Source organism: Temnothorax americanus, unplaced genomic scaffold (genome assembly GCF_048541705.1).
Source record: "Temnothorax americanus isolate GAGA-0224 unplaced genomic scaffold, ASM4854170v1 Scaffold3, whole genome shotgun sequence".
NCBI lineage: Eukaryota > Metazoa > Arthropoda > Insecta > Hymenoptera > Formicidae > Temnothorax > Temnothorax americanus.
Genome location: NW_027509442.1, coordinates 396,719 through 468,807, shown reverse-complemented (window position 1 = coordinate 468,807; position 72,089 = coordinate 396,719). Strand labels below are relative to the sequence as shown.

At 42.5% G+C, this 72,089-nt stretch overlaps 1 protein-coding gene across 1 annotated transcript; it reads right to left on the bottom strand.

Annotated features, from left to right (window-relative positions):
- Positions 1-38,363: 38,363 nt before the first annotated feature.
- Positions 38,364-41,588, bottom strand: LOC143900301 (uncharacterized). Its single transcript, XM_077411479.1, has 2 exons — positions 40,237-41,588; positions 38,364-39,208 (listed from the first exon to the last, which is right to left on the bottom strand). Exons 1-2 carry the CDS (start codon positions 41,250-41,252, stop codon positions 38,863-38,865), a joined length of 1,362 nt encoding a protein of 453 aa, XP_077267605.1. The 5' UTR covers positions 41,253-41,588; the 3' UTR covers positions 38,364-38,862.
- Positions 41,589-72,089: the final 30,501 nt, after the last annotated feature.

Sequence of the window (72,089 nt, the reverse complement as noted above, 5' to 3'; positions counted from 1 at the left end):
TATGCAATCTTGCAAATACCAAAATGTATTTTAAATCCTATATTGAAGTAGTTTTGAGTCCTCGCTTGTTAATCTTATTTCACTTCAGTAATAAAAAAACGCGTTATTTAATTCAGTGATTAAAAAATGTGAGAATATTTTACCTCTATATTATAGATACTTAAAAAGTTTGTTTATAATTAATTTTGAAGCAGTAACGCACATACATAAATTAATCTTCTTTTTTTCGCGTTATAGAATAGAAATTTATCTAGAGATATAGTATATAAAAGTTTGTTGCGCTTTTTTTCCAAATGCAGCTTAAATAAGAAGAATAACCGCAGAGGAGAAAAACCGCTTCGTGGGTAGCTGCGCGGCATCATTCGACGAAACCCTTCGTAGTCGTTGACAGAACCACAGACGGCCGCTATCAACAGGCCGGTTATATCGTCGCTACGTTGTTCGCAGGCGGTTGCGCCTGTGAAGATATATACGAGTCGCTGTCACAATCTTTCGCCAGATTCGGGAACACTCGCGAGGCTGCCGAGGGTCGAGGAATATCCGACCTCCCTGCGAACGTTTAAATCGATCTTTGCCCCCTCCCGGGCCACGACGAGGCCCGGAGGCCCCAGTGTGTCGAGGGGACCACTCGAATCTCGTTACCGGGCCCAGCAGGATTCCGATTACCATTTCTCGGACAAATCGTCGCCTCGGAACCCGTCGCCGCATCGCGGCGTACGCTTTAGGCGATGGTAGATGGTCACTGATGTTGGTAGGCGGATGAGCGAATAACGAATAACGAATCGCCTCGTGCGCGCGGAACCATTAAAGAATGTTCTTGCAAGTAGTACAACGATGCTATCGAAACGAAGCTATCACAACCAGGACGGACAGACGGCAGTAATATCAGAATGGGACCGCGACTTCTCCGATATCCCGAGTGATAACTACACTGGAAAAGAAAAATTGCTAAAACTACGTTCCGATATATAATATATATTCACTGTTAGTACTAAAAATCTAATGTGACGTAAACTTACAGATTTTCAGTACCGGCAGTGAATATTGGAACGTAGCCATTTTATCACTCAGGATACTGGAGAAGCCTCGGTCCGATACTGGATGGTATCACTATCACTGACTGTGCGTAACCTTGTGTAATAAAAAGTCGGCAGAGGAAAATATAAATTAGAAAAATATGTTTTAGGCTCTAGAGAGAAAATCGATCCATTTTTGAGCCTATCCATTAGATAAACAAGTGGACAGTATTTTTACTTTCTATTCACGCCGCTTTAGTCACCATCGATGTATCTCCCTCGTCATTATTATTATCATTCGTTATACCGTCATTCATACGGGTGTTCCCATTTTCGCGCGTCTGCCTCGGCGGATGCCTCGAAATTGAAATTAAAAAAAAAAATAACTCACCGGTCGATGCGCAACAGCGGAGTTGTAAGCTGCAACCCTGCATTGATCTGTAAAATATAAATATTTTTATATTAAAACAGCGTCCAAAACGGTACATAATAAATACTTGAAGTAAATAATTAATTATCGCGCCCGTTGAATTTTTAAAACGTCTCATTTTAATATAGAATATAGACATTTGATTTTAAGATTCTTCTCGCATATGCCGGAGATTGAACTCCGACGAAATTGCACCAAAGTTAAACTTCGAAAGTAGCGAAATTCGCCACAGATAAGCAAAATAATAAACAAATGATGACAATTACCTCACGGTTGCTCCGCCGTTGCCCGATGCCACCCAGGCCCCTTCCTCCTCTCCTCGGTCCTCCACCGACGTCGCATCTCATGCGTGAAAATATCGTCACTTAGGATCGCGCGACACTTTCGACACATTGCACCGCACTCCCGGTATTAATCTCGCGACGCGACGCGTACTCAATTACACGGCGACGGAAGAATTGCGGCGGAAAAGCTACGAACGAAGCTATATGCGATCCGCTCGACGTTTCGACGCACGTCGATGTCCCGCAGGTAGATGCTAACATGGCGGAGAGAATTCCGTAAATCGCGCATCGCGCGGCCAACTTCACTCGCCACTCTCGTACCGTCGCGAGGACGCTATACGCTTGCCGCTTGTCACTCTCTTGTCAGGCGATTTTTAAATACAAAGTTAAATACGTACGACGTTAATCGCGACTGCGACCTGTGATCGCTAATTAAACACGTCGCGGGCGTCGCATTCGGCGGCATTACTCCGATTCGTTCGCTCGTATTCTTTATCCGTGTTCCGAAAACGGCAATGCCGAAGCCGCGCGACACACGCGACACGCCGCGAGACGCGACGATTGAGAAAAGTGAGATCGGATTAGGGCCGGTCTACGTTCGGTCGTATGTCGAAGCAGAGAGAAAGATGAGAGTGGTCATTGGTCATGCCCGCTCGTTTTTTGGAACGCAACCGACGGTACGATGAAAGAATTTCTTTTTCGAAAACAAATTTTTCTCGTTGGACCGTCGGCTGCGTTCGGACAAGTCCAGTATTATCGATCGGCGTATTGTACCTCGTGTCCGAAGAATTTCCGCGAAGCACATGTATTATAGCTATAATCATTCGATGTATCACAGTTTTCCGTAATGTGTAATCTGAGATCCGTTACTCCGCGACGCGATCCGAAAGCAACGACGGGGTCGCGGGCGTCGCGGCAACACGAACAATGGGGATAGAGCGGGAGTAAAGTAACTAGATACACCGAACGCGCACCGTTCTAGTCACTCTACCCCCACTCCATCGTGTTTGCGGCAAAGTCGCGGCGCGGCGCCCGCGTCACGCGATTTCGTCTTGGAATTTACTATTTACTACTGACTCTCGGATCGTAGATCGTTGCGCGGAGTAACGCAAGTAACGTACGTGTCGTCGGAAAACTGTTATATATATATATATATATATATATATATATATATATGTGATATCGAATGTGTATTTAATACATGTACTTCGCGTAATTTATACCGATACCGAGGTGTATCGCGTTCGATAATACTGACTTTAAATTACATTATTCTTTCGAATTTCGCTTTTCTCAGCCGTCAACTTGGCTCGCCTCTCGCGTCTCGCGTCGTGTCGCGCGGCTTCGGAGTGAATTTGTCGTCGTTTTCGGAACACAATCGAATAACGCCGCGACGTGTTCAATTAGCGATCACAGATCACACCGCGGTTGCTTCGGGCGAGAGTGGCGAGTGAAGTTGGCCGCGCGATGATTTACGGAACTTCTGGAACTCTCTCCGCCATCCGCCATGTTTAGCATCTACCTGCGGGACATCGACGGGCGTCGAGCGGATCGCATAGTTCGTATAGCTTTTCGGCCGCCGTGTAATCATAAGTAAGTACGCGCTACGCGCCGCGTCGCGAGATTAATACCGGAACGAGTGCCGTGCAAAGGTGTCGAAAGTGTCGCGCGATCGAATCAAGTGAACGAGTGACCGAGCGCGCCGACGCCCCGACGGAGATGCGACACCGGAGAGGAGGAGGAGAGGAGAGGAGGAGGAGGGGGCCTGGGAGGCATCGGGCGACAGCGGAGCAACCGTAGGGTGAGTAATTGTTATTTGTTTGTTATTTTGCTGTCCCGTGTGGTGGATTCCGCCAATTTCTCGAGCGCGACTCGATTCCCATTACTCGTTCGAGGTTTAACTCCGACGCAATTTCGCCGGAAACGCCGGAGCTCGATCTCCGGCATATTGTGAGAAGAGATATTACGTCGCGCGAACGTCGCGTCTCTCTCTTATTCTCACGGTCGTATCATAATTTTTCACGGACTAATTATGCGAACGAGTTAATGCGGAAATATGCATCCGTTTGCGGCGGCCGTGATTGTTTCTTTCGTTAACATCTTAAAATCAAATATCTATATTAAAATGTCGTTTTAAAAATTCAACGGGCGCGATAATTAATTATTTACTTCAAGCATTCGTTACGTGGGACGTTGATGTTTTAATTATACAATAATGTTTATATTTTACAGATCAACGCAGGGGTGCAGCTTACACAACTCCGCTGTTGCGCGCATCGAGACCGCGGTGAGTCATTTTTTAATTTCAATTTCGAGGCATCCGCCGAGGCAGACGCGCGAAAATGGGAACACCCGTATGAATGACGGTATAACGAATGATAATAATAATGACGAGGGAGATACATCGATGCGGTGACTAAAGGCGGCGTGAATAGAAAGTAAAAATATACTGTCCACTTGTTTATCTCTGATTAATTAGTAATTAATTACTTAATAAAGACGTAGGTTGTTGCGATAATACCAGCAACAAGCAATCAGTATAGATATAGTAAATCGGTAACGAGTAATATGTCCCGTTAATGAATGCCTCTCCTTCGTGAGCATAATCTTCATCTCGATATAGTAACTTGGTGCACATCTCTCTCTCTCTCTCTCTCTCTCTCCTTCTCTCTCCCCATAAGAGTAACGAGTTATCTTCGCTTAATAAGTCTTGCGCGAATTGGCACCCAACGTGACCTAACCACGCGGGTTTCTGCTTGTCGCGAGGCGAGTCGTGTTACGAGACACGCGCGACACCGATGACGAGCGGCCGCCAAATCGGCGCGAGCAGACGAATAGGAGGCAGCGTTAGGATGTAGGCCGTATATCAATCGGTTTATCTACTTGTCGACGCGTGTGGTCGACGGCGGGTTATGTCGCGGTTGGGCGACGCGTATATACGACGAGGCCGAGAAAACGGTAGAAGAGAAGGAAGGACAAAAAGCCCCGGCCCTCACCGGCGCGCGCTTCTCCCGATATATGCTATTCCCTCCGCCTTATCCCTCCGCCAGCCCGCCTGCCCTTTCCATTCTTCCGTGTCTTCTTCTTCTTCGCATACGCAGATAACGTGTTAAGAACAAAAGACATGGAATCGACGGGAACGCCAAGACTCGCATTTCTTTATCCGTTGGTTTCTTTTTATTCCGCGTTCTGTTCGTTTTTCTTTTCGAATACTTACTTCTCGATTTGCGTTTGCCCTCGAAAGATCTTGTTACTTTCCGGGACAATCGTGGTAATTATATGACACGTATGTAAATGCAGCAGGAAAAAATTCTTGAATAATAAATACAGTAATTGTCGAAATTATAAATGACTTTTCTAATAAATATTATAAAAATATGATTATATTGTTAATGATATCGTAAAAAGAGGTTAATATTTTATTTATTTATTTCTTAGTTTTCCGTGATCACACACACACACACACACACACACACACACACACACACACACACACACACACACACACACACACACACACACACACGCGCACGCGCGCACACACACACGCACACACACACACACACACGCACGCACACGCACGCACACGCACACACACACACACACACACACACACACACACACACACACACACACACACACACACACACACACACACACACACACACACACACACACACACACACACACACACACACACACACACACAAATCCCGGCGCGATTCTCTCGTCTGTGCTTCTTCCTACGCCGCGCATGTTTTTACCTTTTCTCCGATTTCTTCGAGTTCGCTTTCCGTTCTCCATCGTCGTCCTCTTCTTTGTCGCCACTCTCACGGTCGTAAAACTATTCGCGCGGGCTCTCCTCGCCGGCGCACTCGCGGCAACGGGCGATGATTCATCGGCCATCGCGTTTCTCAATTAGGTAACGCGGGGCACGGTCCCTCCTCGCAGATGGCCGATGGTTAACGTAATTTCGAATAAATCAAGCCTCTTTTTACCGGCCTCCCGACGGGAGGGCCTTACGGGTCTTCCCGCGGCCTTGAGGACGGCGCCGCGCGCCGCCGCGTAGCCAAAGTCGACCACTCGTAAAACCGTCCTCCAGCGCCCGCTGGACTCGACGGAGAATCGCAAACGATTATTCCCCGTTTCATTGTCGCGTAAAGATCTGGTTACACCGCACAAACGTGAATGCGCGCCGTCGTAACGAACGCAATCGAAGCTCGTTCCGTCGGATTTTACTGTCGGATGCTGGATTCGCGTCGCGTCGATCAAGAGATTCCGGAGAAACGATTCGAAGCCAACTGAATGATAATGGAGATGTAGACGGGGCGAGGCGAAAAACTTAAGCTTTATTTCATGATTGAGTGATAAAGTAATCGTTTATATATAGGAACGTACGCATACGTAAATTATATCTACGCATTTAAATTCGCGCAACTTACGGAGATGCGGCACTTCGAATGCGGAAACGGCTGTCGCGCGCGAGTCGAGAACATACCTAGATACGACTAAAACTGTTGAGAGCGATGAGGACATTATAGGTAGGTACAGGAGCGCACAGCAGCGCGTCAGCGATCCATAATTTACCGCTCAAGATGCTTTCTCGTGCAGCTATTTGCTTCTAATTTATGTGTTTTTAAAAGAGCATGGCCTTATAGCGGCTTTCAACGGATTTCAATTTTCGAAGGATTACTGTCATGGTAATCTTGTTGATTCTCTCACGATGGAATTCCATTTTATTTTTGTCGTATAAACGTGAAATTCATTTCTAGTAAAACAAGACTTAATTAACGTTAAATTAACATAGTTCAATCTGTTTGATTTAATGTATTATTATATATGGTGTATAGCCATTATTCTTGTATGATAGGATATTTCTCAATTGTTAAACTTACATTCGTTTAACAATTGTTAAATAATAACGTATTAAATAATATGTTATAATTAATTATGGAGAAGAAGCCTGACATTTTTAGTTGAACTGGATCTTATTGTAGCCTAATAATAGGGGATATTCAAATAAGTTAGAGTTTAACGGTTTGACAGGTTATGTCGGGTTAAAGTCGGGTAAAAAGTTAATTTTACACTTTTAACCCAAAGATTAATATGTGATAGGTTATAATGAGAATTTTATATACTTTTTTCAACTCACAATCGTTAAACTGCGCGCTGATTATTTGTCGGTCATACAGCTCATTGTTGGTACAGTAAATCTACAAACTTAAATCGTTTTAATTTTTGATGCTATCAAACATCCTTTTTAAAACACTGTAAAAACTTTATTGCGGAAAATATCACCACAGTCAGGGTTTGAACCTGGATATTCCTAATACAATCAGGGGCGTTTTTAATTCGATCACTGAGACATTTTCTTAATTGGACAAAGTGCATAAAGTTTGCACAGAAATATTGTACTTTAATAAGTATACTTTTTAAAATTCTGTTCAAAAAACTGTTATTTAAGATCGACAAATAATCGGCGCGCAGTTCACTGAGTTGGAAAAAGTATATAAAATTTACACATAAATATTATCATTGCAGTTATCATAAGATCCAATTCAACCAAAAATGGCATCTTCTCTAATTAATTGTAAGATTCATTTCGCGGTCCTGTTTCACTTATTATTCAAAATAATATGTATTTATTACATATAATAGAAACACTAACAGCATCGAAAAATATTGGGAACAATGTTATGCGGGTGTTTCTGATTTTTTAATGTGATTTTCTATTAGCTGTTGAAGTAGCGTCTCGAATACGTACAGCACGTACAGGTACAGTAAATATTATATATGCGCATCCACAGGATTGTGTGTGACTGACTTACATTTAAATAAATTATTACGGGCGCATTTGCATGGCAAGGCGAACCGCACGTCGTTCGCTTCCCGACGGAACACCTGGTGCATATTGTATGCATATTCGACGATTACTCAGGACAACGTCAAAACAATGCGTGACTGTCGACGCCTTGGATCATCATCGAGCTTTCGTCAACTATGCAGCTTTTGCTGCGTAGAACATTAACAACCGCATAATAATAATTTTCAACAATTTCTTTTTTATGGTACACATTTCTTGCCATACATTTATTTATTTACGTTTACATTTTTTTTCTAATATGTACGCAATTTTGAATATAAAATTATTAATTAAAAAACGCATATCATGTAATATCAATATCAAATTAACATCAAAATAATTTAAAATCATAAATTATAACGTTAATGTCTTCTTTATGAAATTCCGTTACGATTGTTATATTAAATAGACTAAATATATGATAAGTCTATTACGTCAATGATACGGATTATTTAGATCCCAATAAATATAAAACGCCTCGAAAAGCTTCGTATCACATAGGCATTGATTATCTCCATCGAATTCACTCTTGCAGATCGCCCTCTAAACACTACCGTCTATTAAAAGTTCGTTTTCCTGGAGAACGTACGAGGGAGGATGCCACGGATACCCCTTAATTAAAGAGACCTTCTTTGACAGGAATTTCCTTGAAAGGGCGCGGTTTAACTTAAGCGGTATTTAATAACGTAACAATTATATGGTAGGCACTAGGCTTTCGAAACCGCGTTGGGGACCAATAGACTTCATCGGTCTAACCTTTTCCCCTCTGTCTCTTGAATCTAGCCTCCCTCTTCCTCGTCTCGCATCTCCATCTGCTGACGCCGACGCTTCTTCTTTCGTTTCATTTTCTTTCTCGAATCTTGTAGTCGGAGAAAATCTCACTGGTAAGGAACTAGGCCGCGAGGCTCAATTTCGAGAATCACAGGCTCACTTCGTGAACGTGTACATAATTGGTCGTTAATCGGCCTCTTAGTCCACTGGCCATAAACGCCAGTGAGTTCTGAATGGCGGCATAAAACGGAAGATGTTGGACTCGCCGCGGATTTCGATCTGCTAATATCTGATATCAATTATAAAATCATACATGCTTCGTAATAATGGAAGAGGCAAGTAGATCCACAAGATATGTATTATATGCTTATAATGATTATGTTATCTACAGATTAGACCAAAAATCGAAATCAACTTATTACTTTTTTCGTACATCTTAATCACTATATTAAAAGTAAAGAAATTTTAGATATTAATAAAAATGCAATAACTGATTTTTATACAATGTTTATAAAATACTATAAGTATTAGGTATGAAGTACTATAATTATATATAAAGTATGTATATAATATAATATATAAATTTCCTTTATTTACTTCTTTTATTATTGCTGTAAATGGTTTACTACGCTATTGTCTCTGTTGCACATTCTGAACATATATACAATTCTGAGCAATATATATTTTCCAAATATTGCTTCTTTTTGCGATAATTTTTTATAAATTTTATATAAAAAATTCATGGCTTTCACTAGTTGTAAGAAAAATGATAACACGATATTTCAGCAAAAAGAAGTAGATTTTCGTTTTTTCATAAATAATATATCTTGTAATTCTTTGTCGGCTTATTCTCGTCATACTACGTTATCATCAACTTTACCCGAGTTAATTACTGAATCATTTCTTTTATCTCAAAACACAGCATTGCAATTTATTCCTGTTACGCACACACATCGTTAAAATGTCTTAAAATGCTCGTAAAATCGCGATCGTATTCTTAAACTTTGTGTTACCCGTCGCACTTTTCGACTTCCCTCGTCACGCCCATCGACTTCCCCGATCGCCGGATAAATTTATGTAAAACACATCGGATACAGTGGACCCAGTTATAAAATTCGCCGGGCTTCTATTAACGCGTGTATAATTGGCCATCGATTGAACCCGCCCAGTTTACCGGTCGTAAACACGTGGGTCTCGATTTCGATTGTGGGTTATATATATATATATATATATATATATATATATATATATATATGTACACGTAGACAGGGCCATCTCCCTATCTCGGCCACCAAAATTTTTTCTCTAAATTTTGACCAACTTCCAGCGGACCGTTTACAACGCAACACAACGTAAGCCTTAACAACCGGGCCGAAAATCATCGGTGTGTAGCCAATTAAAACCAAGAACGACCAATTACCCCCAGCTTACGAAGGGAGCTACGACTACCTTCGGGAACCTTTACGCGGTTTGATATTTTTTTCTTTTATTCTGGGCGTGTGTATGTGTGAGCTTACTTTGTTCCCTATGGCATTTACAAAAGTACATTTAATGACAAAAGAATATCTTACAATTGATTCGCGAAAATTTAAAATTAATTTTTGTAATATTAAAATTTGTGCAAATTTTATATTAAATCTCTCTCTCTCTCTCTCTCTCTCTCTCTCTCTCTCTCTCTTGAAATTCAATTTAAAAGAAAGAATTCAAAAGAATACTAACAATATGTCAATGAAATGTCTTATAAAATGTTTTATTGCAAACAAACTTTGGAAAGGAACCAGTCACTTTTTTGTTTTTCTTGAAATACCTATTACGCAATTAAATAATACGTATACAATAAAGCGTTATACGTCGGGAAAAGTTAAACTTTTTCAAATTTGTCGATATAATATAATAACACGTCGTAACACGCACACATACACATAACGCGGATAATAATAAAAAAGGTAATAAAAACAATTCTCCCTTGCCTTTCGTGCATTTCGAAGGCCACCGTCGCGTCGGCGATTACAATTTTGTGCGTGCTTTTTATATACTTTCCGGCGAATCCTTCTCACGTCTTAAACGACGTAGTGCCCGGGCATTGAGCCTTCGAGCGAAAAGAGTTCTACAGTGCAGTGAAAATGGGGCTGCTGATGCAGACCGGTGGAATTGTTGGGCGTACCTGGTTTTTAGAGACGTTGCTCCCGTCGGGTCGTAAACACAGGGCGCCGGGTTACGAGCGGCCCCGGGTCGTTTTTTGAGAACGATACGTTTTCGACCGCGGAAGCTACCCGAAGATTTTCGGCTTGACTGCCTCCTCCTCCCCTCCCCCACCGCTTTGTCCCCGCGCCGTGCTCTTACTAAATCGATCCAGCTCTACGAATTTGGTAGACGAATGGACTCGTTCTGGGAAGCTGCGAGGCTGCCGTAAATCATAAAGTGAAACCAATGGTGAGCGCGCGCTTCTTTAATTTAATATATCTTTTGTAACTTAATTTAGTTTAATACAGTGAAATTGTTTAATGCCATCCTTCACTGGTTAAGAATTTTTATTCGAAGATTTTGTCACTTCAAGTAAATGGGAAATTGGAATTGCTTTGCATTACGCTTTTCGATGAGAAGTAAGAATGATATATAATATCTTTTACTGAATAAGATCTGAAATTATTGTAAGAAAGAATTTTATATTTTTTTATTCGCTGACTTTAACTATATTCTCTTAAAATAACGGCATTGTGGATTACCGCCGCGCTCCTAAGACTTAACGATCACCAAGAATCAGAGATTTATGAGATTATTATAATTGATTCTACATTTTTTTTTGCTCCTTTTGACCCAAAAAAGCCATTGCACTTTCTCTACGACGAAGAAAAACGGACAGTACGAATGACGCGTCCATAAATCGCGCGTAATCTCCGTTCGATTCGAAGGTCTCAACTCGTATACGATATATCGCGTCGAATTCCAATTCGCTGTCGAAATTGCCTTCAATTTAGCAATTAACGAGGGGCGGTGAGGGCTAATAGGAGGGTAGCTAGACACATCGGGTCGCTTGAGTGACAGCTCTGACCTCTCCCACCAGTCTATACACATCTCGTACTCACCCTGAGTCGACGGTCGAGTTCACCCACACGATTCCGCTCTTCGACTCCGGGGTATTTTTAGAACGATTGGCATTACGGACAGGTCGCGGTAATGTTGTTTTCCCATACGCACTACAAACTGCAAAGTGCTTACCTTGAGACCGCGTTGCCTGCGTTGAGAATCAAATGAGCCGGTTTCTCCGAACAAAGTACCAGACCTAATATCTTTCAAAGTACGCCTTTTTGTGGTAATTAAGCAAACGTGATCGCACATTGCAGTAGTGAATATGTAAAAAGTGCAGGAAATGTATTCGTAGGATCATTAGTACAGTAAAATTTACGAAACGATTATCACGGAGAAAATATCGTCATAAATGCACGTAAAAATTTCATTCAGAACACGTCCTGTCTTAACCAGAAAAATTCTCGCCGAAGAAATATATCGAGTGAAATATTCGAATAATCTGCGAGCGATACAAAAGCGACTGTAGGAAATTCCAGCGCGGGATGAAGATGCCAAACGCGAAGGGCGTCATTCCATCACGGCGCGAAGTGACGGTTGACGTTCCGGGTTGATTCTCCCGCGGGAGCAAGTGTCTCGAGGATGATCGTTTTCGTTGGCAACAGAAAAGGGAAGGAGACAGGAGCAAGCCCCTTTTTCACGCTGAATGGTCTTATACCCGCGCGAAGGCAGAGCTCAATTTCGACGACAGGTAGATAGGTAGGTAGCGGGCACCCACTCTTGCTGCAACAATAGTCCATTCGAGCATATCCTTCGGGAGTCTCTAGGATCCTCATCCGTGGATTTCGACACTTGAAAGCCATAAATGGCCGTTAAAAATACTCGACTAGTCTGTAGAGGCACTTGCTTGTGCCTATTATCACCTATCTATAGAAAGATAAACGCTAACTGGTCAAGCAATTACTGATACGCAAATACAACATTGTTCAGAATAAATTAAGCAACATAATCACGTTAACAGTTTCTAAAGATTAGGTATTATTAAATATTGTAACTTTTTATAATTCAGAACTTATAGTACTTAGTAATTTAGTATTAAAAAAATTCATATTTTCATTGGGAAATCAGAAGTACTCATAAGTAGAACGTTTGCATATAAGTAATTAGATAAATAATGATCTATTAACTTGTACATCAGTATCGCAGATTATATATATATATATAGCAATAAGTTAAGGGTGAGTAAACGTGTAATAAAACGCCAATTTGGTAACCTTTTTTTCATCAAAGGGAATTTATGAAACACTGTTAAATGTACCTTGCAAAGTCAAATTTTTTTCTCTTCCGCCTTCTGCGATTTAAGCATTCTTCCCACGGCTATTCGCGCGCACAGAATAAATCTCACAAAGAAAAAAAGCGTCAATGGTGGTCCGAAGTCGGAGACACCTCTCTGAGGCTACCGGTGGTTCCACAGGGGGCCTTGTCGTTTCATCTTCTATCTCGGGCGCCGCTTTTGATCGCAGATTTTGGGAAGAATTCTACCACAAAAGGGGCCGTTAACAGCGGCAACAATTCCAGTTGGAAGTACCGCGGTCAGCTACTACATTTGTAACCGTGACAAATTTTGAAAGTGAAACTCCCACGCGCGCACCAAGCGACGGTTAGTTTGAAAAAGGTTGTTGTATTCAGCCTAACGCAAATATAATCACCAATAAGCGCTGTCGGCTATCCTGCGGAGAGGTACAATAAGTTACGGTAACTGATAGTTTTCATCCTGTTGTATATACTTACGGAAATATCACTCTCAGCGAATATGAACATAAACTTTGAAGAATATTTCATAATATTTTGTGCGGTTTTAATATCTACGAAACTTTGTGTGGTGCTCAAGTCAAATAATTTAAATATATACGGTATTGAAACATAAGAACTAGTTTCATGATTTTCACTGTTTGTGTTCGTTATAAGATATTGCATACATAAAGGAAATCTACTGCCCAACTTTGGTCTACGTTTTAAAGAGTTAATTAGGATCGCGTGGGCGCATAATATGCGCCAAGACAGACTTCCGTCGATGATGAGTGATATTAGGAGACCCCGCGGCGTTGAGTCCTATCTGTATTACGAACCCCATATGCGGCATCCCGACAGTCGCCACCCCCGACGTCGTCGACTTCATCCGCGCGCATCCCTCTGCGTTCGAAGGCGGAAAAGGTTACAAACGCGACAAAGCCGCGAGTGTCTCTCGATTCGACGGCAATTCAAAGAGAGTCGATGAAATAAACTCGGAGCCCTTCACACACACTCACACACGCACACACACACACATACACAGGTCATTGGCAGAAAAAGGAAGATAAGCCCGCCTCCTCGAGGACCCTCGTGAACCCTCCGTGGACATGCCGGCATAATAGGCGGCGTCTTTACGATTAGCATTGTGAGTTTCTCGATGAATGTGATTGTTGTCTAAGCGGGGCCCTCTCCATCCCGTGTATCGCCGGCCGCTGTGACGACGGGACCCCGTGAGGCCCATGAGACCCGCTATATAGGGTCCCGTATGGCCTCGTGCTGGGCCCACAATGCGCGCAGCTATGCGAAGCACGCGTCCCTTGTGTTGCGTGAGCGTGCGCGTCCTGCGTGCCTATATTTATAATGCATTATTTACAACTGCGAAACCTCCAAAGATTCGTCTCTCTCTCCTCTCTACTTTGGCTGGGCCTCCCTCTCCCATACTTGCCCCCATACCGTCTGTTGTCCTCTCGCTCTTCCTCTTTTCTCGTCTCTTTCTCTCTCCGGCGTCACGGTTTCTTTTATACGAGCGTCGCAGTTGACCGACACAGCATTGTGCCCCTTCGTCTCACTTCTTATTCCTTTTATCCCTTTTATCCCGAGCCCTTCTTCGCACCTCCGTGTTCTCGCATTAACCTCGCGCTTCTCTTTTGTTCCTGTAATCGATACACGGGTAAACGAGCGAGATGATTGAGGTCTGAAAAAGATTCGTTTAATGTGACTTTCATTCTGGCTATGTTAATTCATGCATGCGGTATCATTTCAGTGTTATCAGTGTTATTCTATTTATTTGCAAGTACGAGGCGAGAAAAGGGGGAGAAATATCATATTTGTGTTTTGAATGTTTAACAAAAATTAATTTAGTTAAGAAAACATTTACAGGAGAACGTTATATACGACATTATATTATATCCCTCCCCTATGTGTTATATAAAAAGAATGAAAGAGTACTGAGATATCTTAATGCAAAGATGATTTATAATAATTACACGTTGTCCAACGCGAAGTGTTGTCATCATTTATAGCTAACTCTTAACATTTGTCTTATTTTCTCTGGTCTTTCAACCCTTCCTTTTCAAAGGGCAGCCCTATCGCCCTACTCTGCTTTGTGGTTCAAGCCGTTCTCAGTGTTCCTCTTCTGTTCCTCTCCTCATCTATCGTCCACACGTGCCCGATTTAGCATGGTGCTTCGCCCATGCATCGCGTATCCCTTGAGACTCACCTTTAAATTCTCTTGATGCAGATCGCGTCCCCCGATTCGATTAAGACAATTTGTGTTGAGACACGCTATATTAAGGAACATGGTACCGCGAGGTGACCGATCAATCTTCGGGAAAATCTTATCTCATGGCCGATCTGACCACCAACACCAACACCTTTTCGCCTTTCCTGCCACATCGAACTGCGGAAACTTCGGAAAATATTGTATTACCTAAAGCTAAATCGCTTGGCGGAAGACAGATAGCTGTAATAGGCTTTTAAAGCGTTTATGCTTATCTGAACTTCTGCAGTCGCTTCTCTAATAATCGTGGAAATCTTCCCACATCAAAAGTCGACCGAGTTACCATAAATGGAACGTAGCGCATTTATCAATTTCTGCTTTCATAAATAAACTGAGAACACCGTCAATAAAATTATTACGAATACGTTCCAATATCTATTATCAATTTACTGAAAATCTATGACATACTATGTCATATGCATTATATATTTTCAGCATCAGCATGTCGAAATGCAACTTATATATTTATTTAATTGTTATAAACAATATTAATAAATAATTCGAGAGAATTTTACTTATTGCAATTTTATTTATTATTTTGGACAATAAGCTCATTTAAATAATTAATTTTCCTTTTTCGCATTAGCGAAGAAAAATTTCTATAACTTTGCGGGGATACAACTTCGCGAGTTCTTCAATGACATTTTTTGAATAGATTTAATAATGATTCCGAGAAAATCCGATCCTTGTATCTACTCACATTCGGGTACTGCACGTGACCCAGCGGGAAAGAAAATAAATAAGGTTCTGGACGTTTTACGGTTAATTGTCGCTACGGCAGTTTAACGTGACCGACAGACCCGGGAATGCTCCAGAACAAGGAAAACAGAGATGGAGCTCGGGATAAGGGGAGGCGGAAGAAAAGGAGCGAAAATGAGCGAACTCGGAGTGGGTGGCCGTCGGCCTCAGATCCTAATCTTCTGGTTTACGAGATCTTGGCCTTCCTTCCTTCCCAAGAGACCTCACCGCGTATGAATCTCTCGCGACGTTGCACTTCACTGATTTTCGATCTCCTTTCGGATGCTGCTTCTCCCTATATGCATCTTTATCCCACCTGGCAAAGAACTACCCTTTCCGGTTTTTACTTCTCATTCGTTTCCAAGCAACTTAGCAAATCCCTATATTTTGTTTATTATGAGTACATTAGCAAATCGCATATTAAAACTTCTTGCAATATGTAACTTTTTAATTTTTCAATATATTCGGTAAAAGCGCGACTTATTGTACGTTTTCGCGAGCGCATTAATCCCTGTCACTTTCTGCGCGTATTTTGCTTATCCTTTTTTCGCGTTACTCTCGCGAAGTAACGAGCCGGGAAAAGATGGCCTGTTACACGCATCGTCGAAAGAAAGTAAAAAGCGTGAGGAGGTAGGATCCAGTACATCTTCGAAGGATATTTGTGCCGAAAGCAGTATGAGCAGCAGATTGACGGGGGACCACCCGGGTCCAGAATGGCGCTCTCGCGTGGATCTCGAACGGCGACAATCCTCTTCCTCGCCCTTTCTTCGTTCCCTCTCGTTCCCCTTCGCCCTCGCCCTCTACAGGGTGTCCCGAGGGAAATACAAACACTCGATTGTGGGTTCCACATAGCGGATTCTATAGCTAATTTTGTGCGGAACATGTTACATCGGCACGGATTTGATTTTTGATGGTTATTGAAATATAATCTCTTTTATATTATGACAATGATAAATCTTATTTTATATTTTGAAATTTATGAAGATCAATATATTTTGCATAATTTAAATGCGTTTAGAACAATAATTGATAAATAATTATAGAACCTATAACTGTTTATTATATATTTATTCAAATATAATCAAATAAAAATGAGACGTTTTATTTGTTATTAAAAGTTATAAATCTGCATTAATATTTTTCTTAACTAATGTGGAATTAAGTTTTTCTCAGTATATATATATATTTTTTTCTTTATTCTTATTCAAATTTAATTAACTTTCGAATTTAAATCCTTTAATAAAATTTCTTTTCGCCAGTATATAGAATAACAATTAAAGTAATTTAAATCGACCTGACTGGCAATATATATAACGTCTTTCTGATATGAACATTGAAAAACTGTGAGCCAACTTGGTTTGTCGGATTCACACAGCACTTTTTTCAGATCGATATCGAGACATTATTAATTTCGACCATAGTTTTGGTCCGTTGATGTAATTTCTAAATTAAATAGTTTTTAATTTTTTTCAATGTTCATATCAGAAAGACGTTTTAAATCCTTTAAATTTTTGTTATATTTATTCTTTTTTTTATCTTTTGCGCATTTTTATTTCTAAAGTTTATCTTGTAAATTTCTCTAGATTTTCATTCCAATCCGAAAACCATAAATATCTCGATATTTTACTCACACTCAGAAGAGAAGGGACATATAAATCTGGTTCAAAATAAATCCTAAAATCCTATAAAATCCCAAATGTATGAAAGAAAATGCAGGAAAATCCGGACACCCTATATACATGCGGTTTTTTTCTCTCCAATGCCGTCATTGTCAATGCAGAAACGTGCTCTTTGTTAACGCGCCGATGAGACGGAGTCAACGGCTGTCCCTCTCGTGCCATCGGTAGATCTGGTTTTCGCATAAACGCCTCTTTTGTGCAGGTCGCGATCTGGTTGTGGCATAAACCGACGTCACGCTACCTCATCGTTATTCGTGACCGTGCCGACTGCTAAAATACCAACAAAATCGCGTTACGAATATTAATTCTCGCATGGTTGTTCGTGTGCATATTCTGCTCTTATCTTGTCATCGTGTAACATCTTTTATATATATATATATACATATATATATAAATGTATATACATATATACATATATTCTATAAATATTCGTATTTGGTATTATCGTTAGCATCATCTCGTCGCATTAAGTAAGCTGTCCGATTGCGTATCCCGCCGCGGAACGCATCCCGAACTGCGACGAAGGGAAGAAACATGCATGTCAAGCGGGAAGCGGGGGGACGGAAGGCGGTATAAGGCGACCGGAACCAGTTCGTCAAATTTTCAGCCCAATCAACTGGATAACGATAAAACGTCAAGGACGTCACCGGTGGTCCACCGTCCTCGACTCCCCCGTCTCTCACCCTTTTTACATCCTCTCCGGACTCTTGCCTCCTTCGGTCTATTGATCCACCTCGTTCAGGACCGATTCTCTCTTCCTTTTCTCCTCGCGTGATCGTGGGGATCATTGAGAGGGAAAAACGAGAAAAAAATAGACGGCAGCGCGCCATCCGCGATCCTTCGGATATTCCTTACGCTTCGTTGCAGCGAGATATCCGCAGCCTCCGGAACGACCAAAAATTGTCCTGGGTACCCAGAAAACATACTCTTGTATCCATTCTCGTCTCTTCGCTGTCGTCGTCTTCGTCGTCGTCGTCATCGCCGTCGTCGCCGTCGTCGTCGTCGTCATCGCCGTCGTCGCCGTCGTCGTCGTCGTCGTCGTCGTCGTCGTCGTCGTCGCACGTGTGGTCCCACCGACGTAGATCTAGTCTCTTGTCACGGATACACACTCTCCTCCTCCTTTTCCTCCGTCTTCTCCTTTCATCCATCCCTTCTTTGTCCTCTCTTTCTCTCACCGCTTTCTTCCTTCATCTCCTCTCGTTTTCTCTCCTCCTCGTCCGCGCCCATGTTATCTTGTATTCTTCTGATGTTCCTACCCCGTGTTTCGTCCTGACGCTCGGGTTAGCTTCGAGAAATTGCGTGGGCAGGTAATCGAGTAGGGCCCTCGCGAGAATTTAAGATCATCGTATCCACGTTCCGTGCGTTTAGGGTCCCTTTCGCCGCGAGATTAAGCCTCGATTTCTCGCCGCCCTCGGAGAGGGTAGACACATCGTTTCCCGCCGCTATGGCGGCGACGCGGCCAACAGCGATACGTTACTTTCCTTAATTTGCCGTTGCTGCATGCCCTCCGCGAAACCGTGGCACAATGAAAGGCACGCGTGTGGAACGGTAATGGCAGCGACGACGTCGCCGGCGGATCGCGTGCGCACGCCGACGTCACCGCTTATTTCGGTAAAATACCGTGACGTCGCACCGTATTTCGCCGCGACACGCTGCCGAGAAAATCTGCCTAAGTCCGATCCGTTCACATTTCTTGATCCTGATGTTTTCACTACGTGTGTGGAAATGATATCGAAGATCGTGTTCTCCTCAGGGCAACGATGGCACGATATTTCTATATAAACAGCTTCATTTCTATCGCGTCATTGGGAATGTACGAAATGTATAATTTAATAATATTATATATATGTATGCCATTTTTATATGCTTAATTGAGATCAGATAATATTATCGTGTCGGATCGTAGCAATCGACGTGAAAAATATTGATGGAATTTTTGTCGTGTCGTCTGACATTCCTCGCATACAAAATTATTTACATCTTACTTCCGCCCAACTTTTATACTCTCGTCATATTTGGTGATCCCGAAAGGAAGGCAACAGACGGGGGAAGAAAGGGAATCCCGTCTCGAAGCCGGGGCCCTCTCTTCTCTTTTCAGGAGGATTACAGGTTTGCGGAGAGATCAACATCTGATTTTTTGGTTCTGATCGGATGGACGGACGGACGAGACCGGACCGGACGGTTCCCACACGCCGCTTAATTGATCGATTCGAAAATCTTGGTGATCACCTCGAGGATCTGCTGGAGCATTTACCGTAGATCGTGTCCAGATCTCTTTCCCGTCAGTCTTTACCTCAAATTCTCAGGAGTATAATAAATTCCTTCTTCGTCTAACTATTCCTTTCTCGCTTGTGCTCGTCCGGTCCTCGCACGCCGCCTTGTACCCTCTCTCTCTCTCTCTCTCTCTCTCTCTCTCGTCTTTGCTCGCGTCACTTTTCTCCCTTCTCCCGCGCGCAACATCGACTTCGATCCCCAATCTATAATCGTGGGCGGAAGGGAGAAGAAAAAGAAGACGGGTGAAGAATGAAGCGAGAACGTGGGGCGGCAGAGTTAGTCGCCCGAATATTTCTTAAGATTATGACGTCAGGCTGCCAGTTAGTCCAGACTTACTGGTGTAATCCCTCGTAATGCTTCCCAGTCCATCGTCATTTCTTTCGTTGGTCCGAACTGCCTTTTTTTTAACAGCCGGCGCTAAATACTCATGAATACGGTTATCCTCGCATTTGCATCGCGATCGTGAAACAAATCTATCGATATAAAATATATATTATCTATCCATTTTGCGAGTTAAATAATTCTATACTGTCGGTGCCATACTTTTTCAATGTAAATTAATAATTAAATGAAAATTTGTGACGTAATCTATATTGACGTATCAATTGCAAATAAATAGATATCAACTTAATATCAGATGTAAACTTTATGGCAAAAATTAAATAAAAAGTTTGATATAAAGTTCCTTTTATTTGTAATATCCGTTTAAAAATTATTAGAAAAAATATTTTAAGGATCAATAGGCCGTTTTAAAAAATTGATTTTAATGCGCGACTTGCCACGAAAAGAGTTTATATCTTCATCCGAAGTACGGAGGGTACTTTACTGAATTTACGGATTCCTCGTGCGTATAACCGAGAAGAATCGCGGTGCTCGTCTCGCGCGAGGGAAGCAATGGAAGCGATGCGGGTCGTCGCGGCACGAAGAGAAATGTCTTGATCGTGGAAGGCTCGTTAATAACGTTTCTTCAATGCGCTATAAACGCCGAGCGTCGTACGGCACGGATTGACCGGTCGTCCGTCGCGGACGAGCAGATAATCGAATTCAGAAAGAGGACGGGAGAGGAGAGGAATGAACGTTTCGCCATCCGTAAGCGTTTCACGCTGCGTACAAAGGAAGAGCTTCACGATCCATTGAAGGAGTCGTAAACGGAAAGTTTAGCGTCCGCGCGGAAGACTTTACCCCGGCCGGTTAAACCGGAGACTCGATAAATTGCGAATCTTTTGTCACCGCTAACGACCGCGCGACAGTTAACTGCGCGCCGGAAAAATATTAGCGATAAATTTTGCCTGTTGATTTAGTGCCGCCGTTTCTAGCTCGTCACTGCGCGCACACTCCGCGCCGGTTACGCGAACATCGCGCGTCTCGCGAACGCGCTCATCCTCAGTTCATCATTCGCGCGTATCGCCTCGATTTACGGCATGAATAAGTGACTGTCCGTGGGACTCCCGCGACGCACGTATTGTAACTGTAAATAACATTGATAACTTGCAGCGTATTGTCTTGACAGTCGTATTAGAAAAATTTATTACGTTTATAACACGCGCATTAATGGACGAATGTAATAATGTATAGTGACAGCTTTCTAAATAAGTAATTTTATTTACTTCGTCGGTAAATAATTAACAATAAAGATTTTTGTATTCGACTTAATTGGCTATCTTTATAATCGTCACGACAATATGATGATTAGTTTTGGTCAATTAATCGTCAAGACATTTCGATCATCGGTTTTGGGGCTTTTTAATTGATGTAACTTTTCTATAGGATGCTAATGTGCGTATAAGTATTCTATTTGATTTTATTGCAATTTCATATGTTATTTACGAGCTAGTATTACAAGTCAAATTCTTTAAAATCTTCATGAAAAATTTTCTTTATTCACGAGAAAAAATTAGTTTATAATGCATAATTTTTTATATATGCTTCGTTGTTTCGTATTCTTCAAAAGAGCAAAGCCAATTATATCTATTATCAATAATTATTAAATGCAATTTTTTGCAATAATTTATGTTGCATCTGTTATCATATTTTTTAAATGAACAACTTTCTCCGCTTTTATGATTCACCTGGGCGACGAGACGTCCTGCGAGCGAGCGTACGATTATTTGATACGAAGGCAAAATGTGCCGAAGTATTCCTGTTGATATGCGAAGAATTCGGTATCGGTATATGTGTAACGTACAGTCCGGTTCAAAGAAGAAACCGTGGGTCCTCGTGCAGTCGGCGCGTTTCGTGAACGCGGGCGGAAAGAAGCGAAAAGAAGCGCGAGCAAGGGGAGAGAAGTTCGGGCAGAAGAAAGGAAGGGAACGAGGAGGAGAAGAAGGAAGAAGGTGAAGAAGACGAGGGCTTCGTGGAGAAGGTTTTTCGCGTGGGTGTCGCTCGGTGGGCGTCGCGTCTGCCTCGTCGAGAGTGCGGCTGACCTCTGACCTCTTCCTCAAGCGCTTCCACTCCTTTCCCCCCGCTCCCCCCCCGTTCTCGGCCGTCCCTGCTGCTCCGCGCGACCGGAATCTCCTTACGCTCCGGCTTCTCTCGCATGCAGATGCTAACTCGCGTGTACATACGTATGTATGTACGTACGTACGCATGAGCGCGAGGCAGCACAAGGCGAGAGAGGGCAAGGCGGAAAGATAGGGAAAGAAAAGGAGAGCCGGCACACCGAGGGAGAATCACGCGTGCAATTATCCTACGCGTGCGTGGGCGACCCCTTCCCACCTCCCGCCCCCTTTGCCCTCCCCCTCGTCTTCTTCCATCCGCTCCTCCCTCGCCACCCCCGCCGCCCCCGTCGGCGTCCACCTTCTAGTCTCTTGTCTCGCACGATTTTCATCTATCTTCCTCCCTCGGAGGCGAGACGTTCCAGTCGGAACGTCGAACGATCCCCCCTCCCCACCTTCCCCACGGTCGTCGTTGCATAATCAGAATTTTCTTCGCTCAAATGACCCCTGATCTCCCCTCGGCTTCGGAAGATCTCACAGATGACGACCGTGGCGCGAATGCCTTTTTCACCACCACTATATCGTCGCGAAATGGTAGCGTGTAAAAAATAGCAACCCCGATATTTTGCCGTACGCAGCGCGTCGTATAATTTAATCCCGAAGATTTTGTAACAGTTAATGTTCAGTCTCGCGTTCGTAAAACGTGCGTGGACCAGACTCTCGTATTATGTCGAAGTAACGGGAACGGAGGAATATACATACACTATAAGGCGAGAAACCGAATTAATTATACAATGTGCAGCAGATGGACGAAAGTGCCCGAAGACGTCGCGCCTAAATTGATTTTATCAGCCTGCTATCGGCAACGCTATCAAAACTCTCACATCAAAGAACTTTTAAAAGTTGTTAAATATTAATAGACGCGTATCTTAATTTTAAATTCTATAAGCGAATCCGTTTTCATTGAAATCGAGTGTCGGGGGAGTCTCAGGTTAGGTTAGGTAATAGGTCGGGCCCCGGGGCCCACGTCAAAGTTCCTCTCTTCCGAATTTTATTTAAATCTCATTACGACTATCCCGATTAATTATCAAATTTTATCCGATACGCCCGGACAGTGATGTATACGCGCGGTTACAAAAAGCGCCGCGCGTTCGAGTTCTATTATTGATGGTCGACGACACACCGAGGAACGCGCGTCGCCCAAGGCGGTTTCGCGCAACGTGCGCGATGTCAGCCGTAGCCGTGGAGTCCTCCCTGTAATTAACGTATCGACTACGTGTGGGATACGTGCGAGTACTAATCGTAATAACGGCTACGCTCGGTCCGCGTTCGCGCCGCGCCGCGCCGGTTCCCATCCCGGCGCGGTGACCCACTTTTTGGCAGCTCGGATCAAGGCGTGCAATTTCCCCGATGTAAAAAACAATCGTGCACGGCGCGGGCATGATTAATGGCGAAGCTATCGTAGCCCGTGCACCGAGCAAAACGAACGGTAATTGATTCCGCGAACCGTTGCCGTTGTATTTTTACATCGCGTCATGGGAAATACTATTTTTGAATTCGGACAGCTCGCGGAATAAGAGAGAGATGATCCGGCCCTTATAATGAAAATAGAAGATCAGTTGTTGTTATATAAAATACATTCTGTATCGTATCACATATTTCATAATTCATAATATATTGCTCGTGGAAGAATAAATATAAGTCTGGTATTAAATCAATAATTTATTTCAAACAAAATGCATTTTGCATGCGATAATAGGTAACAAGATTTTCATATCGAGTGGTTTTCACTTCCACGAAGATTTAATTCAAGACTTGTTTGACGAAGAGATTTAATGCCAGTAGTTAACTGTATAGGGAAGAATATAATCAAATTTTGTGGCTAAGGAAATATTGCTTCCGAGAGAGCCTGTCCTAATCCACGGTGATGCGTAATGCCACGGCATGCTGCTCAGCTCGGGGGATTATTCATGCGCGTCCTCCCGAGCTCTTCATTATCGGAATTGGCCGGGTGATTTCCGAGGCGATACGAACAAAGCGCGCATTCTTCTTACCTGTAGACAGTTTAGACCATACGCCACGAAATCCCGAAAGAAGTCGGAGGTGTCAAGACGAATTGGATACACGGGTGGAGCCGTGCGCGAGGCTCGTCGGGTCAATTAACCGAGTCGTGAGATATATTAGCCACCCTGCGGTCCATTCGGCGCGCATCCCGACACTTTATTTACGAGGGGTTACCCCGCCGCGTCTAACACGGAGGGGGTGAGGGGAGGGAGGAGGGAGTACGCTCGACGCCGCTGCAATCTCGGCCAATCTCGGATCTCCACGCTTCCGGAAGCTGTCCGTATCCCATGAGTCCCGACAGCGTGTTCCACCGGCCGGCGAAAGACACAGCAACACACTATCCCGAGTGGTCTCGAGTGGATCCTGATTTCCGTGGTTGACAGGCGTGTCCGTTCTCCGAGAATAACAGACACGACGGTCAGGGCGAAACGCGTCAATGAGAGATTTCGCCTTGAGATACGAATCGCAGGCCGCGGTTGTCGCATGATTGATCAATTCTCTCGGAGCCGTCGGTGCTAATTGGTAAATCTTTGTCCCGATATACCTATCTAGCAATGAAATGGTGCTTCAAACGTTAGAAATTCTATTTTTTAGAATTACAGAATAATGAGATTATAATATTAATAATCAAGTTTCTCCATTAATTTAGGAATGAAGGAGCTTTCCATTTACCTATAAAGCTTAAGAAAGAAGCTGAGTAACTTATTGCTTTTAATACGAGAAGCAAAACGGGCAATCTGATTGTGAGTTAAAAATAATTGAAAAATTAAAAGTAGGTAAGATTTGATAAAACGAACGTGATAAAAAAGGAAGAGTTCTGCGATAATCCTTCGATAATTTTACATTATCAAATAATCATTATCAAAAATAATTAATCTGAATCGTAACGACAACGCGGTTATTATCAGCGTGATATCAATGCTAAATAAAAACGTACAATGTAATAAGTTCAAAGTCAGATTTTAATTGAAATTGAAAAGCAAGATTTGTTCAATATAAAGAAATGTAATATAAAAAAATGTTTCTGTGATAATTCTCCGACAATTATATATATCATCAGATATTAGTGCAATCGCGAATGTTATTAACGGCAACGTTGGTCGTAATATCAGCGCTAAACGGATGCCACCGTGATACGCTCCGTCGCGCGTCGTGTAAACGTGGCATACTTACGGTATTACTTTGTCGTCGATCGAAACAACCGACGGAGATACCGATAGAGATAAGATACCCCCGATGCCTCGGATGCTTTACTCATCTCTGCGGAGTCTCGCTCGATGCCAGCTCGTGCCGGAGCCGGAGAGGAGCCTCTTAAGAAGGGTGAGAAGTGTCACCAGGTTTTATGCCGCATAGGGGGCTACGGCCCGGGAGGGAGGGGGAAGGGGGACCTAACGCCGATGAAAGAAGGAAGACGAAATGATCGTGAGAGGATAAGGGGAACGCGAGGGAGGGGTGGCGCGAGGGAGATGGAGAGAGAGGGAAGGAGGGAGATCTCTCAATGGAGATAGGCTTACGATGGTCCCGACGGAACTTTTGGCTGTCGTGCGAAGGTTTCGTGAGAGTAATTTGTCGTGCGACCACCTCCGGGAATGTTTAAATGAATTACTCGGGGTGGGCCCCGAGACCACGAGCCTTCGGGAACTTTTATCGGCGCGACATCTTGTATGAGAATGCGGGCCCAACAGGAATAAGAGGCAAACCGAAACCACGGCGGGTAGGAGAGAAAGGAAGGACCTCTTTCTCGAGAGGAGGCGAGACGGCCGGAGTCGACTTACCTCCCAGTTGGTTTATTGCTCAATCCGCGTTCACGGCTAATGGATTCGTCTTCGGGGCCGATGCATGCGTACCTACGACACGAATCGGCCAGCACCTGCATCGTTCCACAGTCTCGTTCCTTCTCTTCCGTCTCTTTCACGCTCGGTCTTACCTAGCCCTTTGCGTTTATCCGTCGTGCGATGTTTCTACTCTACCCCTCGTAACGTTCTGCAGCATTTGTGATTTAATATGTCCGACTACGAGGATTCGATATCAATATATCAATCATAGAAATAGAAATAAAGTATGTATCGATTACAAATATGTCTACTAAATCCAGACATATGTCTTTGATATAAATACAAACGTTTGCAATTTTTGCGATTATTCTGTTTACGTACCTAAATTTTTTGTTTTATTCTTCGTACATGTCTTTTGCAAGCATTCCTTTCACAAGCATTTCTATCGCATTAACACCTCTTAATTATCATGTAAAACTCTGTAGCTATAATCGTTTAAAGCTGCTATAAAGGAAAACACAAAGTGTTCGCAAACCTTCTACAAAATTACTACTTAATTCAGATATATGTGACTACAGAATTTCTTTGTATTGTTAAGGAAAAAAATTTTCTGTTAATCGAATTATTAGCGATCCGAGACGACGGGGTATTCCCAACTTGTAACTTGAAGTTATCAAGTTTTCGAACTTTTGTTCATAAAAAATAAAATTAATAAGATAATATACGTATATACATACATACGATATATGCACAAAAAAAATGAAACAAAATATTAAACAACAAACAGTTTCAGCGGAATACTTCTCAAGATCGTCGAATATCGCGATCTCCCGCTCTTCGCAGAATTGAATATCTTTGCCTGCTAAATTTACATTATCGTTGGCGCGGATTTTCAAGGATTCACTGAACAACGGTGGAGATCGCGGCGGTCGACTCGCAATACCGGTGGATGGTTTCTCAAGGTGCGGATGTCGCGAATCATCATTGCGATAACGGATGGCCATCGTGCCGTTTACAACGAGTGGCCGAGGATCGCGTACCTACCTACCTGTACGTGTTACCTATATATGCAGTAAAGTTTATCTCGCGACTCGGCCACCGACCACCATGGGTTTTACCTGCAGCCTCTCTATACCTGCCCGTGTTTATATGCACCTAACACCCGGGGGACGACCGGAGAGATAGGGCGAGTGAGAGAGAACGAGGCGGGTGAGAGAGGGATCGCGGGCAGATAGAGCACGAGCCGGTACCACACCTTCTTCCACGGATGAGTAGAATTCAGCTCGCGGTTAGCACCAGTGGACCAGTCAATGATTTACCCAATTTTACGATTCCCGAACGGCCCGTACGGCCCGAGTCACCGCGATTTTGGTCTAAGAATCGTCTTTAAACGGAAACGTTCCCGGCGCGAGGCAGAAAAGTAAAAGAGAATAAATTTCCTCGACCCGACGGCGATTAATGTCTACGGTAGCTATTGATATTTCTACCGATGCGGAGGAAAGAAATAAAGGACGTGCGTATACCTCGTCGCGTTTGCATTCCTGCATTGGACGGAAGCCAATGCAGATGTGATTCATGCTATGATGCTCCTAGACAAAATACACGGCGATAAAATTCCGAGCATCTCGTTATCAAGAAACAATAAAAGGCGAATCACAAATTGGATATAAAGCTGGAAAACAAATTCGATAAAAAATTTTACTGTAGTAAATTCGGACGGGTAATAAAAAGACAGTGTATATAGTTTAGTGTAACATTTGCTTTTTAATTTTATGTATTAATGTATTTGACTTTACTAATTATAATTACTATAACAATACCGCAAATAAGAAGGATATTTTATTTTTCCGATACAATTATCGGATATGTGCCAAATATTTCCACAAATTAAACGGTCACGAGCGAATGGTATAGCCATTTTACGTTCTTTACGATTGTCTATCGTAAGAGGAAGCCGTTTATGCGACTTTCATATGATTGTCCACCGCGTGTACGCGATATTGCTGACGAATGGAGGAAGAAACATATCGAACCGGTTCGTAACTAAAATAGAGAATTATTTCTCCTCCTCTTTGTCCCCTTTTCCTCCCCCCTTTCTCTCCCTCTCTCTTTCTCAGACTGATTTCTTCTCGTTCCTCTGCAATGTATGTAACGGTGGTGGTACGTTCGCCGTGCGGTGTTGTGACGACGCGACTGGTACCTATATGGTAATAATGTGACATGGATGTCGGTCGCGCGTCGTCGGCTCGCACCAGGAGGCCTTATCTTACGTTGAAGGGGGCCCCCATCCACAGGGGCCCCCTGTGAAGCCTATGCAGAGAGGGCCTCGAGTCTGGCACGCGGCACACCCCCGTATGCGCGGCGCTCGACTCCGCGGGATTCCTGCGAGATTCTTCCACCGTTTCCTTTCGCCTGCCCTCATCTTCCTACGGCGCCGTCTCCGCGCTTCGTTGCCGACTACTTTTCGCCGAGATGGATCAACACCAGAAATTGGAGAGCTCAGCCATAATTTTTTTCTCTGAGAATGTGCAAAAATAAATTCTTATATTGCAAGGATCAGATTTAGATTTATTTCTTCAAGTTTTAAAAGTCTTCGGTTATAATGGTTATTGTGTTAAATCCTTCAATTAATACTTGTTGATATAATCTCGATAAGTAGAACCTTTATCATATGGCTTTAAAGATTGGTTTAAAAGAAGGTGATAAAAATGTATTTCTTTGAAAATCATTTAATTAATTGTGTCTAAATTAATAACGAAGATATCTGCACAAGAACCCTCTTCTTTATATCTTCTGTCATGTACCTAATCACCAACCACGTCACTATCATTCTTATTCACATTTCGTGTAAAAGTTAGAATTTTTTAAATATAATATTTAATATACACAGAGTAATCGCGAAACACATATAGTGACATTTGAATAGTTCATGCTCAGATTCGATAAGATCGGAAAATGCCCTATACCCGCGCACAGCTGCAGCTACACCCGCTTGCGCTCCGAGGGAGGCTCGCACCCCCTTTTCCTCTGCTGTACCCTCGAGACGGTCCGGGGCCGCCATTAAGAGACACGGATATTTCATCTGCGCAGTCATCGCATATTTCGATTTCTTCCCTGTCATCCAGCCGGCTCGTACGGGTGCTTTCAAAGGGCCCCGAGCTCGGGCCCTGTACATTGTGCGTATATGTAGACGTCGGTATCTCGCCATTCTCCCATTCGGGCATTGAGCTCGACGTTTTTCTTCGGCGCCTTGTTTCGAAACCCTTTTCGTGGCACGAGTACGGCCACGGTCTTATTGTCGCGTTGATTAACGTTTCCGTAAATGCAAGCGATACATAGTTCATCAATGTAGATCGTGCGTTTGCGCTCGTATAATTTGTATATAGAAATAGTTCATATGCTGTAACACGTTACGCCATGTATAATGATAGATATCACCATTTCCGAACAATACAATTGAAAGAGAATAGAAATTTGAATAAGCAATTTGGATTTTGTCACCGGAAGTTGAACAATTATGATATGACACGTTTGGCATATAATATTTATATTCGTATCATAGAATATTATTTCATAAAACCAATAGATGATGTTTTAATTAAGTTGAGAAAAAATTGTTTATTCTGAAACAATAAGATAATTAATATATAGAGTAGTACTTTTTTCTCTCTTTGTATTCGCCGATCGTTAACATTCTCCGGTCTCGATAAACCTATCTTCCTTAAAATTCTTCGGTGAATTTGATCGTGACAAGTTTTGGAATCTGTAAAAAGGACAATCTCGGATGTAAGAAATAAAGGGAGAAGAGAGATCAAGTTTCACGAGGTTCTTAAGTCGATCCGAGCGCTATTCTAGACACTGGTATTTTCGAGAAACGATACAGCCATACGAGCTTACTATGTCACCTTCACGTTTTATATATATCTTCACACTTTAGTCTTTATTATAAACCAGCTATCGTAGCAAATGAAAACAGCGATTGTTTTTAATATAATTTCGTTTTTAATAAAAGAATTCAATCTCTTAACTTGGGACTTAAATATAATCGACAATTTATCAAAAACGAGTTAATATAAACTAGCATATAAATTCTTTCGAAAACAAACATTGAGTTATTCAATTATCGAGTTTCAAGTCTCTGGTAAGCAAAAATGTACAGACGCTCGCATAGTCATTTTTTTGGGGAAAAAAAGATCAGAAATTATATTTTAATATATCCTCGCATATTTTGCTACTTTCCAATTTGCATTGTTTTGCATCAAGAATTCTCAATCAGGATCAGAATTTAACAAATAATTCTCAGGGAACTAGCGCGCGGTCACTTTTCCTTAAGCTCTACACGATCTACCGAGGAGGATTATATACGACGGAGATGTGGCTCGCATGCGTTACATACATTACTTGAAATGATCTGTAATCGAAGCGTATGTAACCCAGAAATGTACCTTAGACGTACTTCTCGCGGAGTCGTTCGGCGGCGGCGACGTCGAAGGCGGCTTCGACTAAGTCGTCGATCTGACATCTAACGAGTAAACTCGCCTCGCTTACCACGGGCTAGGAAGAGGGGCGCCAGCACGGAATTTATTCAACAGGTTTACGAAGTGACGATGCGGTGAAACATCCATAATGATGGCTCGTGGTCTCTCTTTCTTGGGCCAGTTGGCCTCTCGCCGGTCGATTATAATATAAATAAGAATTTATCGGTGCCTCGCGGGCGTTAGGTTAAAAGGTTTACGTTTATTAATTTCGCTAATCCTCCCCTGAATGCGCAGCTGCGCGTACGAAAAGGAGGAAAAAAAAAGAGAAAAAGAAGAAGAAGTAAACGCCACGTAAAATGCGGCGTTGGCTCGTGCGTCGCGCTCTCGCCGTCTCCTTCCTTCGCGGATAACTTCTTCTTCCCCAGCTCCTCGCGTCTACATTCATTCTCCTCTCGCTCTTTTCTCTATCTTCATCATTCACTGTTTATGGGATATCAGTGCCGCCCGCCGGTAACGCGATGAAAAATAAAATAGGAGTGTATGTCCGACGGTATGGCTTGAACCGTTGCGCGTTGTGCGATTAAGAGAGCTCGAAGCAACGATCTCGTCATAATATTTATCCTTAAAATACACGATATAGCTTTATAAAACTCTGTAGAATTATCAAATCTAATTGTATTTATTATCGGAAACTCAGATAGCACACTGAGAAAAAACATATTTTAATCCAAAAAAATATTTATTAGGTGGCTCCTAATCGCATATTTACTTACTTTTTACTATTTACTTACTATTTAATTGAAATAAAAATATCTAATTCTAAATAAATATGTGTAAAAAGTAAGTAAATATGCTATTAAGAGCCACCTAATAAATATTTTTTTGGATTAAAATATTTTTTTTCTCGGTGCATGGATCATCGGTTTCGAACAATTAGTTTTTGAATTAACATAATTATTTTATGATACACATTATACTTTATATGTGTAAAAAAAAAGACACGACATATCTTTACACATATCATATCTTTATAGACATAACATATCTTTATATTAATTGTTTCTGAGATAGAGAGAGTGCGTGACTTATACACTACCGTTGCATCCAAAGACTGAATTCATCAAGTAGCGCGACCACAGGGATAGAAAGTCAATATTCAACGTCGGAGGTTCTTAAGCCAAGAATTTTCGGAAAGCGTGGGTGTTGCGCGCTTTAATTAATAAAGGCATATACTCCCGGCCGCGCGAGATAGAGCCTCGAGATGAATCAGACCTGTAAATTATTGGCTGGCGTTATCTGAACGCGCTATTGGGTACTCAGGTACCTGCTCTCATCCACACGCCCCGAAGCATTCACACGTAAAATTACGTTATCTCCACGTTTCTTGGGAGGCGAAAGATACGTCCCGAGTACTCGGGTACTCCGGTACAGGTAGATAGATCGTCGTACGGGTACGTAGACGCGCGCGTAAAACGATCGAGGGAACCGGCAGGATCGCATAAACTCTCGAGATTTAAGCGCCGCGAGGGCTCTCCGACGAGGAAACCATCTTCCACTTCGACCACCACGAACATGCTCTTAGCCGCTCTGACTATGTTTAACAATGTTTCACTCAAAGGTGCCATGAGTCAAACGCCACGTTCTAGCTTAATGGCGTGCGGATGAAGTCGAGAATAATTCGCTCGGAAATTAATATCCGTAGATTTTAGCAGGAGTATAAGCGAGCGCTCGTTTCGTTGTTATCTTTAGAAATTATACAATATTCTTAGAAATTGAAATATATTGATAACTTTCATTCTCATACTCTCTTTTAATACGTTTAGTATTGAAGAAGAATGTGGCCGTTATATTATAAGACAAATATTTAAAGTAGTAGAATTTGTTTAAAAAAAGAACTTTAAGAAGAGATGTCATAATTGTCCAGTATGTATAAATACTTAAGATGACTATATGTTTTTTTATATATTAGAAAACATAATTATATTTCTTATAAAATATGTCAGACAAATTTATAATTTGTGTTAAAATTGTTAAGAGAAATTTAAATTTTATTTTTTATGTAAAAGAATGATCTTAATATAATGATATATTATTCTCTCCTTTCACTCTTTCTCTCTTTCTCTCTCTCTTTCTTTTGGTTTTACATGACATAATTTCTGTCAAAAGATACAACAGTAGGCTATACTAATAATACCATGACTCATTTGTGTAAAAGTAATACGACAATCCGTATATCTTATCTTTCGTGCGAAAAGGTACAAATATCTTACGCGTGTTAATCTCTAAAAAGGTTTCAAACCAGAAAAGATTACATTCCAATCCTATTAATAGAATCCCTTTTATCCGAATATGTTTATCAGCCGAGATAAACATTAGCTCTACGGATTATCTTGAGCATTTTCATTTTATGATCTTCCTAATGTATAAAAAACCTACAAAGAGTACTTTTAAATCTGCAACTAGCGATTCGCTCTCGCTTCGTCATGGTCTACACGGAACTTGGCAAAAGGCGACAAACAAAGGCCGAGAGAAGTCGAGAGCAACCGCAAGCTGTAACATATTGCGAGAGATCGCATATACGAGCAACCATGATCTGCCATGCTTTGGACGTAATTTCTGAATGCATCTAGACGAACGTCTTGACGACGGTTGCGCGTGCCATCCTTGTGGCCAGCCGCAAGAATAAAGTTTCGAGCGATAGTCTGATCGAGGACGAGAACTTTGAAAGGAACCACCGTGGCAATTTTAATAAATAATGTCCTCACCGATTTGCAGTTTCATCGAGAGTTAAATACATATAATATACTCAACCGCTGTTTTAGATTATCATAATCCGATTGTTTTGTTCCGCCACAGCGGAAAAAGTACAAGAAAAATTTGGATTAAATCTAACTAAATATTCAGACAAAATTTTCGGATTTTGTTGAAGCACCAGATTCCGCCTATACAGTAAAATAAAGATAATTGGGCCCCCCTCTCCCCCTTGCATTTTATATTCCGCTTATTTTTATCAGTTTAATAAAGCGAAAATCATTTCTTGAGTACGTTAAAAGATAACAATTTTCGAATTAAATAGAGAAGTATTCATTTTGCAATTCAACACGCAACTGTTTCATAATTCATATTTTACAATATAGTGCTTATCTGATGCATACCACCAAAGTGTAGTGTCGGCCACTTTCTTTGCTCCCTCTTTTAGCTCCGAAAACTGCATGATTTTTAAAACGTCGGTTCAAGATATACATAAAAGGATTAGGTACATCGAAGATCAATCGTAGGAAGAAAAGTGTCCGTCGGTCTCGCCGTCGGTCTATCCAGGCATGCGAGAGTCCATCGTGCGTGCGGCGCGCACGGTACATCGTCGCGTCGGGGACGAAGGATACAAGGGTAGAAGAGGAGACGGGGAGGAACCCGGCCGGTGAGAAGAAAAGAGAGAGGGAGAGAGAGAAAAAGAGAAGGTTGAGCTCGAGCCTGAAATGCGTGGGCGAGTGTGAGCTTGTGTCGCGCGAGTCACCACTCTCGGTTGCCCCGAGCGTCCCGCCGTCCGTCATCCTGTCCGCCCGTCCGTATTTCGTAGCGCACGCACACGCGCCCGTCGCACGCGTGCACGTACATACACGGTCATGCGCGCGTGCTTGCGCGCGTGCACGCACGGCTCATCGCGCATCAGCGTTCCGCCAATCACGCGCGGCGCGGGCCCCGGCCGCGCAAATGAGCCGCGCTTTTTGGCCAGTCAAAGTGTCACACATGGCCGACGGCCGTATATCGCGATTTACGTGTTTGTTTCATACGTACGTTGACGTTGTTTTACAATCAGGAGGTTTTAGGCACGGGTGCTTTTAACGTCGGTACTTTCTGTTATTGCTCAAAAAACAGCAACTATGACGTTGCACGTGAAAGCAGTATTGTGCTCGTAAGATCGTTCACGATTCGACTATGTCACTTATAGATAACGTTAAAAAATATCAAACAGATCTGTCATAATTAAATCCGTGCTACATAAGTTCTATAATTGATACATTTTATATTATTTCTACTTATAGTACACTTATATTATTATATAATACATATGTACATAAATAACCTAATAGTATTTTTATTTATATACATTTACGTTTATAAAGCCTTGTGTTCACGAAGCTAGAAATTGCTTCGAAATCTCGGACGGAGAAAGAGAAATCTCGGTCGAAAAAACTCGATAAATTGATTAATCGCATTGATCAATTGGTCGAATTGTTAATTAAATGTGATTTGTCAATTTTTTCTCCGTCCCAGATCTCGGAGCGATTTCTAGCATTGTGAACACATAAGGCTTAACAAAGTATATTCGATATTAGATCTAGATCGCCAAATAATCTTCTTACATTTTACTTAGCACCTCGCGATTTTGAGTTTAATGCCAGTTACCCTCGGTAGAAAAACGATTCGAGTCACGTTGAGAGCCGAGAGTGATAACCGGCGCGACGCGACGCGACGCGACGCGACGTGACGCGACGCAGCGGAGGCCGCGTGGTCGCGCGTCAGTGCGTTCACCGCCGCGCCGCGCCGCGCCGGCACGTTATAAATGCCCGTGGCGCGGCTGTTAAGCGATACACGCCTGCGGTATCGCGGGTGGCCCCCGCCTTTCGCGCAACCATTCGCCGATCGTATATCGGTAAGTATACAACTTCGTTCTCTCCCGCGTATGGAGATGTTAATACCCCGGTGCGTATGACCTCTCTTCTTTCGCAAAAAGCTCACGCATACTGGCGCACGTGCCGCCCGACGCGCTTCGTGCACGGCGGATCTCGCGACTGGGTCGATCTTCTTTCGATACACGCGATCGCGCGGCGCGGCACGGCGCGAGTTGATGACGACGATATCTCTCGCCGAGCGTGAGAAGGGGCGGGTATAAATTTACGATTTACGCGGAACGCTCGATTTCAATTTGCATAAGTAGTAAATACTTGCCGGGATTGAGTTACGCAACGAGTAGCGCAAACCCCGTTTCGGCTGCGCAAACGCCTGAAAATTAAGTATTCGCGAGAGAGGGGGATGAGAATATCACAATGTGCAACGTGAAGCCCCCGGGATTAATGACCGCGGCTGAGGATCGTCGGTTCTTTTTATGATAATCGCGGATGAAATCGATATAACTGGTACTACGCGGTCGTAATAATGTAATCGTTTTACTGCTGGATCGTTTTTCGGAAAAATCATCGAAGAACCAACGTGGGATAATCGCTTCTTGTTGCTACGGAAAATATTCCCATGTTATTGCGTTATATAATACCTAAATTTCTCTTTAATTTATTAGTCATATAATGTCGTTATGGCATTTCGAGACTTAACATCTGAGAAAAAAATATAAAGAACCGACAATAATTTAATTCATATTTAATAAAAATCCATTTTTTAATTCAACACTAATAAAAAGTTAGTAGTACCTAGATAGTAAAAACGTTAATCATTTGTCAGTTTCTAAAAAAAATTGCAAGAAATATAATAATTTGGTGTTGCACCAATATAAAGAATCAGACATCGTATGTACGTTGTGGCATTTTTTCGGTCGCGCCGCGATACATACAAACCGAAACGGTAAACGGCAGATCAATCACATTGTACAAATTGTCAGCAGCGCGTAACATTGCGGAGTCTAATCTCCACGATCAAATTTATCCGCAAGATGGAAAGCGACGGGGCAACGTGTGAGGGGAAAGAAAATGAAATAGCGCGGCACGATCGCGTTATCGACGCTTCGTCGACTCCTTAAATCAGCGAAGGTAGGTAGGCAGACCGAGGGGTGAAGCGTTGTATGTGGGAATGGATGAGAGAGAGAGAGAGAATACTCCTTTCCTTTCCTTTTCCCCCTCGGTTCCTTCCTTTTTTCTCTCCGCTCTGTGACGAAGAGGGGACACGCGCATGCAGATCACGTCGGTTGTAGCCAAGTGATAGCGTATCTGTGGGCGGCGCGTGCGTGTGGTCCTTCTATGTCCCCTCGGTTCTCCTCCTTACTCTCGGTTCCTTCCTCGCTTCCACCATACTTGAAGATATCCTTTTCTCCATTCCGAATCATCGCGAGAGCGCTACGTCCACTTAACAATCACCCCCGCGCGCTTGTAATTTTGCACGTCAGCTTGTCGATATAATAAATAATTGGCCGGGAAAGTCCGGCGATTGCTTCCATATCCTCATTATGATACGATCGTTTTAATTAGAAATGTGTGTCGTCCAGGCTGACAGTTCGTATCTGTAAGGTAATCATAAACTCGCCCACGTAGCCACTCTATATCGTATCGTATAACCGTTAAATTCTGTATAATCTTCTCCGGCGCGATATTTTTCTTGGATAATGAAAAAGGTGATGTGATGATATATCATCTGGGCGCAAATTATTATGCGGACGCTTTTGAAATAATTTCTGTTAATCGTTTATGGATGCGTAATAATTGGCCTGGAGCAAACGTGATTTTCGATAATGTAAGATTTCACACAATTCACGCAGATTTTAGGACATGCATAAAATGATATACTTTATTATGCGACCTGGTATATAAGTATCGCGATATTTTTTTATCTTTGGCACGTCTGGATCCTAATAAAATATCGTGTGTCCAAGGCTTCCTTCATTTTGCTTCAAATTAGACTCATTCTTGATAATATTGACTCCGTTTATCTTTATTGTCATTTTCGACGCGTCAAATATGGCCTTTATACGCGCGCAAGTTAAGAGGGGACCCCGCAGGGTCAAGTGTGATGGTTACTATCGAGGTTTCTGATGGCGCGACGCAGAAGTCTTCGAGTTTCTGCCAGCGCGCGGGACTAAACGATACTTCGAACGGACGTGACACAAAGACTCCCATCGAGAAGTCATTCCGGTCGCTTCCAGCATCCAGAACCTCGCTGTCCCCGGCGGCGCGGCGCGGCGTCTCCCGCGCGCTTCTCTCCTCTTCGTCTTCGTAACTCCCATATGTATATCCCCGTCGCCGTAAACACGATTTTGCCAACACGGGGTTTTGCGGTAAAACGACGGGCCGTAATTCGCGGTAAAACGTCCGCCGGTAAGAATTTATGAAAGCTCGCCCGGGAGTCCGGGTTTACGTGCGCATATACACGGGCGAGAGCGTTAGCCGCGTACACGCGGCTCCATTCGAGACGACGCGACGTGCGGCAGTCGACCGGTCGCACAGGATTCTCCTTATCGACGCGAAGGAGGCCCGTCTTTGGACACTATCGAGATCCGAAATATAGCGTCGTTGGGCCCCACCTCTCTTCCACCCTTCCCGGCACCCTCGGAGAAAAGAAACGTAACTCTAGACGTATCGCGGTGTCATGTCCTGCGCACCTGGCGGCCCCGTTCTTTGTAACACAATACACGCGTTTCGTCCTCCTGCTCCTCCTCCTTCACCTCCTCCTCCTCTTTAACTTCTCCTCTGCTTACCGTACTCTTTTGTCTCTTCTTCTCTCCGGCCCGTCATCGGCTTATACCTAGCCTGGATATGTGGAACGGATAAAAAAGGAGGAGGCAAAAATCCTGGTTTAATACCAGGGGGATTGGAATTTTCGGTCGAGCTGACGTACTCCCTCGGCGAACCTGTTTAAGTGAACACTCCATAACGTCTGATATATCTAGGAGTCGCACACATGAGGATTTAGACAGTTAAAATATTTTGCGACTACAAGCAGAGAGGACTGTTTTGCGTGTAATAAATTAAACGTCTGTCGCACGCTGGTGCTTCTGAGAAGCTAAAAAATTTTAGAGGAATTAAATGAAACCGATGCTATTAATAAACAAATCTGATGATATTTTTTGCCCAAATTAATTTTTTATATATTTTTTGCGTTAAATTTTTATTCGAAAGTCTTGAACAAAAACGTTTTACTTAGGAATATTTCCAATTAGATCTAATTTGATTTGTCTATCAATTTTGCTGCGCAAGAGGCGAGGGAGGTTGAGTAAGGGTGCAGACGACTGTGAGTTAGAAAATAATAATAAATGTTTATTTTACACATGTGAACGACACAGAACACAACGGACACGTACAGTAGGTACACCGTTTAAAAATGGAGACAACTACATCTTATTCAAGAGAGAAGAAGGTACCTACTGCGTATCGCATACATAAAATTACAGATCTAAACATGCACGAATCCGTATAATTCTTATCGTGATGTACATAACAATGATTACGCTCTAAACGTTAACGATGATAGATAGTGCAGGCAGATAGATACGATGTGAGTCGGGGACTCAATAGGCGCAAGAGATCCAAATCCTGACCGTACCAGTAGACCACGGATCGTGGCTCAAATACGACGCGATCGAATCGACCGTCGGAGTCGATCGCACGTTGAAGTCAAGACTGCGGTGTTATATAATAAATGGATGTCGATCCGCGCATAGTTGGAAGAAAGCACGCGTGATACAAACAAGATTTTGTCCGGATGATCGAAATGAAGAGAATCGATATCCATGCATTAAGACGTCTCCTGAAGAACAATGGTGCTCGAGCCGGAAACCGGTATCACCGATGGCGGTGGCGACGACGGTACTCCCAGATTGTGAGTCAACGAGTGTCTCCTCAGATCACAATTTCTGCGAAAAACCTTGCCGCATGAGGCGCAATGATAAGGTTTGATATCCGTGTGCGTAAGAAGGTGAGTTTTCAGATTGCTCCTCTGATTGAAACTCCTGGCACAGACGGGACATTTGTGAGGCGACTCCTCCATATGTAAAATTTTGTGGACAGCCAGTGTTCTGCTCTGGCAAAATCCTTTGCCGCACTCGGCGCATTTAAACGGTTTCTCCTTGCTGTGTATATACCTGCAATATATAAAAAAAAACTTCCAGTTTGAATCTTACGTTTAAATTTCTTTTGAAACTACCTGCTCAAACGTGTCTGTTTCTTTTTTTATGTAAAAGTGCGTAAAACTATAATTTGTAAAATTATAGTCGCGCAACGAAATATATATGTATGTTTGACACTAAAAATGAATGAAAGGAGAGAAAAATAAAATAATCATCGAGTAATATATTATTAACTTAATTAACATTATTATCAAATAAGGACCGCAATTATTGCAACGGTAAATATATGAATGAATGAATGGATCATGACACGTTGACCATTAAATATAACATACACGTCATTCAATCATCGTTGTAATTACGCGAGGTGAAAAAGGCGTACCATGAATTTGTCCGTTCGTAAATCGTACGACGCTTGTAATTAATGGCGACGCGATAAAGAGATAAATACGCGCGGTCTCTAAATCTTCCATTACGAAGGGAATGAATTCGGTAAATAATCCTAACCATCGTCAAAGCTTTTAAGCACTTAACGTTTAAATCAATTTTCTGCGTAACGTATTATTACACAACGTTTATCTCTCTTGCATGTTATAAATAAAATGATTATTTTAATCATGTGCGATCGAAAATATTACAACGGCGTAACTTGAAACTTATTTTTAATAATTCAAAATAAAAATTACATTCACTCATAAACGCATGCTAATGTGCATCCTCTTCATAATACAAGCATCTATGTATATAATGAAAAATTAACGGTATAAAAAGTATTATAAATTAAAATATAATTTCGAACAGAAAGAAATGTTCATAATTTCATATTTTTATTATGCATTAATTATAATTATCGTTTTATCAACTTTAAAACGAACTTTAAACCGAAAACTCATAATTTACATAATTAATTCAATCAATGTTCTCTATTTAATCAATTAAGTTACTTCAGACAGTTAACAGGTAAAACCTGCGCGTGTATTGCTTTCATAAAGAAAGATCTAATCGGAAGACTAACGTCTCCCAGATGACTAGGCCCACGTTACCTGTGATCTCTGAGATGATCCTGCCGTCGGAAGGCTTTGCCACATATATCGCACGAGTACGGCCGCTCGTCGGTATGCGTCCTCTCGTGGATCAACAGATTGTAGCTCTTCGTGAACTGCCGGCTGCAGAACTTACAAATGAACTGTTTCTTGGGTCGGGACGTACGGCAAGTCCTTGGTACACTCGAGTCGATCGCGATCGAAGCGTGTTGCACGGACGAGGAGGAGGACGACGAGGTGGACGAGGTCGAGGAGCAACCCGAGGAACTCGACGACGCGAAAGACGTCGGAGCCGTCAAAGACGATGATCGCGAGACCGTCGTCACCGACGTACTCGCGCGATTCCCTTCGGATATTCGCCGTAGAAGCAGCTCGTGGTTCGCGGTAGAGGAGCTCGTTCCGGACGTCTCGCTCAGCAGGACTTCCTCCTCCTCCGTGAGCAGCGCCAAGTCCTCTTCGGTATCGGTCACGAACTCCAGCCGTGCCTCGTCGTCCTCGCTTATCGCCGAAGCGGCCGATCGGAGCAGCTGATCGGCCGTTAGATGGTCATTCTTGATGGCTGTCGGACTCGGGGCCACGTCGACATTCGTGCTCAACGACGAACATCTCTGATTACCAGCGACGGTCGCGGTAGCGCCCGCGGTCTGCGCGACACCGGAAGTCGCGCCGCTCGCATGAAGACGATGAAGCGTCAAGTACGTCTCCAGGGCCTGCAGATTAAACGCCGCCGCGGCGGCGTGTCCCGGCGGCAGGAGCGCCGCCCGCTGCAGGGCAGAGAGGAGGGCACCCTGAAGCCGCAGGGCGACACTCTGCAGCGCCAAATTGGGCAATTCGGAGGCCGTGGCGAGACCGGTGATATCGATCTCGCGCGAGTCCGCGGCGACCGTGACCGACGAGGTCGACGACGAGGACAAAGTGGACGGCACCATTACGAGGGTCCGTTGTTCCTGCTCCGGTTCCTGATGCTGATCTTCCTCCTGCTGCGGTTGCTGCTGCTGCTGCTGCTGTTGCTGCATCCTCCACCGTCGTTTGAATCGTCCCGGATTAGCCTCTGGAACGCGCACCTGCCGTGTTTCGCCGGTATCATTGGCAAGGCGATCGGAAATTCCTGATTTGTCCTGACTGTTCCTGATGAGTATTGTAACTGTGGATGCGCGCCGGTGTTTCTCCCGGTATCCCGGTAGTCTCCCGTGTGATTCGCCCTTGCACGACGCTGCCGAGCTCGGTCACACGTTCACATGTTCTCGCCGATCGATTGTCAGTTCCCAAAACTGATTGTTCCTTTAGGCACGGAGCTCGAACGCGAAAACGGGAAAGAGAATACACACACACGATGCTGGCGGTGCGAAGGCACCCCGAAGACTGCTCCTACCTGCCGCTGCTAGGTACTGCTGGTGGAGCCACCTGGTGGTAGGTATCCGAGTCAAAATGGGCCTGTCCGCGGGGAACGGGCCCCGGATTCAAGAGAGAGAGCCGTGCCACAGCTGGCCCGCGCGATCGCCGGCCGTTTCGACGATGCGGGCCCGACCGCATGTCCGTGGGGCCGCACGATCTGACGTGGGCCGCTGCGGCTTGCGTGCCGCGACGGCGAGTGTACACTCGGGGACGCACGCGCGCGTGTATGCGGGGGGAATCCGGAAACGTGAATTGCGATCGCGATCGCGATCGCTTTCGCGGGTCAACAGCTGTTTAACCCGCGTGTATTTCTTTCGCGAAACGCGCGCCTCTTTTGCATTCGGAGGACAAATATGCGGCGAACATTTTCATTTGTATATCATTATTAGAGATGAGATGAGATAGAGATGAGCACGGCTAAAGAGAGAGAGTAATGTGCCACATATATTAAAAAATGATTCGTGTAATTTTTAAACATTAAACTCATAGCCTATATCTTGCATAGTAGTTTTAGGCATTAGTTGATTATGAAAATTACAATGTTGTTATATATACTACCTGAAAAAGTATTGTACCTCTAAATATGTGCTTTAATATTCTTAATTTAATATTCTTAATTTACATATTTCAGATAATAGATACAAACGAATTCGAAGTATCAGCTATAAGTAGAATCATTTTCTTTTCTGAATAAAAATGATCACATTTTAAGCAAAATATGATGAACGAGATCACGCGAAAAGCAATGTGATGATTTTCATGCTGTACTTTCTTGTGTGTGTGTGTGTGTGTGTGTGTGTGTGTGGAAAATAATTTTTTTTAATCAACAAATTATGATCAATTTGTGAATATGTTTTATACATAAACTGATTATTTTTATGACGGTTAACGTTTATAAATCAATTCTAATAACGCATCTTTTTACATAAACAATGTTTATGAATTCCGAGAATGTATTATCAAATGTTTATGGAAGAAATCGGGTAGATCGTTTCATGCGTTTCCAAAGATTTTGAATCTAATATAAACGAACGGTCTGTGTATGCAGTTAATTTAAGTTTATAATATCCCAATGGACGTCGTGTGGAAATGAGGTAAAACTGAGTGAATAGTGATGCCGCGCCGAAAAAAAGGCATTTCTCCCGCGGTACCGCGCCCGTGTGCCGCGGGTTCGTTCCGACTCGACTCAACTCGGACTCTCGGCAAAGCCGCAACAATTTACGACGGCAATTAATGCGCGCGAGTAAGCCGTGTATAGCGCCTATAGTTAGCTGCCTCTTCAGTGTCGGAGCGCACCGAAAGCGAGGGAGAAAGAGAGACATTCCGTACACGCGCTCTCGTGCGCGCACATGAGACAAGAAAAAAAGGGGCGAGTAACCGGGCAAGAAGAAGAGAGAAGGAGAGGTAGGATGAGAAAGAGGGGGAGGGAGAGTACGATGGAGTACGATATAGAAGGAGAGGTCCTTCGAGGAAAGGCGAAAGAGAGACGATTGGAGTGGAAAAGGGTGCGGTAAGGGAAGGCGAGAGGAAAGAGAGGAAAAGAGAGCGAGAGAGAAAGAGAGAGAAAAGAGCGCGGTCAAGAGAGAAGAGAGGCGAACCGAGGCATCGGGCAGACTAAATAATATTATAGGTGGTGTTCTCACGGTCCCGGGACGCCCGCGGGCCAACTCGTCACCCCTCTCCCCGCATGGCCCCTCTCCCTCGCCTTATTCTCTCCTCCCGCTCTCTCCCTGGCCGCCTCTTACTCCCCCGCGCGTAAGCTTCGCCCACGCTGGGCCCTCACGGAGGGCCCCACGGAGTCGTTTGAGTCCCGCCGGTGGGACGGAGAGGATCCGACCGAACGATGCCGGACGCAGACGAGGACGCACGAAGGGGTCAGAGGTCACCTCGCGCTCGCTGACCGTCACCGTGGACGCGGTTCCTTCTCTCCTTCTCTCTCCGCTCCTCCCCCTTCTCTTTTTTCCTCCTCGGCGTCTCTACGTCGAAGAGGGCCCCCGCACTCCTTCCCCCTCCCGCCCCCCCACCCCGCGCGCGCGTTCATCTTTTACTCCCCTTTCGTAACTTCGATGCCCTCAAGTCCGATTTTTCTCCCGTTCCTTCCTCTCCCCTTTCCCCCTCTTCTCTTCATCCTTTGCCCCCCTCGCCTCTTCACGTCTCGCTCTCTTCTCTCTTCGGTGAAGTCCTTCTCCGCGAAAGTTGACAGGCTCTACCCAGTTAATCAAGTAGCAAGTTAATTGCCCGGCTAGAGCATAATACACGGCCGCGATATATACGCGGCACTTTATTTGGACATGTTGACGTGTAACGCGCTGCTTTCCGAACCAAGTTCTATGTCAGGTAAAGCGGATACGTCACAACGATCTGCGCTCGTATCTCACGCCGTGTTTCATTGTATTTCACCGTGTCACAACGTATTAACATGCGCGAGTCACAGCGTAGTAATGTCAACGCACTCACGATTGTACGTGCTTTCGAAACGACGAGTATCGAAGTAGAATCTTCTCACACGGCAAGCGTATCGAACGTTGCGTTGCCTCATCGTTGTCATGAAACTTTATGCCCGAAATTTTGACATCTGACATCGCCCTTCCGTGTAATCGTCCTTTCATCTAGTTGTCGAACATCATAGTAGACGTGCGAGATATTTATCATTATGAGATTATTCTTATATGTATCAAATTCAAAAGTTATTACGTTCCCACAGAGACTAAGGAATTATCTGAAGAAATGAAATAAATACGTTTTAATTTTTGACTGTAGAAAACAAATTTCTTTTTTCTGCACATTCATGTGCTTTAAAGAAGAACAGTGTAAGGCTATTGCATCCGCAGTCAAGCGTATTATTGCGAACAATTCGACAATGCTTAGAATCTATCAATCGATTTTATATGTCAGGAAATCTTCTCGTCTGTGCTCTTTAACTCCTGGAGGCAAAAGGTTATAAGTGCTGTTCAACGTCGATAAATAAAGTAACGCGGCGTGACATGAGAAATTCCTCGCGATCGGCGACCTGCGTTGAATCGAAAAGAAAGGGCCCGAATCACTGTCCTCGAGTCGATTCAAACGTGCTTAACACACTTAACGACGACACGAGCGAGGCACGTGTACGCGAGCATTGTGGAAAGTATTGTACTTCGAACGAGACAAAACTTATGAAATCGACAGTGCGCGCGTTCAATAATGAGATATTATCTCTTTTTGAAATTGTCTTCAACTTTTCTAAATTGATATATTATTACATTCTTAATAATATTTGAAACAAAATATTTTGAATCCTTTTTATTAAGAATGATATAAGTCAATTGCAATCATATCAACTGTAAAATTCACGGAAAATTACGAAATAACATAATTTAATTGTTCATATCTCTTTTCCTACATATTTTATATACTTGTATGACGTAACAATCGTTAATTGAAAAAAGCTGTTTCAAATGTGTGCCGTCTTAGCGGAACGATTCGGTTCTCTTCGGTTAGCAAGGCACCATCCACCGCCATTCAATTTGCTCTTGTTTCCTCAATGCGGTGAAGCGCAGAGGGAGGCCGCGACATCCCGCCGCGTAGATAATTAGATCGCTACTAAGCACCTCCACTTTCACGCATCTTCACCTCCGCGATTGCGTACAGCGTACAGCCCGGGCACTTGTTTCTCTCCTTGTTTTCCGCCTCTCATCCCCCTTGGATACGAGTTCTCGCCCCGTTTGTTTCTCTACATGCGCGTTCACGGCGTGATACAACCGGCCTTCCCCCCCCCCTCGACGTGATAAAGGAAAGCACGCATCGTTACGTTTGACCATGCGATTGCAATAATCACTCCTTTTGCATAGTTTATTTTCTCGTGCTCTGATTTCTCTTAAAAAACAATATTTATACAACTTTATTTGCTTATTTTGCACAATTATGTGCATTAAACTATTATATTGCTTAATTAATATACATTAATATTGATTAACAACGCGAAATTTTAATGTAAAATTCAACATAATGAAACCGATTAATTAAGTAGACAATATAATTGGTCTTTATCTTTTTTTTAGTTAATGCAAAAATTATTAGTTTCTTTGTAATGTATAAAGTTACTCTTTTTGATTAATATTAATATTCTTTTTCTTTTATTGTTGAGCTTATGTCACGCAACCTTTTATATAATTAATTGCCTTATATATTATTTTTATAAATGTCATCTTGGAGTACGATGATAAATGCAGGTACAAAGAGAGGAACAACGTCTTCACTTTTACACATCGTCACCTACGAAGTCCCGTCTAAATCTTCACTGCATCTCCTCTCCCTTTCTTTTTCTGCTTATTCTCTTTTCTCGTTGCCCTTTTCTCTCCTTCGGCCGTTCGATTCTTTCTTTCTCTAACCGATTACACGCTCGTTGGTGCCGCGGTATCGCGAGACAGTCAGGACACAAAGAGGTGGAATGGAACGAGAGGATCGGGACGATGAAGAGAGAACAGAGAGCACGGACGTCCGTGGACCCCCCGTCCGGGATCGCGAGATTGATTTGTCCAATTACGTTAAACAATCCCCGGGATAATTCGATCGCCTGATGGCATCCTGGGACCGTTCGCGAGGTCGCCCGGCTCTCAGCCAACTTTCTGCAATTTGTGAATGTAAATTCCCGTTCCCCCGATATACACGCATTACACGTCTCACGACGCGAAATTAGCGGATTCGTCGGTTAAACGAGCCTATACGAATTTATCGTGTTCCTCGCAGGCGCAGATCGTTAGCTATACGCTTTTGACTAATGAGCCCATCGTGCCTTTCTTGAAGCAGGAAAAAAAAGGGGGAAACTCGCCATTCAATAAGACAAATGTGTCACCTAGCTACGCTGCGCGAATTCTACTTCTTTCCACATTAGACGTTAGACTCACGAATCTCGCGCCGGAAATCGGGCTATATAATTAACGAGAAGATATCGAGGAAGCGATGATTGAATAGATTGATTTCGTGATATATGACCGCTCATTTATTTAATTGAAGCCTTACTTCTTGACAGGCTTATGAGCGATTGTTAGATATTTATTTCGCACGGATCATTTCGCCGGCAGGCTAAGTAAGAATAGTGCGAGAATTATTTTTCTATTGTAAAATCAATATATCTATAGACTAATAGTTATATATATTGAAAAATGATGCTAGAAAGTGTAATTATAATTATTTATTTACTTTATAATATTTTAAAATAATTTCTTGGATAATATATATAATTAATATTAAAATAATTTTACTTATATTTGTTCGCTATTAGAGATTATTTATCAACTTCTTTATTAAGTTGTAAAAGAATTATATATAATGTGAAGCAAAAACTGTGTACTGTTTGCTGGACAAATTACGTACTTTCATCAGCTGATCAGTTACAAATTAGATATTTCATTAACATTCCACGTTGATATATACCTTCTTCTTCTCCTATCACGTACAATCGTAATAGACGCAGCAGTTTTCAATTTTCAAGATTAATATGTTTTTATAAAAAGTATGCGTATCTCTAGCCGTACAGCTAAAGCTATTCATGGAGAACGGATGATTTTGGAAATTAAAAATGAAGTGAAAAATGATTTGCTCACTACACGTTCGCCAAGGCGGCGGTGTGTGACTCCCGCTCTTTTCCAAAGAGCGTGCTCCCTGTAGTGCACCCGCTATATTATCCTATCTCGTGGCTTCGCACCGGCCGACGAAATAAATGTGATACTTTCAGCACTGCCGCCTTGTGAGCTCCGAAAGTCCATCTCGTTTCTCGCGCATAAATAACATATAACTCCACCTCGACGAAGAGACCCTTTTCTCGAAGATGATAGAAGGTGGCTAGAAAAGGCTTATTCCCTCTTCCATGTCTTCGAATGAAAAAGAGACAGAGACACCGGTCCGGGGAAAGGGGTCCTTTGCCGATGGAACGTATCACCAGGAGGCAAAGCGTGATTCCATTAGTCAGGACCTCACCACCGACAACGTATGTTTTAAAGCACCGTTTACACATTCGGACTGCTCTCTTTATACAACGCGCAGTATACGACGCGCGATCCCATTACGACACGCGAATGTCACGATTAATCTCCATCGTAAAAAATTTTCCAGAAAGAAAATCGTCAGCTTTACGGTAATACATATGGATAAAGATTATATTTAAAAGCGTTTGCGCGTATATATATATATATATATATATATATATATATATCTTCTTGTTACTTATAGTGTTATTTATGATGTAATTATATACCTTGTCTTATTGTTAGTAAAATTAATTAAAATAATAATAAAATTAATTGATGCTCTTTTGCATATCTATCAATATTATAACAATTACAACATTGATAATAGTCATTTTTTATAATTGAGTCACTTTAATGATTTTAGATCGTTAAAATAATATCTTTGGTATTACTGTTCTGGAAATAGTTACAAATAAGAGCATTTTACCGCGGCGAACTTTTCGAAGAATAATGTCGCATTGATGTATAACATCGATCATGGCAACATTTCACAATCCGGCAGAGAAACAGGTTGTCCACGCTACCCTGCATGAATAATATTGCAATCTCTACAAACGGGTTGTCTATGCTACCCCTGGTACGGGTGATAATCGCAATCTCTACAAACGATAGAAAGAAGATGCGGGTGTCATGCCCGCCAGGCAGCATCCGAAAGATGCATCAACAGGCGTTGACCGCATACGGTGTAAACTCGCCTTCAGGAGAGCTGGGGTTACCCCCGAAACCCCTGACGGGGGGTCCGTACACCGGCTTCTCCTTCCTCTTTTTTAAAAGTAAGGATGCCTGTCGCCGATAGTGATTTGTTGAGTGTATTTGCATTTTAGATTTAGGCTGCTGTGCCTGTACCGCGTCTCTCTGGCTCTCTACTTCTCTCTCCCTCTCTCGCCCCTCCTTCCTCGTATCAACTACCTATCTCTTGGTCAGGATACGTCCTACCTCTTGTATACGTCTGAGATTTCTCACTCGTTGCCTCCCTCGCTTTCGATTTCTGATTTCTGGTCAACGCCGCGCGTCAAAAGAGATGGGGAGGAACGGAAGGAGGTGGGCAAGAGATGAGAAAGGGGAAAGGGAGAATTTGGTCGACTCAGGAATGACATTAGTCATATACTATCCCCTTGACTGCCATGCTAGCGAGGAGACTTGTTTATGCACGTTTAAAGAATGATTAGGCGACGGCGTCGCGACGGGGGGCGTCTCGCCATCCCTCTTCCTTTCTCCCGATTCACTGTGGCCTCTTCATCCCGTTTTTATAGTTATAATTCTTCCCTCCATTTGCCCCGCGGCCAGTCGCCGGCTCGAGCTGTTGAGGACGTGGCCGAAAATGACCGCAGGGTTTTGCCTTCTGAACTCGGTTTATGTTGCACTTAAAATAACAATGAGAGGGAAACGTGTGTGAGAAAGTTACGCAAATTAGCCTTCCACTTTCGAATTTATTTTTTATTGCAAAGTATTATTTTGATTAATATTAATTAAAATAAAATTTTAAATTTATTTACATCCTATAAAGTTAAAGAAATCATACAGGTCAATGTACAACTCGATCTTGGTAATTCAGTTTTAAAAATATTTTATCAGATATATATATATATATATATATATATAATTTACTACAATAAATTATATTTTTTTATAACAAAACAGTAAACGGATTTTGAACGCTGAAAAATTTGTGCAATTATTCTCAAATTGGCAAGTTAAAGTCGACCCTTCGAAATCCCCGTTTTCTTGGATGGACTTACTCGACCTCCGGGAAGCTCCAGTTAGCAGCGCCTTTTTATTACGTAACCTGCCGTTATTATTATTAATTTTAGGTTTTTTACCGTTGCCTGTAGTTACTCGCCGGTTTACTGCTGTGAGAAAGATCTCGGGGAAGTTCTCCGCACTCGGGATTGTACTAACGAATATTATCAACCTTGCGAAATATGCGGTTCCCACTGAAAGAAATCTGCAGTCCCTTATTACATTTTTTTGTCAACCGTGGTTTCTAACGAACACGAGGACATCGTACGATGATAAAAACATTACTTATCTTTTATGACGCGTCACCAAACGTTATTATTCTTATTTCATACTTGCAATTACATTTCTCAAATTAGGAACACGTATCGTTTTACTGGATACTCTATTATTGGTGTGACAATGTTTCTTACTTCGATATAAGAAAACGGCTAGATATGTAGGATCAGAAATATGATTCAACTTATTCATGCTGTACGTGTACGAGAAATACGATTGAAAGCGAACTCGAAGGGAGAAAGAAGTCGAAAAGGAAACCCGATTCGTCGTGCATTCCACGGGCGCAGCCGTTGAATGACAGATCGATAATTGATCATTATTATCGTATGACCGGGACCTATTGTCGACGAAGTTCTGCGTCTCCTCTTTCGCCTTATTTTAGACCTGTACCTCCAGCCTGGTAACATCCAGGGCCGCGCCCTCCTGTGGGGTCAAAGGTCAGTCGCAACACACGGACACTCGTTGCGAGTGTCGCACTGCATTCCTCTTCTTACATGATAGACGAACGTTCGTTTATTCGCGCATTCTCATTTCACCGGCTCCAAGATTGTCGGTTTATCTCTTCGTGATCGAACAACATATATCGAAAATAATATGCTCATTTAATAAAAGTCACCTCATATTATTGAGATTTTGATTTAGACACATCAATTTTAGCAATATCAAAAACAGGGAGCGACGGAATAGCGCTCGTGCTTACACTTTAATCTTGGACATCCCGCCGAAATCATGCGTTTGCGCAAATATTTCCCTTATTTATTCGAGATATTTATAGAACTTTTCTGACGTATCTATTTTGAGTCACTCGTGTATCCTACAGCAGCCCGGAATTCTTCGGTCTCGTTCGAAGACGACCACGAATGTTTGGGGTATCGCCAACGCGGTATCGTAACACGCGAGCCTCATCGAGCTGAGGAACCAGGAAACGTGGAAGGAAGGCGGTCAAGTTAGGAAGAGCGAGCCCGCGCCTGGTTTATGGTCGTTCGGGGCGAACGAGCTTCCCGGAATGCCCGGACCGTGTAAGCGGACCTAACCGAGCGACGGAACCAGCGAGGAACGAGCGCTCGCCCGCCTGCTCGCGCGATCGCGAGCCCGCTTGCTTGGTCGCCAAGCCGGGAACATCGAAACGCAGGACGTATTGCTCTGTCACCCGCGGGCCGCCGATCTATTAGTTATGAATATCGTTGCCCACGGCGATACATGACCGGCGACCGCGTGGTGTTCTCCCAAAAATATGTACCGGACACCCGCATACGCCGGGGCTCTCTCCTCGCACAGGGGGCCATCCCAAAATGTCGCGCGAGCCTTGGGGGCCGAACTAGTGATAGAGATTCGTGATGATGAGCAAGCTCATTTTGAGAAATGCTGATCAATGCCAAAAGTTGTTACTTTAAAAAATTAGTAAGTACTTAGTTACGTGCGATTAGCGTATAATTGTTGAAATATCATATATAGTTAATTAGATAATCAGGTCGTAACTTTGCATTAAAAAAGAGTTTTAGAACTGTTTACTATTTAAGATAATAATCATATTTATTTTTTATGTCAGACAATAAACTGTTAACTAATCGATGTAAAATTTAAATTTAACTAATTTTTTTATGCACAATTATTCTCATTTTGGCTAATTACTTTCCGATCATTTTCATAAAAAGCATAACGTTAAATGGCTAACAAATGTGCGTACATAGTTAAGTCGTAACGATTTCAAACTACTGTTCACCACATATCGGATAACAAGCAACTTCATGGATCTTTCATCGAGTCGTAACCGAGAACGTCTCGAGGATGATCGATATTTTTCGTGTCACCGGTATCCGTCAGTCCGTAGCGAGGGAGGAGAGGCGAGTCGGTGTGTAGTGGAACCGTTTGGTGGGTGTATACGTCATAAAAAAGAAGGTACGAGTAGAGAATACCGCGTTGGCGGCGTTGAAGGATACCGAAGAATCGGGAGAGCGAGCGAGCGAAAGAGAGAAAGGGCGAGAGAGGCGGAGGTGGAAGAGGTGGATGAAGGAGTAGACGAAGCAGAAGAAGAAGAAGAAGCGGAGGAGGTGGAGCGGTGAGCGCGGGTCGCCATTAAGCGGACCCCCTGCCGCGCGTGGCCCGCGGCAACCCTTCACAAAAAACTGTAATTGGAAATACTTTTCCTCCTTTTTTCCTGAAATAATTTATGAATCTTCCACCGGTCAGCTAGCGAGGGCCAGCCGCGCGGCTTCCAGGCTCTCTCACTCTCTCTCTCTTTTTCTCTGTCCGAGCTCGTGAGGACCACGGACAAGAGAGGAACCGTCTGTGAAACCAGCGAGAGAGGGAATATAACCGTGACTCTCGCCGAATAACGAACTCATTACTTTTCGGAACCTTCGCACGCGTCGGTGGATCTGTAAAAGTAGGTGAAGGGCAGACGAATGCGTGTCTTGAAAAGAACGTGGGTTCGCGTTCTCCCTCTAATTGGCTTTCGCACGCGGTAAATTGCGACGTCGAAAGTATGATATCGTTGTACGAAACGTACGCGTGATCGTGCATGCATATATTTCAACTTTATTTGCAATTGCGAGTTTATGATTAATATTATTGCTGAAATTTTTAAGGGATACTTGGCTCACTTCCTGATTTATTTTGATATGGAGAATTTAGCAGCAACGCTGTACGAATTTTCCTGAATATTGTGCGACAAAAATAATTTAAAAAACTAAATCATCGAGAACTTGTGCATAAATACATTTAAAGATATTTTCTTGTAATAACAAATTTTAAATAATTATATTTTAATTCATATATACGTATTGAAATTTTTTATTTTATTCTTTTTATGTTTTTTTTTTTAGAAATGCATAATCCACACATAGTGTGTTCATATTTAATTATTACTGTGAAATAATACAATATAATAGATTTAAGTTCTCAGGAAAATAATTGTAAATAAGTAGTCGCAAAAAATTTTGTCTCTTTCAATGTTTCAATATTGCTAAAAAAAATTACGAATCGCCATCCGCGGCATTGCGTGAAAACGACGGCAAGGTCGATTCTGGGAGCTAATCGAAGTAACGAAGCCTACAGCCTTACAGCCTTGAAAATCATTGAAGGGATGAGGGAGAATATACGAGCGATCGTGGAGGGTAAGGGGGCGGGGGGCGGGGAAAAGAGCAAGGAGAAGGTGGTGGCCGCTTCTTATTTCGTGGCCGAGGACACCCCGCTGCGCTTGGGTGGAGGTGAGCCCTCTTTAGCGTCTCGCGGAGGACCCTTACGGCAGCCTTCGGATGCCGTTATCAATTTGCGTGATTCTCAGGATTTATAATGAAGACGCAATACACTTTCTTTCTTACTCCTCGCGGGACGCGCGATGTTCGTTCTTTCTTGCTCTTCCTCTCCCCCCCCCTTTCTTTGCCCCTGCTGCTCAATGCGTCTCTCTCACCCCCTCTTCATCTCTCTCGCGCTTGGACGACACTGAGAGCACGCAGGTACCTTCGTCATCGTTGCCATCACTTCGATCGGCCAATTGGCGGATGAGCTGATGTCTCACGATGGTAATTATTACCGTGCCACCCAGGACGACGCCGACGTCCGCAGTTTCGCGAAGAGGGTGACAACAGCAATCGTGGTTCCATATGTCACTATGAATCTGCATTTAGCATACGATAAGCGCAAAATGTGCTTACAAATACAGAAAATGCATACTCACTTATTGTTTCAATGTCTTTCAATCTTCCAAACATAAAAAATGACATCAAAAAGTATTTGTTTTAAAATTGCAGTAGAAAAACTACTTTGAGTATAATTTTATTTTTTTTGTCTAATAACGCATAACGTAACTCACGTTAATCACATGAACTTTATAATCCATTCAATTGTTGTCAAATTTGCACTTACGTCTTAAATTCAATTACTTATAGTACATAAGCAAAATCACTTTCTTAAATAAATTTAATGTAAAGGGATGAATAAATTATCAATTTTATATTAAAAGTACATCTATAGGATGTAATTACTAAAATATAATAAAAATAACTATAAAAAAATACAAGAAACCATCAAATATATAAAAGAATAAGAGGATTAAAGATTTTACGAGATTGTAGCGCGATAAGATACGGCGACTTGAGTTTCTTCGAGGCTATTCAAATATGTATAATACATTATTGGATGTCATTCCCGATAATTATCGCAACCAGGTATGCCGAACCTTAAGCTAGAAAGTACACAACCGAGGCGATAGGCAGAAAGAATAACTCGCGAGTATAAACGGAACGTCGTTGCCTGGCTATTTCAGATTTCTCCGGGCCAGATGCCGGGTTTGTCGGGTTGGCATTGTGTTACACGCGACCTAAGACAAGGTGTTTCGTTTTCTCGCCTGGCTGACAAAAGGCAGCATCGGCGCAACAAAGAAGTCCGCGTCAACCGTAGGGAAAGACATGGGGAGTTTAGGAGCCACCGCGGACCCTCTTCCGCCCCCTGTCTCTTTCTCCTTCTGATTCCCGGCCTCTCTCCATGCTGGGTCTACCCTCCGTCTCCCTCGCTTCTGTCTTCGTTCCCTCGGCGCGGCGTGCGTTAAACCTTTTCCCCCATGAGATGTCACTTATTAATTCTTTCATTCTCTCAGAAGGCAGCAAAATGAATAGCGGGAGTTGGCGCGGGAGTTAGCGCGACTCCGCCCCCCTTGAATCGCCTCGTCTCAGAAGAATTTCTTCGGCGAGAGAAAAGACAGAAGGTTCTCGACAGGAACGGGACGTATCCCGCGGGACAGGCGGTGGATAGGTCAAAGGATCCTTCGGCTACCTGAGCGTCCTTACTGCTGCAGGTAGGTAGATAGGGAGTCGCGGTCATCTCCTCGCTCTCATCATCTCCGTCGTAAGGTCTTTTCACGGGTCGCGCTACGATTAATAACAGCCTCTTTTTTTCCCTCTTCACAAAGGGGTAAAAAGCGTGCGACGGAGATAATGTGAGGGAGCTGTTGTTTGAGGAAAACCACAAATTTTGGGCATCCGAGAAGCAGAACGGTTAAAATATAGTAGCGCGGGCAGCATCAACTGCATGGACCCCCTGGCGATTATGGGAAACTCTCGAACGGGGCGGGGCGCCAGGAGACCGTGCGCCCGATCTGTCTATTTCAACGAAATTTCATCGGAAATGTGAAAGGCACTTTATTCTATAGATTCTTTGATTCTCTAGCAAATGATATAAATCCGCATTATTGACGTGTGCTAATTGAAAATGCAGCAAGAAGAGTACCGATTTTTATATTCTCAATGCTTTTGTCGTGCAAGAGTAAAATAATTGTACAATTTGCTAATTATTAAATTTAACTTTTTAAATTAAACTCTGCTTATCATTCAAATCATTTTATGATTCAGACCTTAAATTTTCGGCTTTTCGCCTTTTAATTAATTTTTTTTGTGAGAAGACAATAGTAAAAAGTAGTATAACAGATTGTTTTATTGTCAAATCGTACTTAGTTCGTTTGAACATAACGATTCTTACGAGACGAAAGATCGCATGAGTAAAGAAGAAATCGAGATATATACTTCTCTCGGCACGTTCGCCGACGCATCCGAGATTAGCGACGTATAATCAAGAAGCAGGTAGTTGTATATATATATCGGTGGTGGATGAGTAATTTCCAGGGTCTCGTGATCGTGTCCGGGAAGAGATGCATCCGCAGAAGATAAAAAGACGAGGCGCGGGGCGAGGGCGGTGGTGAACGAGGGGGCGAGGGTGTCGCGATTCCCCGCTGAGCACTGATGGGGCCCTGAGTCCTAAGGGTCTCGGGTGCACGATTTTGGTAATTAGCTTTTTCGTTCAGTGCCAATTACGCGGCGACTGATTTACATAAGCCCGCAGCCGACGGCGTCCGCTCTTAGATTGTGTAGAACAGGCTAATGAAGGCTGCAACACTCTGCATCTCGAAGGAAACGCTATACCTTCACGTACGCATCGTGCTACAAAGTTTGAGGCTTGAACGCGACACACAAAGAACGCTAGCGAATTTTGTGCCACGAACAAAACACTACAACTCATGTGATGATATGGTGAAATTTGCAATTCGGAATAATTCGCGTTTTGTGTCGCAGTTTTGTGAAATAAAAACGTGCTCTTTTGTGTATTGTCATTCGATGTGTTACAATTATGCGTGCAATAAGACTTTATGGATATATTTAATTTCTTAAATTTCAACCATCTCTTATTTTTTTATATATCATTGCTTGAGATAAAGAGACGTATAGCATAAAGCGTCAATGTTCCTGCTTTTCGTCCGTTTCGTCTCGCTCTCGCTATTAATAAATAAATTGTAGAAATTCAGGTCACATATATCTACTTGTATGTTTCAATAACACTTCAAAGTGCCATCGATCTTAAAGAAATTAAAGAAAGATTATTCGAAAAGAAGCACGCGTTTCTTCGAAATAACATATGGACGTATAAAGCAGACTAATGAATCGGGTTTGACCTTTGATGGATATCTTCCTGCGTCCAAGGTGACCAGTCAGGCCCGCAGCTGTCGATTCCGTGGGGCAAATAGTTACCAGAAAAGGAGGCTGCCACCGGATCGCCAGGGACGATGGTGTCCCGCTGCGTAAAATTGTCTTTTGCCTTCCGCTGACCGCGACTCTCTCGGGTCGAGACTGAACCGTGTAATTATTCGAAGGCTCGTAACTTATATCCATGTCATGCGGATAGTGAATAGCCGTGGAAGAATCGAACATAACGGATCGCCGCTCTTTCCCTGCTTTCGAACAGAAATTATTATAGCGTATGATCGCGCGCGGTTATCTTCCTATTTCGTTCCCTTTGATACTTCCGAACGAATACCGAAATATATCGATATATACACCCTCTTTGCAACCCGCGAAGAAAGACTGCTTAAATCTAAATCTACTGTAATTCTAAATATTTTATTTATATCAAAATTTTGCACAATCTGTTTATATAATTTTCTTCTATAAAACAGATTTTGCTTATATAAATATTACTGTGACCAATATATAATATAAAATAAATAAATATTGATATTTTCAATTAATAAGTTAGGATCTTTTTAACGCCTAATAATAATTTTTGTAATGTTCATAAATTGACAATCAAAATATTTAATAATGTAATATTACATTTTCAGCTTTGGTGGCATCAAACTATATTTTATGGTTTAATTTTATGGCATAGTTAAAAGCATATATATATATATAAATATATAAAATTTACAAAAATTATTATATTAGACATAAGTCCTGCCCGATGAAAATGTCAATATTCATTTATTCTAAAGTTTACTTATTATTAACCACAAATAATGCTCTGGCATAAGATAAAGCTTTCAAAAACAAACGTCGCTTTCGATATCTGATGAGCGCGCAACAATATAAAAGCTGTCAACAGTTTCGCATCTATATATATATATATATATAAAGCGGAGTATCCGAAGAAAAAATGTATATCAGCGGGCCAAACGACAGGAAGAGTTTAACCCCCCACAGGGCATTAAAGGGTGCGTAGTTAATTTGCATGCGACACGATTTTTCTCGGATTGTCCATGTAACGTCAACAAAGCGTTCAGTAGCGAATAAAAGATTGCGGGAGTCCGGGCGGTCGGTCGGTGCACCATGAAACCTCGTTGGCGTCGATCTGAAGAAAAGGTAATTACCGATGAATTCTCGAGGACCTCTAGGCTAGATGAGGCCATCAACGCACAGCGGGGAATCGCGACACCCTCGTCTGCCTCCTTGGCCGTCCTCGTAAGAGCAGGGAGAGAGGAACCCATATTACTCATCCATATTTGCTTCCTCTCTTTTTATCCCCGCGTATCCTCTTCTCCGTCTATTCGCACGTTCGTCTTAAGCACAATTTTCACAAAGCTTCTTGAAGCACGCTCGTTAATCGATAATTTCCAGCTATCAGTTACTCATTTGTCAGTATCTGATCACGCACTAAGTATTAATAACGTATAAAATCTGGAAATTCATAACTTGCTAGCATAAATCTTACGTGTAAATTTACGTTTATATGGTAGAGGTATACGCGCACGGCGTTTAATAAAGCGACGAAGTGGGAAAATTCCTTTCTTTATACGCTATGAAATGGACGACAAATGTTTGCCGCGCGTTATAGGCGTATATTAAGAGACGTTTAATTGTCGCATCGTATTCAACCAGTGATTAATAAAACCGTTTAGCACTTCCTCAAAGGCATGCGCGATAATCCATATAGGACTGTCTCACGAGGCGTCGCATCAACTGTTTCAGTGTGGATTAGCCTTTATAATGTTTCTAGCGAAGCTGTAAGGCAGCGGCGGAGAATCTGAGTGCCGTCCTAATTCTTCTGCCGTCACGCGCTTTTATGATACCGACATAAAATTTGGATTCCACCGCGAGAGGAGAGGAGAAAGAGACACAAGCCGGCGCGGCGGCTTGCTGCAGGATGATCGTCTTCTTAATTATATCGGTGGGTTCCTCGATATCGCTCGTAATTCAGCGAACATCGTCGAGGCACCTACGTGAATCTCTCTCAACGCTACAAGAGTTGAGTTTTTCTCTTTAACTGATCTTTCCGTCAAACGTGATAGACTCGCGGGCCACCCAAATCTCATATCCTCTCAAACATAAGCTAAAACCCTTTCGTTGGCGTTGGAATTATATTACTGAACTCGGGTATAAATAATATCTGGTTAAGTTTATAGGATTATTTATTCTGCTTGCACTTTTTTCTCTTTTCCATAATGTTTTTTTTTCTTCTTTCATCTTCCTTCTTTCATTTTTATTCGATAACGACTTGAAGCGAGATCGTCATATAGAGTTTACATATGTTTGTATATTTTTATAAATTTATAATAAAATAAATCAGAAAAATAAGAATTTTACTCCTGTATGTATATTTATAAGTCTTTTTTGTATTTCTATTTATATAAGTCTTTGTTGCATTTATTATAATATATATTATGTTTTTGTTTCCTAGTTTATAATCACAATATCATGTTAATCTCTTAAACAAATAACGGACAAAAATAATCAAATTATAAGGAACTTATCTCTCTAATTATAAGGAACTATTCTCTCTAATTTGAGATTTCTTTGCATTAATCATTTATTAGGCTTCCCTATATCATGTTTTCTATATATAATATATTAAATAGATATATATATATATATATATATATACATACATTTTTTATTGTCTTCTGATAATTTATCTGTTAATCTGATTTTGCTTTTCTTATAAGTTATTGGATGAAGCAGTTAACTTGGTTGTCATAAGTATCAAATTCGTGTCTGACCATCTACTGACTATATCCCCTAGCTAGCTTATCGAAATTTTTTCCTGTTAATTTATAACGCATAGCAATTCTGTGCTTCTTTTTTGCTATTATATTGTTAAAAGAATATAAATAAAATTGATTTACTATCTGCATTTATTTAAGTGTAAATGTCAATTTGCGTACAATGGAAAACTCAAAAAGCAACAACTGTTAATTCCAAAAGTTTAAATTAAATCATAAAAAGTGATTTAAATTGTTTAAAATTTTTAATAACATAAAATGTAACAGAACATAGGATTGTAACTTTATTCGTGAGTACATATCTTTCTACTTGTTTTGTATCAAAATTTCAATTCCATCGTGCTCATTTTTTGTGTGTTGACAAATAAACTTAAATAAAGTAAAAAATTATTCTAAAAACTATAAAGTCTATCTAATTGTAATATAATATGTCTATCTAATTTCTCTCTTTCTCTCTCTCTCTCTCTCTCTCTCTTTCTGCTGTCATTAAAAATGAATATAAAATATATATTTTTTTAATAGGAAATATATGTTTATTGTTATAAACAGTTAGAAAACAAAATTTTAATAATGCGCTATAAAATGCTGCAGTTACGATATTTTTTAAAGCAATATTTATGCCAGCTCTTTTCAGAATTTTATTACAATTGCATTGTTTTGCATGCCACAATTCTATTTTTTAATCAAGAGACACTACCGTGTCTCGCATCAGATACATTTTTCGTAAAGTGCCTTTCATGAGCGAGACGTTATAGCGTTATTATTACTACCCATTACTATCTTTCTCGTGATTCGTTTATGTGAATTAATCACATCTAAAGTATTACCTTTACAAAATTTGTCTTTTTAGTTTACTATTTGTAATTAATATGTAATAAAATACGTGCCTTACAAAAATAATTTTTTAGTGAGTGTCCAAACAAATTCAGATCCATGAAGCGAGGTTCGTACAAAAGATTGCGTTGGCGCCCATGGTGATCATTTGCAAAATAACATGTTACCAATACGACAAACGTCCAACGGCGTCGATTCCACGGGACAATTTTATTCTTCGATGAATTGCACGGTCCACCTCCTCCGCTCCCACGTGATTACGTTCGACTTATTGTTAACGCATCAGGGAATCGAGCGAGGAGAAAAGAACGAACGGCGCGGGTGAAAAAGGAACGGCGACGGGAGGGAGAGGGTGAGAGTCATATCCGCGGAGGTCATCGGGCCTCAAAGAGACAATTAATGTGCCGCGGACACAATAGCGGGCGAATGGTCCATTGTCAGGGCTGCGCGAGAAGCGAGTGTCCCCGCAGCGTCTCGGTCTCTTCTCCATCACCTCGGTAGAGGGATATTCTTCGGCCTCGCTTCGCGTGCACAAAGGTGCGTAGAGTCGATCTCGGCATGGTCGGCGATGATACCTGTGGCAAACCGGGTGTCTATTGGCAGTGTTGTTTAACCATACGGCGACCTCTTCCTCCACGTGACGCGTATATTTGCGTAACAGGTGGAACGCGTGCCCTAAAAATGCTCCGATTCCCGCATCCCATGCACTTCAGACTTCAGACCTGTGTCTCCTAGCGTCGATTAACCGAGCGCGTAGTAGATTAATTGATCAAGCACAATTTTTAAAGGTTTAATCATACCAGTCATGTGTGTATTGCACATGTATGTCCAGCGCACATGCATATATTTATTTCTATTATATGATTATACGTTCACGTATTGTTATTTGGAAATTAGATGCACACAGATTTTGAGATAATTAAATTTATTAACATTTTGCAGGATTTCGAGTTTTAAAGCTCTCTCATTCGAATGCGTATATTCAGCTCTATTGACCCGACGTTAAGTATGAAGGTCAGTACGAAAGTAATGCTTTCTAATTTTTTCTCAGAAAATTTTATTTCTGGAACTATGGTTTTTACATGAAGCAATGTCCAGTCTTTATTGTGTACACTGTTATTTTTCCAAATAATTGGAATTTTTCTTATGCTATCTGGTAACTCCAGACGCTGTCTGTCATATCGGTGCGGTAAAAGTCTTTACTTTGATTCTCGAGGGTTTGACCAACACTTTTCTTCATCTCTTCGACCCATTGAAGAATACACTTCGTAGACACCATTTTCCAGATGACGACGAAGAAAAGTGTTGATCAAACCCCCAAAGCAAAAACTTTTACCACACTGCAACATCTGACTGACAGATGGCAAAAATGCATTGAGATTACATATGGAAAAACATGGAGATTACTTAAATTGGAGAAATAACAGTGCACAATAAAGATTGAACTTACTTCAAATTTTCTGCAAACGTTCGATACTTCTGTATAAAAACCATAGTTCCGGAAATAAAATTTTCTGGAGAAAAAAATTAGAAGGCACTATTTTCGTGACTCTCGTACAACACTGTCATGTATTGTAAACGCGTATCGCGACAACATGTCTTAGAATACTAATTAGGCGATGTAATTAGCGATCGTGATTACATTGTGATTTGCACATTTGCGAGGTTCCGACAAGAGGCCAGCCCGGGAACCAGTTCGCTCGGCCACGCAATGAATCAAGAGCCAAAGACCCAACGCCAGCCGGTTCGTAAAGCCGTGAACCGGCCGTGCGTTGCCGACAAGCTCGCGAGTGGCGTGGAAAACGAAACTCTCGAAACTCTCTTACGTCGATACAGCGCGACGACACCCGGTACCCCGCCGTCCCGCCCGCGGCTCGTGACGCATCTAATAATTGGCTTCGTTGAAAACCGCGCTCCGCGACGAATCCTTCCTCCTCTATTTCTCCCCCTTCGCTCTCGTCCGGTCCTTTCTCGCCCCGCGTAGAAACCGCATCGCCGCCTCTTGGCCCGTCATCCCGAGAAAGAGAGACAGAGGGGCGGGAGGGAGGTAGAGAGTAAGAGTAAGAGAGAAAGAGAGAGAGAGAGAGAGAGAGAGAGAGAGAGAGAGAGAGAGAGAGAGAGAGAGAGAGAGAGAGACAGACACGACTTCACCACTCCTTTTTTCTTGTCTCTCTTTCGCGGGACGTCTTCCGAGCGCCGTCTTTCTCGCCGAGCGTTTCCCTCCACCTTCCCGCCTCGTACCTTCCCCCTTTGGTCAGCGCGATCCATTGAGCCCGCCACGTGGGAACTCGGGTAATATTTTTACGTTTCGCCATTCACGTGGAACACTATAACAGATTGTTTCTCGGAAACGCGAGAGTGGGGAACTTCCCTCTTCGCGAGGTGTCCCGTGCGTGTGTCGTGCACATGGGGACGTGCGTCTTCACCACGTGTGGGACCACGTATCCACCTACCGGCTAATGACGCGGGTGAGAGCGTGGAGAATGATCATAAAAGTCTCACAAGTGGGTCGTTTTGTCTCCACGCTGTCTCAGTTCCTTTCTTCCTTTCTTCGCCGCGCCACGAACGCCGGGCGTGTGTTTCGTTCCCGTCATCTCGTCTCCGCGGTGACGATCTATTCGCGGTCGCCATCAAAGACACCGCGAGCCGCCACACGATTCGATCGATCAACCCGCTCACGCGGCGGTACGCTTCCTTTTCTTTCGATACCTTATTGTCATGATAATGCGCGGTTACATCTAATTGTACGGTCGTCCGTGCCGTATAAAGAGGGTACGATTAATCGCGGCAATGTCAAGTCGTTCCTCTCTTGATATCACGTATTCTTCTCTATTTAAGAAAATAATTTGGTCGATACAGTTACCGTTAAGTGTGATCGCCAAACCATAAAAGAAACGTTCATATATCTATAATAATCTTCCATCTTATGATAATCAAACCTTGTATCATAGAGAAATAATTTATTTATTAATTTACCGTAGTAAAAAAGTTTAAATTACACAAAGTTTACATATATTAAAATATATGGACTAAACCAATTTAAAAATTTAAAATTGATTATAAAACTTTTATATAATATACATATTACATACAAAATTATTTTTTTAATTTATACAAGACAGAAACAGAGTAATTATAAATACTAGCTCAACGCCTGAATCTGTTAATAATAAATATCGCATTATAAAAAACACAATACTTCATCAGACAATCGGAAAGCTCTTTTTCAAGAAAAAGAATTAATTTTGCCAATTTTTCTCAATTAATAATCAAGTTACATGATTTGATATATTATGTACGCGATAGAGTAATCAAGGGCTAGCTCATAGGGCACGCAGCACCGCCTGGTCTATCAGTGGTTAACGACGGACCACGAAAATAATGATTGATCGAGCAATTAAATCCCGTTGTCGTGCGACGGACAGGGGCACGCTCGGGGCTGACCGTCGGCCGTCGGCCGTCGCCGGAGTCGGCGGGGGCTGATGCAGCCGTGTACCACGCCACGGGGTGCCATTCGGCCACAATTGCTGGTAATGAGCCGGCCTGAGGCCTTCCGAGGGGCCCTCTTACGCCCCCTTCTTGCCTACGAAATCGCAGCCTCACGGCGATGCCTCACGACACAACGCAGACACGATGACAACGGAAATCGACGAAGACGGATTTTGTTGGCTCGAAAGCGGCGCGGACGCCCACACGGATTGATTCCGAGGAATTACCGACGATTTCCTGGAATCCACCGCGGTTGGGGAGAGAGAGCTCACTGTTATGTAAATTGAGGGACATTTTTTGCGGGGCGCGCTCCGATCATCTTTCATCGTGGCGCTACAGAGTAAACGAGATGACATGGTTGCGTTCCAAAATTCACACTGGGTAACTAAAATCTATAGTTTACGTCACGTACACTGTAGCATTTTAGTTAACTAGAGTGAATTTTGGAACGCAGAACGCAGCCCATCGTGAACGTTAGTTATAGATATCAAATACCGTTTGAAACGCGCGAGAATTCGAAGACACACGTCGGCGGATCGCGAAAAAATAACAATTTTCGAAGCAGCTGTCTTTGACGTGCGTGCCGCACTGCCGCCATCGAAATTTTAGCTAATCAATAAATCATTTAAATCGTCATTAGTATAAGTCAATAGTATAAGTTTACGGAGAACGAAAGTTCACGATGAGAACACTTGAGTCAAGATCTTCCTCGGCGCCGCGGCGTGATGGTAACTCTTTCATCGGGTTACGCGATGGTTTACATTATATTTATATTTATGCTGCGTCGACATAATTCGCTCGAAAAGCGTCACATGAATGGACAATACTTTTACTCGTTTTTATTCATGCGATTTACGTTGCTATTCCGCCCAACGAATGGCTCATTTATCTCGCGACGAACGCACCTATGAACATCTCGCTCCGTATTTTCGATCGACTCCTTCCCGATCGGGGGGTTTACCCGACCGTCCCGACCGCCGCGCCGCCATCGCCACCACCCCCCAAGCCGACGCGACCGGGCGGCGAGTATCGCGAGTTCTTGAACACCCCGTATGTGTACACGCACGCACGTATGTACACATATCGATGATTAATCGAGTCAAAAGGCCGCGGTCGTTACAAAGTGTGCCGCCCGCCGCGACACGAAACCCATGCATTACCGCTGGAACGCCGGCGAAGGAAGGACCAGTTCGTGTTCTAACGTTCATCTTGTCTCCGTCGATACACCCACGCTGTCCGCGGTGCAACGGACCCCGCAAGAAGGGGACGTCGGTACGACGATTGTGCCGGCGCAAAGGAATATCGAGCTCCACGAAGGGAGTGCTTTATTGCACCTCGTGGACGGCTACGAGGGGATAATCGTGTGGTGCCGTCAGAATCTTTTTCTCCGTCTTCCTTGTCTCCCTTCCTGCCCCACCGCCGACTTTCTTATTCGGTTCCTCTTGACTTAGGTCTCTTCTTCCTCTTGCGTCTTTTGCTGTCGTCGTCGTCGTCGTCGTCGTCGTTGTCGTTGGTCGTTGGTCATTCTTCGTTCAATATTTCCTTAAGGGATGATCGATATTAATATAGAAAGATCTGAACGTTAGTGAATGGAACCATAAAAACAAGAGCATAAGAATGTAAAGTTCAGAAGAGTTGAGGTAATGATAAATTACTTCAATATGTAATACTTGATACAATCGATTCTGAATAATGAATAATATATCTACATGTGCAAATGCTGTTAAAGATTTTCATTTTGTTTTTGTGGAAATTTTCATGTATTGTTGGTGTCACAACTCTTCAAAAATCTAAAATAAGTCTAATAAGAGATTACTTTTCATTACAGCATATTAATATCAAAATATGAACTTACATAAGAGAATATAATTCTTGCGAGATTGCGTTATCCAAAAAGTGTAACGTGATGCAGTAATACCGTTCTCACCAAAGTGCGTTATTAATTTCGGGGATTTTATAATATGCAACGATACATAATGCATAACTGCCGCGTTATTGACCGCGGATATCGGCGAAGGCTCATTGGCTCCGTTTCGCCGACACAAAGGGCCGCGGCTCCCGAAGAGAAATCGCCAATCGAATCCGTATACGAAGGTGCTCTGAGTGCGTGAAAAATGGCGCTAGACAGGGAGAGCGTAAGGTGCATGAGTATATAGAGGGATTCGAGAGAGACGCGCGCGCGCGAATCCGCGTTCGTTAATGCGCGCCGCTTACCATAATCTAATATCCTTTAATATATGGGGTGAGGCAGTAGGGTGCCAAAGGCGCGCAAAGGTCGTAACACCGGGGGTCGACCGCAGATATTTACAATTTTAATCATCGTCTCTGCGTGGGACCCTGCGAGAGGACGAGGCACCTCGCGATTTCCCCTTCGATCCGGCCTGGCGTTTGCCGATTTCCATTTCACTTGACAAATAACGTGTCGAATAATTATTAAAATACATGAGGCCGACGTCGTTAATGACGCTATGATATCGATGGAACCGCGCGCGCAGCGCGTCGTTTCATGATGCAAAATATAAAAAGGTAAAAGTGAGGAAAGAAAAGAAAGAAACACAATTGTATCAAATATAAAATTATGTGAATACCGATGTTTCACAATGTTGCTTGAAAACATTTATTTGTTAATTACAGTTATGCTATAGTAATACTTTATATATATATATAGTAAACGATAATTCTTTTGATTACGGCCGAAAAAATTTTCAATTCCGTATTTTCTTTTCTGATATTATGATAGTATAGGTAATCTTTTACGAGTAGTGCAACCAAAAAAAGAAATAAAAGGAAAATTGAAAGGAAAAATTTGTACGTGTCGAAACGTGATTCAACTGGAAATATCGTGTTTATTTTTTTATTTTCTACTTTTTTCATCTCTTTTTTGAAATATTAAAAATGGTTTTTCTCTTTATCCCTTTCATGTGAAATCCTGTGTTTATTACTTAACAGAATAAGACTGACATGCCAACATCTTTTTCTTTCGAAAATAGACAAAGGGACAGAGTAAAGACTAGGACCTTTAACCCGGTAGCTTTGACTACCTGTTATATCCCTTCGGTATTGTTATTTTTACCTTAATAATCCGCAAAAGAAACGGTCTACTGAAGTTCGTTAGGCATTTTGTCGTCACGTTGTATGTCCGGTTACCATGACCAATCGAATAATTGTCACAACTTTATTATATATTTTATTAGACTTATATTTATTTCTAAAATATCTAAATAATATAGTGTTTTTTTTTTAATTTTTGTTCTCCCATCTATGATAGTACTATAGTACAAATTATAATTATTGATAATATGTGAGATACAAATATATTTCATTTGTAATAAGATCAAATTTTGTAATTAGTCCAAATGTCATGATTATGTAATAAAGAATTCATAAGTATACTCATCAATGTTTGCTAAAAACATCATTATTCAATTCGCAAGAGGATTTCCGTTTTTCTCTTGTTTCCGTTTCAATGGAAAAAGATGACGGACATGACAAATATTTGCAGAATATTTTGAAATTTGGCATTTATTCGCCTGAAAATGTGAGTTACGTAAGCAGCTTAAAGTCAACTTCCTGTGATGTTGGCGCCACGGGCAGATTTTTAAGTCGGTTACGGTTACAATTTCTTTCGCAAGTACATCCACAATGTCGTTGTTAAATTGGCGCCATTTAAATAGCGCGAAGACGTTAAAAATCTTTGCAAAAAATTTGCAATCGCAAGCCATTGTTTCCCTAAACGAATATTTCACGCTACCGCGCGTATACATTAATTGTCTTATCCGCAAAGATTTTTACGAAAGTCGCGCATACGTTAAGCTGGTATCGGATAACGTGTAGTACCGGTGGTCAGATAGGGTAGCGACAACGCGTGGGTATACGTAATTAAAGCTGGGAGAGGCCTGATAATCCTGACGTGGCGTCGGTTTAACGCGTTAATTATCTCGTTCTCGCGAGTACAGTCCCGTTAATGAGGTATTCGCTTGTAACTCGCCACCTACGTTCTCAGCACGCGTTCCTCTACTATACGAGAAACAATTTTTACATGTCTTACGTATTCTAACATTTTATAAGCCTCCGCGCGACGTTGAGACAGATACAACACGCTAGAAATCAATGTTGCCTGCATTATTTGCCATTTTAGTAATATAAGAAAGAATTAGCGCAACCATAAAGTAAAAAATAGTTCTTTTATATATATGTAAAATATATGCACGTAGGTTCATTTAAATCGTACATATATATTTAATTTGTTTATTTACTAATTAATATATCGGGATATAACTGATATCCAGTAATTTAGTGAAACATATTTTTCTTAAATTGTTTAATTAAGATTTACGACGTTGTAAATTACTGAATCTAGTTTAGAATGCTGTAAAAGCAAAGGGCCTATATAATTTACTATATTAATAAAATATTGTTTTTCTTTTTAGAAAATCGTACAATTCGGGATAACTTTCGAGATCTCATCATGCTCGTTAAGCTATACGTTTTAAGTGTAACTCGAGTCCTCTCGTATCAAAATTAAAGTAAAAAAATTATACTTCAACATATGAAGAAAAATTTTCGTTGAACGAGTAACGAAATTATCCGATTACGTTGCGTCGCACAAACATACGATATATAATCAATTTGTAATTCGTTGATTGCAGGCAGTCGTGTTACTCGGTATACGATCACCTTCTGATTTTTTTCTCTTCGGTTAAACGCGAGCAAGTTAAATGTTACTTGCTGGTCGTAAAGCAACTAATTGGCTCGGGCCCTCTCCTCTTCCTTTTTCTCCTTCGCTTTCCACGTCCGTTCTCTCGTCCTGTTCCCTCGTCGTTTCCGCTTTTTGCCATCCGCCGCTCTCTGTTTCTTGTTAGCACCGTGTAACGCGCGAATAAGTACGATTAATACGGTCAGCAGTACACACCGGAGGCGTACTTGGGAATAATATAAATTACAACGCCGATGTATTTCCAACGTGGCCGTACTTTGACTAGTCTTAACTTATCGCCGACACGCGCGAAATAACATTGGCGTCGGTCAGTTTAAAACGCTAGAAACGATAAGAGCCCGGAGTGATTTTTATCGCGCGTTCCAAAGACCCATTCGAGATAAGTAATCTTTGCTAAATTAAACAGAGAAAAACTTTCTTATCGCGTCAATTTACTTAATAGTTCTATCGAGGAGTGTACTTTCTCGAAACATTTTTGCAGAGATTTTATCAAAATACTATCAATTTTCAACATATAGTTTTAAGGCGTGTTTGTGTAAAAAAATTTAATTTGTATAAAATTTATTTAAAAAATATAAAATTTATCAAATATCCCATTCTAATCTCTAAAATTCATTTTTCATCACTAGAATGTAAATTTCAACGCTTCATTAAAAAATCTTTATTACCATCAAATAACAATAACGAGGATTAACAATAATCGATTTTAAGAACACGTAAAACAAAATGCAAATTAATCTCTCATCCTCTGAGAACGTCCGACGCGCATCGCGGTATCACGATTTTCGTTAGCCTTCAGCCGGTCCTGGACGTAACCGCGCCTCGCGCTCACCGTCCGATGCAGCCCCATAAAGTCTTGTTTTTCGTTCCCGGGTGAACCGACGGGGGAGGCTACGCGGCGCCCGGGGGCCCTCCCACGAGGAGGAGTGACCTCGGTTGCGGGCTTTCGCTCTTGGGAATAATATCTTGTGCGCGCGCGGCGCGCCGCGTCTTCTTTGGCGGCGCGGGTGCACCGCACCCCGCGCCGGAATGGACCCCCGCGCGCAGTGATTCGCAGGTATACCTATACTCTCTTTCTCTCTCTCTCTCTCTCTCCGGCAATCTTCGCTTATTTCCGTCGTGCGCAGAAAAATGCAAGACTGTTACCGCTGATTGAGCAAATGCGGAACTCGCCGCCATCGCGTTTTGCAGTCGTTTTTTTTCAACATGCGAGAGGAAAATTATAGTTCTTTAAAATCGTTTGATTTCTCCATCAGCCACGCATCATATTATGTACAAATTTTTCGATTTTCTTTCGCGGTTTTTCTCCTTTAATTCTTTGGAAAACAACAATTTTTAAATACATATTTTAATAAAGTTTTTTAGTTGTTTTCTGAAGTTTAATAATATATTTAATCAATATTCTGATTTTATGGGGTAATTTGTATATTATATTTTTTTATGAGAGAGAGAGAAATACTAACTTTATAATTTCTTTCCCAATCTTTAAAAATTTGCAATTAGAAATATGGATAATTTCGATCAATGACTGTTCTTTTCTATTCTGTTTCTTAACTTGAAAAATAATATTGTTATAATTATTAAATAATTTGCGTTAAATATACAAAAAAGGAAGAAACCCCAACTGAAAAGAACAAATTGATTTTGCTCTTTATTTATTTTACATAAGTTTAAATCACACCTAATTGAGCAATTTAAACGTTGGTCAGTAAAAAATAATTATTCGAAATCTTAATATCTCTTAGAGTCTATCTGTTTGTGATATGAGCAAATATTTTAAATACGTCTGCGGAAATATTGAATGTGTTTAAAGGTATTTATGAATTAACGGCTTCTTTCGGAACGCGGATAGATCAATGCACCGTGTTTGCGCTGCGAACGGCGAAGAAGAGGAAGCCGTGTCGTTAACGCGAAGATACGATCCCTCGACGACGTCGCCGGTCGTCCCGTTTAACGCCCCTTTTGCCTCCGAGAAATGCTCCTAATGGTTTCACCGGCCTACTTCAAATTGCCCCAGGAACGAGAAGATGCGCGCCGCCGCGGCCGGTTGCTCCGCGAACGTACCTAATGACGGCGGATGAGAGCGCGGATGAATCCCGGCGCGGAGGAATATGCCAACATCTCCCGCAATAAACTATAGATACTACCTTGCTGTCATTACCTAAGTGATTGTTAAACATTTTACATCGCTCTCTTACCTTGTAATATCTTACTCACTTGGGGATCTCGTGAAGCAGAATTTTGTCAGATATTAGCAGTCGATCTTGGCCGTGGAATACCCGCGGCTCTCGTATTACTATATTATAAAGTACATAATTGGGCGAAATCGATCCTTCGGACGAATATCGCTCGTTCTGATTTTATTGCGTACGTAGAACGTGCGTTCTCCACCGACGAACGCTGCGCGAATTACCGTGGTATCGACAAAAGATGTATAATTACGCGATGTATATCCCGGTGGTAATTTGAATATCACATGTATACATCCCTTTTATCGCGGGATATTGTTTCAGCATCACCGAAGCGGAATCCCGAGAGCTTATAAGGCTCTTTCAGCTCTTTGACTCCGGGCCGCTTTTTCGCGGATGGTAGTCAAATACATGGGAGGGTTAACCGCGGCCGACATGGGACATGGGCCTACAATCCGGGGATTATATTCGAGCGCGCGGGGCCCCGGTGCCGTACACGTCTACATCGATAGAGATACCGGCGTGTACCGTACGCGAGCCTGCATGCGCGAGGGAGTCGAGTGAGTCGAGTCGTCGGTCGGTCGAGCCGGTAATGGGAGGTCAGAGGTCGGCGCGCCGCCAACGCTAGCGAGGAGGAAGGACGACGTGGTGGTTGCGACGGCGTCGTCGGCGGCGGCGGAATTATATATATATATTTTTTTAAACATACACACATCTATATATGTATATACGCGCGAGTCGTCGAGATCGCTATAATACCGAGCCGCGTGCATACATTTAAGCGCATAACGTTGTACAGCATCGAGAGCTGCTCTCTCTCTCTTTCTTTCTCCTCTCGCGCTCGCAGAGGAGAAGAGGGAACCGAGGAACGCGCGCGCTTTGCGGAGAGGGCTGGCGCGATATGCGGCTCTCTCGAAACCGTGGGAACGCACGTGGCCCCACGCGCCTAACTAACCCCCTTCACCGTGCAACGTCTTGCCGAACGCGCGCGTTTGCGCTCGCTCGATCGCTCGTGTCCGTCCTGCCACCAAACCCTCCCTTGCCGTATTCTTCCTTTCCCCTCCCTCGTCGGAGAGAAACACTCTTCTTCTCTCTTCGACTTTCCGCCATTCCACCCACATTCTCCTCCTCCTTCCTGCGATCTTCTTGCCTCCTTCCTGCCTATGCCTCCTCCTCCCCTCCCCCCGCTCTCGCCTTCCTTCTCTTCGTCCTCCATTCACCCCGTGCTTCCTCCGTGCCCGATGCATTCTTTCCACCTTTCCCTCTTCCACAATCCACCCACCATCCGTATTCATCTTCCGCTACTCCTTCTTCCCCGTCCCTTTCTTCCTTGTCTGTTATTTTGCCTATGTCCACCTCTCTATGTTCTTCTCGATCTCCTCCCCTTGCTCCCATCGAATACCATCCCTCCCAGCGCGCGAGGTCCATCCTCCCGCATACTCCGCTTATTTCTTCGTTTGCACTATTGGCCATCTTTATCAGTCGCACACGCGCGGCTGGAATGTTCCTGCCATCTTTTGCTACTGAATCACGCCTGGATTATTCCGTTCTCTCAATGGTACCACAGGAGACTTTGCGTTTCCCACAAAAACTTTTCCCGATGCAAAAATAGAAATATTATATACAAGAAGTCTTACAATTAGAAGTCTATATACTCTTGAAAAGTAATAAAGAAGAAAATCGTCAAATGCGCAATTGTTTCCAATTATTTATAAACTTGTCTACAACACAAATGTAGAAATGTAGAAATCATAAAAAGATACGTACCGCAGTGGAAGATTCTATTATAAATTTAACAAAGTTTAGTGCTACAAATTGGATTTTTCGCATGCTGTAAAAGAACAACAAATTCCGAGAATCTGTTCTAAATAAGAAACACGTAATCTGTTTTAAGAGAGAAAATTTTTCTTGCCGAAGCTTAGCTTCAAGTGACCCCGATTGTTTTC

Coding starts and splice junctions, on each gene's coding strand:
- LOC143900301 (XM_077411479.1), bottom strand. CDS start 41,252: ATGCAGCAACAGCAGCAGCAGCAGCAGCAACCGCAGCAGGAGGAAGAT. Junction 39,209..40,236: donor GATCATCTCAGAGATCACAG/GTAACGTGGGCC, acceptor TATATATTGCAG/GTATATACACAGCAAGGAGA.